This window comes from Parasteatoda tepidariorum, chromosome 3, assembly GCF_982258835.1.
Source record: "Parasteatoda tepidariorum strain Cologne lab strain chromosome 3, Ptep-v5.0, whole genome shotgun sequence".
Lineage (NCBI taxonomy): Eukaryota > Metazoa > Arthropoda > Arachnida > Araneae > Theridiidae > Parasteatoda > Parasteatoda tepidariorum.
Window position 1 is genome coordinate 112,848,786 of NC_141757.1, and position 72,089 is coordinate 112,920,874.

General features: G+C 28.4%; 1 long non-coding RNA gene across 1 annotated transcript; it reads left to right on the plus strand.

Annotated features, from left to right (window-relative positions):
- The first annotated feature begins 27,977 nt into the window (after window positions 1-27,977).
- Window positions 27,978-54,763, plus strand: LOC147814189 (uncharacterized). Its single transcript, XR_015432296.1, has 3 exons — window positions 27,978-28,061; window positions 43,124-43,261; window positions 54,662-54,763. It is a non-coding gene; the product is annotated as an uncharacterized LOC147814189 (long non-coding RNA).
- The last annotated feature ends 17,326 nt before the right edge of the window (window positions 54,764-72,089 follow it).

Genomic DNA, 72,089 nt, shown 5'->3' on the forward strand with positions numbered 1-72,089 from the left:
ACCTACGTAGAATTTCTCCTTTTGAGAAATTATAAATTGAATTTAATGCAGGGTGACTTCGCAAAAAAATTGCAGAAACTGTCAACTGTTAAAATATTAAATGAACAACATGATTATCACTGGGATAGATCAAAGAGTTTGTGTTGAGTTTAAGCGTAAGGGATATGGCAGCTGATAAACAAACAAGCAGTATTCATGTGGATGATATTAAAACTCCACATGTATACTCTTTGTAAGGATTATCTTTTTTACTAATGTTCTTCTGTTTCATAAAGGCAGATATATTTCAGAAAAAAAATTAATTTTATAATTATAAAAAAATTTTCAAAAGAATTATTTCTTAAAAAAAAAGCTATAAATATTATAAAGAATACATATGACCTTCTTCATGATCACTGAAAACATTTGAATTAATGCTTATGTTGACTTCCCACCTTTCGCAAAACACCAATGTGGGCTGAATTAATGTTCATAAATCTGCAAAAAAAAAAAGGTTGAATAGAAAAATAAGTATCGTAAGTAAAGTATTTCTGAGCATCTAAGTATTTTATTTATTTAGATTCAATAAAAAAATATTTATTAACATTTTAAATCCGATATTTTGTTTAATTTAAAATTTGTTTTCCTTAATCAAAAAATATTAAGAAAAAAATCTGTTTTTATTTTAAAAAAAATCATAATAAGAAATCAGCTTATTTCTAAATGATATAAAAAAATCCTGCTCTTGTTTGTATTTTGTTCAAAATTTCAAGATTCTTGGCAAATGAAAAGACTTAGCTTTTTGTTTTAAACTTTAATATTACTACTCCAATATAGGCTACTTTCTTTGCTTCTTTCCTTGTACACCCTACCATTTTAAAGAGAAACCTAGTTTCCATGACAACTGCTTGAGATGAAACGGAGTATAATTCCCTTTGAAAATTTTACTACAAGGGCATTTAAGAATGCATAAACAAAAATTCGTGTAATTATGTGACATTACAAACGAAAATGAACATATATAACATGCAAATAAAAACTGAAGCACAAATATTGATTAAAAGTTTTAATCCTAACAGAAAGTACTTACTATTTTATATATATTTTTTATTCAGTAGAATGCAATTAAACACGAACCTAGAAAATTTTCTTCAGCAGTAATTTTGGTGGACAGCTATGCTGCTTAAGATTTTACCGTTTATTTGTCACTGGTATTGCACTTTCTGAGCGCATAAAATGGATGTATCACCTTTAGTCACAGAAAAAGAGCTAATATGGATTTTTAAATATATAATTATTCATACTACGAATATAGTGTCCTAGAAGAAATTTGAAACTAACTCTCTCAGAACAGACAACAAAATTTTTAAAGATGATATAAAGGAAATGAACTGTAATCAATGCAAGTAAATAAGAAAAGTTTACTTACCTGCAAAATTAATAGACAAAGACAACTTGCATGAGATGATAGCAAGCTTCAACAACAAAATCGTCAATCAGTCAACTGTTGAGAAAGAGGTTATTGGTCACAGTTAAAGTTTGTGCCTCTCATAGTACGAAAGTTCAATCGATTGCGCCATGAACGTATTTCTCGATTGCATTTACCAATTCACAGTGCAACCTAAGTAAAACAATTTTTCATTTAACCACTTTATGGTGCAATTAGAAGCTTTGCACCAAGTATTGATTAAAAATTTACCGAATTTTTTTTCAGTGTACGGAGTGAAACTCACATTTAAATTACAAAAGGTTACAAAGTAAATAAATTATTGCCTTTGTCTTCCAGCGTGTCTCACTTGATTTTGTAATGCTGTACATGAAACTGTTCACCTACTCGAAGAAAATTGAGAAATTAATATTTCATAAATATAAAGATTGCATTTTAAAGTATAAGTTCATTATCAAATAAATATAATTTGCACAAGTCATTTAGATGGCGGATAGTGAACTGAAAGTGAAACTTAATGAAAATTATCACACAGCATTACAGTAATTATTATCATTACAGTGCTATCCAATGAAGGAAATTAATTAATATTAGATTGGAGGATTACTCGTAAAATATGTGTATTTTGTAACAAAATATGCCTCACTTGCCTGTCTAGAAGAAATTCTATTTTACTCTTCAAATCACCCCAATTTCTCTCAAAAAAGGAAAGTAGGTGGGTTCATTTATTACTCAGTTATCAGGTTTTTCAGGTATAACTTATAAAAACTCTGTAATGAGAACTATCTTGGATATTATTTCTCCTTTGTTTTTGTTATAATTACTGAACTATAATTATCCATGTTGAAGTCGTCTTTCGTTTTTTTCTTTTCCTCCTTTTTTCATTTTCTTTTTCTGCTTTTTCTCCCTTCAAATCACTTTTGTCTTTCTGCTTTGACAATCTATAAAAGTTCAGTAGTACCAAAAGATTGGAACTCTAAAGAGTTTTAGTATGCTTTCATTTTAAAAAGCATTTTAGCTTTAAGGAAAAAAATACTGAGGGCACTTAGAATTCCTAAAAAAAAGTTTTTCTTTTCTGTTTCATTGAAACAAACAAAAACGTTAGAAAGAGCCATTGAGCATAAAATACACAGAGGGATTGTTTATCTTATTAATATATTCAGTAGCAAAGAATATTTCATACATTTTGTCAAACTCATAGTTATACATAGGAAGAAAATAAAGACTGCGGTACAGGGGGTACCTCAATAATAATTTAAAGAACTGTTGACAACAAAAAAATTTTAACTTTTAATATTCTTTTTCAAAGACTAATTTAAAAAAAAAAAATAGGTGATTTAGGAAAACTGATGACAACACATTACGAATTTATTTAGATTCATAAGTTAATATAATTTTTTTTAAAAGTTAAATTTTCATAACTAGAAGTTGGAAACATATTTTTTCTTCAAAAAGCTATGTCCGTATTTCGCATGCGTTTCGCGCTGACTCCATTTCCTTAAATATGTTTTTCGAGCTTTGACCATTTCCTTAAACTCGCATTTTGAGCTACGTTCATTTTCCTAAAGATGAATTTCGATCTGCATCCTTTTTTTTTTTCCTAATCATTTTGACCGATATTCAGAATAAAAGCCTCACCGGCGATGTAGCAAACTTCAGTAACTCTTTTAATGAGCAGTTTTAGCAATTTTTGTTTTGTTTGCTTTTAATTTACAGTAATTTAAATGTTTGTAAATTTCTTAAAACACTTCTTAATGTTTCATGTGTAATGAGAAATTTGAAATTTGAGGTAAGAATTAAATCGCTGCTGAATTTATAAATTCACCATTCTTTGTTTGAATGATAAGAAATTGATAAGAAGAAGAAAACTTTGATGGATGTCAGCTTGTCAGCTTTTTTTTTCCTCGTTACGAAAAAAAAAATTATGTTTCAACAGTAAAATCCTTTGAAGTCTTCACCTCTTACTGAAACCACAATCTGAGAAAGCAGCAAATTTTACTTTTTAGCAACCATCAAACCTTTGCATAAACTCCTGATAAGAAAAAAAACAAAACAAAAAAAAACAGTTGAAAGTTTGAACAGACTACTAATTTATATTTTGAGTTGCTTCATTTTAAATTTATTGTGACAGAACATTTAGACTAATGTCTTCTTAATTTTTTTTTTAATTTAAAAAAAAAATCGTAAACTATTTTTTTCTCCTGGGTCTACCATTATTGGATTTTTGTTTGAATTTTTATAAAAAAAAAACATTTTTCCAAATTTTTCTCCATTTTTTTAAAACATATTCTTTAAGTATCTGACAAATTTGAGTTTGAAACACTATTTTCCTCCTATAATTATGTTTTTACAAAAAAATTATAGTGTGCTGTTAATATATATATAGTGTGTTGTGTGTTTTCCACCTCTGCATTCTACTAACATAACGAGTTCCATCCTTCAGAAGCCTTTACCACCTTCAATTTTAGGATGAATTTTCGATTTACGTCATCTTGATTTATTTATTTTGTACTTAACAAATTTTAGATGATATATTATTCGACAACACAATACCTTTCATAAAAGGAGGAAAATAAAAAGAAGTCGCATTATATGTAAGATTAAGAGAAGTAGCGCTCTATAACTTTTAGAAATGCCATGAATTTTTACTTAAAACTTCAAAGCAATAAAATTATGAATTCGTGGTTTCAAAAAAGTCATTTAAAACTGTACATTAGTCAGTTCTTAGATTTTTGATAATTTTATAGTAGTTTTAACTGTTGAACAACGATTTGATTGACGCTAAAAAACTAATTTAATGTTAATTGCTAAAAAATAAAGGTATTTATTAAAAATCTAAAAACGGACAACTGTATACATCATAAATACCTTTCAGAAACTGCTGATTATAGAATTTTTTTTGGCAAATGGAATTGTAATTTACAGGTTTGAAAGATACTGCGGAACAGAAAAATTTCATTCGTAAAAATAAATAAATCAGTTTATTTGTAAAATAAAATAAAAAGGAATAAAAGCAGATTCAGATTTTCCCCTCCCCATCTCCCCCCCCCCTTTGAAAATTAATTTCTGTTCTAAGAAGAGGGGTCTCGTTTGTGAGTCCTCCACTAGTTAGCCCACAAAGAGGATTAATTGATTTATCATTCATTTATTTTTGCTTTTTCTTTGCTCTTTTTATCTAATTAAGCTGTCACTTCCATTTACATACCATTCACACACCACTCTTAATTAGATTTTAAAGATAATATACTGACTTCATTTAGTGGATAATTGTTTTAATTGCGATTAGATCGTGCATTAGTTTTGAACAGGTTGTTAAGAAAGAAGTCTAGAAGAAAATTGGAACAGAATAGAAGAACAGATTGTCTAGAAAGATATTCTTAGTTCGAATGAAGTTTTTATTGATTTTGTTTTCTTAAAATAATAATAAAACAAATAACATAATTTTTTGTTTTTATTTATTTATTTGTTTTATACGATATCTGCAAGCTTTTTTATTAAGTAATATTCCTTTTTTCCTATAAGGCCGAACTAAACTGTCAAAAGTAGGGATATTTTTCCTGAAAAAACTATGCCAACACAATTTAGCAATCAGCATTTTTTTAATTTTTTGAAAGGTAACAAAAGTGGTGTAATTAAGCAGTATTCCAAAATAGTATAATATTTCTAGCCGTTTTTTGATTTAAATAAATTTCGTTTTTTTTTTTTTTTTTTTTTTTTTTTTTGCGTATTTAACGTTAAAATAGTGTTTTCATGTCATCAAAATCAGTTTCTATCAGTGTAAACAAAGACTAGAGTAAAAAGGTCAAAAAAGTAAGCTAAATAGGTAAGGTTTAGAGATAGGTAAGGTTTTTAGTACATTTCTAATTTTTATTTCAATTATATGCTGTATATTAACAACAGAAGATATATACAGCGACAAATGAAGCAGCATTGTTAATGAAGAATTCTTAAACGAAGCTGCTTAATTATAACAAAAAATTTAGCATCATTGGCGACAGTAATAATAAGGCATTTTTTTACTGTTTCCCATAATGGATAAACGTTTTTTCACCCTTAGCCTTGCTTTTTCCAAAATAGCTTATTTTTTTATTTCATTTAAACTTAATTTTTCGCAGTTCTCCTAAAAGAATTATTTTTGTCCATTAATTTTGTTTTCTTAAACATAGTATCTTTTTAATAAAATTATTACCTTACGACAAATTTAATCAAGCATGATAGGTGTCAATAATACAATGACGATATTTTGCGCTTATAAACAAATTAGGACCACTTTGTCATTAATTTTGCCTTTCAGTACATAACAATTTTTCATTCCAATTTCCGTTGATTTTAAATTATACTTCATTTTATAGTAGCATAATTTTTAAGAATTACTATGAAAGCAAAATCAACCCTTGACTTCCGATCACATTAGAAATGCTAATTTTGATGACGTAGTCCACCCTTTCTGCCACATTATTATTGATCATTGAATTTATATGACAAAGTGAATAAATAATTATTAAACATTTATGTATGCAGAATAAGCACATTTTTTGATCAAATAGAGCTATAAGCCAGAAAACTACGCTCTGATGTTATCTTTGAAATAAATGAAAGAAGAAGAATTTAAAACAACGGTTAACGCTTAACCAATATGAAAATTCCATTTTTTAAACAGTTCTTCCGAGGGAACTAATTAAAAACTTTCGACCAATTTTTGAAATGGGGGATAAAATTTCACTTAGCAGTTGCTGTCTAAATTTCAGAATGATCGATTAAATAGTTTCAGAGTTATAAGAATGCACACACATGCACATACTCTTCATTCTATTATTACAGAATATTTTAAGTTTTAATGTATAATATTATGAAGAGTTTTGAAGAATCTTCTTTATTTAAGGAATGGGGGCTAAAATTTCACCTTGTAGTCGCTGTCTAAATTTCCGAATGATAAATCAAATGGTTCTAGTGTTATAAGGAGCGCACACGCATGCACATACTTTTCATTCTATTATTACAGAATGTTTTAAGTTTTAACCTATAATATTATGAAGAATTTTGAAGAATCTGAATTATTGCCGAATTTAGTTCATTTTAACTTTTGTTTTAAAAGTCATCTTTAATATGACATTTATTTACCACAATGTGAAATTTTTATTTGTTTATTTTATTTTAAAATGTATATTTAAACTAATAAAAAATTTCTAAATTACGATCTATAAAACTATACATTTATAAAATATACGCTTACATAAATAAATTTTCTTAAAATTAAAAACAAAAATAATTTAGTTTAACAAACTGTTATTGTTAACGAGAAATATTCGTCACTTTTTTTTCATTCGAAGTTTAAAAATTAAGGAGATAATCTTTCCTTCTTACAAAGTATTTAAATTTTTTTTTACATGTTAGATAATTCATTTAGAATAGAAATAATTATTTATATTCACAACAAAAATTGATTATTATAAAAATATATTTTAAAGCTTCTAACCAAACAAGTTTAAATTTTTGAAAAAAAATAGAAATGGACTTTATTTTAATTTTTAATACTACTTACAAAATTGATAGTGAATATTTTCAAAAGTAAAAAAACAGTTTTTGATTTTCTTCTCTCTCTTATTTATATTTGTTAAAAATTAACATATAAATTCTATTTTTGGAAACCATTAGGGGTACCTCCTCCTTACTCCACTAATTATAGGGATAAAAAGGAATAAACACTGATAAATATTCTAATTACTAAATTACTAATCTAATATGTCGGTCGAAATAATATTTCCTTTTGCAAGGCTATCTCTTTTTATATCAAGTCTATATGTTTCCAAGAATATCTACAACCCAGCCTATAGAGCAGTGGCCGGTCTTCTCTCTTTAACTTTCTCTCTTGATATATTTTGTTTATTAAATAAAACATGTACACATTGCTTCGAATTTTTTATTCTTGTTTTTTGAATCTTAATTAGTTTCGTGTTTTAAAAATGTTAAATGCGAGATTCTTTTTCATATAAACAATATCAATCAAACTTTTTTTAACAGAGCCTTATAAGTTCGGTAATGTCGGCATTGAAATTCGGTCAGTTTTTCAAAAGTATTCCGATAAAGCGATTTTCTTTCTTTCGAATTCTTCCAGAATTCATTTTTTTTATTAATATTAACTAGTAATTGGGAAATCTTTGTGAAAACGTTTTAAAAAAATATTTGATTCTGAGTCAAATTAAGAGCATACATTCAGTGTATCATATGTAAATGTGTTTGAAAGTAAGAAAGCTTATCTGGAGTAAGCTTTGATCACATGCTTTGGACAGGAGGCTGAGGATGATCCTTTTGGCATGTATGAAATTGAGTGTGTAATTAGAGACTTAAAAAGTGGCAAGGCTCCAGGACCAGATGGAATCCCGGGAGAGGTCATCAGAGACCTATTTTACACAAATAAGATCTGGTTCACTAGTATCATGAATAAATGTCTCTCTTTGGGTCACTTCCCAAAATGCTGGAAAATTGCCAGGGTTGCCCTAATTGGTAAACCAAACAAAGATCTTGTCAATCCAGATTCCTACAGGCCCATTTCCCTACTGCCAGTCTGGGGAAAAATTCTAGATAAACTTTTATGCAAAAGACTCACATATTACTTGGAAAGTAAAAATAGCTTGAATGATAATCAATATGGCTTCAGATCTGGTAGGGGGACGGATGACGCATTGAAGGCTGTAGTGGATTTTATTGGTGAGGCTAAACAATCTAGCAAACATACAATTGGAGTGGCCCTAGACATCAAGGGTGCTTTTAACAACGCGAGATGGGCTATACTCAGGGAGAGACTTAACAGCCTGGATCTTCCAATCAACATACTCAAGATTCTTTTCAGTTTTTTAAACGACAGAAGTGTTTTATATGAAAACAGTGCTGGTCACATTTTAACTCGAAGAGCTTTTAACGTTGGTGTTCCTCAGGGTTCTTCCCTCGGGCCCATTTTATGGCTGATCCTTATTGATCAAGTTTTTAATATCTTTAACGAGGAATATTTTAGCCGTTTTAATAATTTTAATTCTACTGATTTTAAATTTATCATTTTTGCTGATGACATGTTTTTACTTTTGAGGCGTACCATCTTGTATCACTTTGACTCTCTGGCTACACAAATTCTCGGCACGATCTTGACCTGGGCTGAAACCCAGCATCTCAACTTTAGCAAGGAAAAAACCAAACTAATCACTTTTCCGAAATCTAACAAAAGAATTGCTAGACTTCCTTGTGTCAAGATGGATCTTCCGGATAACGCTAATATAAAGAATGTGAAAACACTAAAGTATCTAGGTGTTATCTTGGATCCACAACTCGCCTGGATTCCCCATCTTGACGAAGTTAAGGATCGTGTACAAATGTTCAATCACAAATTAAAGAGGATTGCTAGAGTCACCTGGGGTCTCAACCATCATGTTCTAAAAAAGATCTACCTCCAGGCAACCGAGAGAATCATCATCTATGCGGCCTGTGTCTGGTTTAGAAACACAGTCAAAATAAGAGAAAAACTAAAATCAATTCAAAGAATTCCGCTTATTACCATTACCAAATCTTATAGGACTGTCAGTACTGATGCACTCCAGATACTGGCCGGGGTAAAACCAATCTACTATAAAATAATTGACGAGATTTACATTAAAAGAAATATCTGGAAATGGAGGATAGAAGACATCAATTGGCTTGAAAATCATATGTACTTTCCTGATCACCTCTTACTGCCTCCCAAACTGGTTCATCCCTCAAACTCTCTCGCGTTGCCCTGGGGGAAATTTCTTCCAACTAACCATGGCATTGAAATCTTCACAGACGGGTCGAGAATTCAAACTGAGAACAATGGTAGACTTATAAATAAATCTGCATATGGTGTTGTAATGAAGATAAATGGCAAAACCATCAGTACCATCTCGGCGCGTTTAAATAACAACTGCAGTATTTATCTGGCTGAGCTCCTTGCGATACAGACAGCGCTCCAATGGCTTAAAAACCAGGGTTCTCCAATGGCAAGCATTTACACAGATTCCCTTTCTTCACTTATGAGCCTGGAGGACCCACGTAAACACCTCAAACTTATAGAAGACACCAAAGCCATGTGGAGTAGCAACTATAATATAAATTGGATTAAAGCACACTCAGGCATTGAAGGGAATGAAGAGGCCGACTGGGTTGCTAAGGAAGCTACTAAGCTTGGCCAGATTGATTTTGAGATCCCGGGTGAAAAATGCGAAATTAAATCTTACATTAAGAACATTACTTTTAACCGCTGGAGAAATGACTGGAGGTCTAGTGACAAGGGAAGACAAACCTATAAATTTTTTAAAGACCCAAGCATAAAGCGCCTGCAGGCCAATTTTTATTTAAACCAGCTCCTTACTGGCCACGGAGTGTTCGGGACCTATCAACAAAAATATTTCAAAAAATCAGCTTCATGCATTTACTGTGGAGTGAGACAGGACATTGATCATCTACTTAAGCACTGTCCAAGATTCCGGGCACTTCGTGGACCCACATGAATAATTGCGAAGAGGAACACCAATTCTTCGCTATATTGACCTGCAGGAAAATTGTGACTCAAATTATTAAACAAACCCTCGAGGACATTCTAGCCCCAGATCAACTGGCCCCAGTCATGAACCAACAATAGAGCATGTCATCGTTAATTTTTACTAATCAACTTTTAGCCTTACATTTTGAATTTTTATCTACTTTTGATTTTAGACTTCATAGACTTCTAGTCAGACTTTTACTTTTAGACATTTACTATTTGGACTTTTAGCTTTCATTGATTTTAGTTTTGAGATTTTTTATCTCTTGTTTCCTTATTATTATAATCATTTAATTCTCGACATTTACACCGGCGCTATTGGGTTTCATTGCCTTTAACACATGTTTTTAATTGTCAAACTATATTGTTAATCCACTTTTAACTGATCACCACCACTGTCATTTGGCGAAATTTTACTGTAACTTTAGTTTTTAGAGAAATTTTATTGTAATAATTTTACTTTTATCTCCGTATACCCCCCTGGGGTGGGTCGGAGTTCAACCTTACTTATCTGGAGTAAGTAGATCATGACACGCTAAAGGCTGTGCACTCTTTTCTTTAATACATCTAGTAGTGCATTTTCATCCATCTGAAAACAATTAAATGTAAGTGGAAAAATTATATCTAACGAAATCTGCGTAAAATTTTTCACTATTGCCTTGTGTCATAGTTGAAAGAGAAGAATTTCTTCTATAGGCTGAGAATTGAATCAATTAAGATGCCTTGTTTGGTGAAATAAATGTTAAGGAAGTTAAACCTCAATGTACAACAATATCAAAATACACATGCCAAATACACTGTTAGAAATTTCTCGGAAAAGATGGTTAAATAACAATTTATTTCATTGTTATTTCACCATATTCAAACAAAACAGTCAAATCACCATAAATAATATGGTAATCAAACTGTTAACTGTGAAAAAAATCGTTAATTGACTGTTTCACATAATATGGTCAAACAACCAGAATTTTATCGTACCAACTAAGCCAACCTACACTGTTAGAAATTTCTGAGAAAAATAGTTATAGAAAAATAGTTTCCAAAACAGTAGAATAAACGTAATAAATATGGCATTCAAACAGTTAACATTGAGAAAAACCGTCGATTGATCAGTTTAACCAAATACGTTAAAACAACAGTAAATTTATTCGCGCCATCTAGGTCTTTCGCCATAAAGACGCGTTAGAAGCTCAAAGCTCATGCGATAATGGAAATATAAATATTATTCCATATTGCGTGAGTTTGATGGGATGCATGGGATCTCCATCACCATCGAGCAAGACTAATAAGATACAAAAAGTAAGTATTTCATCATCAATTATTTCTTGTTATTATATATTGTATTTAAGTTTGAATCCCTCGTAAAAATGTAATTTTGAGTACATGCGTTCTTATGCAGAGTCAAGTGATAAGTAATTTTTTTCAGAAGAAAAACGATAGTTACTTTTTGTATTCAGCAATTTATTTGTTTTGATCGTTATATTATTACTAAAAAACTTAAAATGTAAATCGCTAATGCTGTAATATTTTCATAATGTGCTTAATTTAACGCCATTGCACTTCAATATTCTACTAGCAACGAACTTTGATTTTCGAATGAAAACACAATTCTTAATTAAATATATTATTACTATTAAAGTTTATTCATTGCATAAGAAATATTATTCGTGAAAGTCTAATACAGTGTTTCCCAACCTTTTTTGTACCATGCCCCACCTAAGCCTTTCTAAAATTCTTATGCCCCCCCCCCTATGTAACATATACATAATTTTAATATAAGAAAATCGAATTGTTCATTTAAGAAACTTAGGCAATTGTTAGCGAAACAAAATAAGTAAATGTTCAGAACATATAATGAAAAATTCAAATTCGAAATAATTTTAATAAAGATTTTTCTATAATAATTTAATATTTTAATTTAGTGAGATTCTTGCCCTTGATGCTTGCTGCACATAGATTTTATCTTAGGTTCCAATTTGGTTAGCTTCAGTCTCAAGTCTCCCCATTGTGTTATATCCAGACGATTTCTTTTTTTTACCAATGAAATCATTTACAGCACTAAATCCACATTCAGCTAAATATGAAGATGGAATCTGTAACAATAGTTTTCTTGCACATTTGATTGAATTTAGGTATTTGTTTTTTGTTTCTTCACGAAGCCATGACATCACTCATTTCATATTAAATAAAGTTTTAACTGACTAATCATTTTCCATTTCTGCAAGTTCTTGATATATCAGACAAATCCACTAACATGGACTGCAACATCCATGTTGGAAAATAAATTTGTTTTAAATCAGAATATCTTTCTCTTATATCAGCCGATAGAATTTTCAGATGATAGACAATAACAAGTAATGCGGTATCATTTACTTCGCATTTTTGGAGCCAATGAAACTGTTCAAAGTTTTTGTTGTTAATATATTTCTGACATAACTCAATAAGGATAATGAAGCCAAATATCTTCGTTTTTGCATCAACAAGAGTTTTATTGGTTCCTTGAAGTTTCTTATTTAATATATTCGGTTTTTCAAAGATATTGGCTAAATAACTCACAAATGCTTTACCATCGACTATAAACAGATACTTCATTTCAGGTTTGTCGCCTTAAAAATCCTTAAGTCACATAATATTTATTGACTGCAATTATTTAAGAATTTATTATTGTATTTTTGTAGTATATTTGTAAGTCGTATTTTTTTTCTGATTCTTATTTTGTTATCCTAAATTTGGTAGTTTGAAATTCAATTGGCACATTGGTAATAGCGGCAGCACAGATCCTTGTATGGACTTATTCCCTAAATTATTTTAAGAAGTCTTTTTTACCTCAATATATATAATTAACATTTGACCTTATGATAAATTAAAAGTTTTGATTAGTTCTGTTCTATACTAAATCTTAAAATGAACTTGATGACATTCTGGTTACTTTTGATAGTATGAACCAACAGAAAAACTCATTGCTTTAATAAATTTATCGAGAAAAAAAACTGACTGGTAATAATTAATATTAAATGTTTATCTGATTGAAACAGCAAAAGAGGTTAATGCTACCTTGGTTGATAGTTTGCGAATTAACCGAAAAATAAAGTTCAGAATATTATAAAGTCTTCTTAATGATTCCAATTTATTAAAATAGTAGTAAAAGGCATATTTTTTATGAAAAAAGTGACAGTGTGACAACTAGCTAGCGAATTGCCATTTGTTATGTTTAGTGCCTTAAAGTAGGTGGTAACTGTTAATTTTGCACAATACTGTACAATATTGACAAAATTATACTGGAAATTGTAAAAGTGTTCTCTTCTAAACAAAATAATAATTAAAAATAGTAGGTTTTGAATTTAAAAATAGTTTTTTCTTTCTTTTATGTTGAAATGGCTTTTCTTGCACTTTAGTGGAGCAAATTATACTTCAGTTATATTTTATTTTATATCCGTTGTTCAACAGCCAACCCAATTTTTGGGTTTATGACAACAAATGTTCAACTCCGTAGCCTTGTAATTTTGAACCAATCCAGAAGACAAGAAAACTCCTGGATCAGTAGGGGAGAGTGGGGTCAATTGTAACATTTTTTACTTAACTATTTTTAACTAACAAAAATTCCAATATATTATTAGTATTAATTGAAAGACGAGTAAAGTAGACTATCCTCTACTAGAAAAAAAAATATTTACCTTATTTTAAATGTTATTATTTCAGTTATTAACAATTTTTGACAGTCGTGCACTTGTTACAATTGTCCCCACTTACGGGGTCAATTGTAACAGTTCATAAATTCAACTAAAACGTAGTTAATTATGCATATTATCGTAGTTGTGATATATTTTTTTATTGATCAAAATAGTAGTGATATTTTAGGAATAAAAATAATAATGAGCAGAGACCTAAAGGGTTAAACTTTTAACTTTAAGGGGTTAAAAATTTTAATTTATGCTGTGAAAGGTGACAAATAAAATAATGCACGTGTAACATAATATATATGATATAGGAAACTATTGGTGGTTCTTAAAGAGTTAAGTAATCGTTTGTAAACATAAGATTATTTATTTTCAGCTGTTACAATCGTCCCTTTACTTATTGTTACAATTGTCCCCAAGACGCCATTTCAGCTTCATTTGTTAAAAACAATGCTAGTTAATTAGCAAAAGTAATCTTTTTTTTATTGAAATGTTAATTAAAGTGTCCACTTACATATTCGGTTACTAATTTTTATTTGTTTAAACAAAATTACTTTGTTACAATATAATATTCTGATACCAAAAAAAGTACTTGCGTGGCGTGAAAATATCTTTTGTGATGTAACTCTTTCAAAAGTACAAAAAAATGGTTGCCATCAGGGGTGTACATGTAGATTTATTAAATACACCTTGTGCGCCACCTAGGAACCAAATCTAGAACCCGACACTCGAAATATTTGCTCTGTTACAATCGTACCCTGTTACAATTGACCCCACTCTCCCCTACTCCCAGAAGTATTGATTTGTTACAAAATCATGAGGGACTCTCTCCTCGGTGTTATTCTCTCTCTTCCGCATTTTTTTCCCTTTCTTTTTTTAAGGCAATAAATATATTAACTTCTTATTCCCTTATAAGAAGGGGGTGTTAAAATTGCTAAAACTATATTTAGTACGCGAGTTCAAGCTCGATTTAAACACTTCTTTGCATGCAAGCTATATTATCAAACACTATATTTTTTCGCCCTATCTTTCTCCTTTTTTACTTCGTCTACTTTAAAATGATGAACTTATGACAAAGCATGAAGGGTAGTACAATAGGACAGAGAAGATGAAGGGTAGTACAATAATATGTAAATATTTTTTTTTTTTCATGAAAAAAGTGAAAGGAATTCTTAACTTTCAGTCAAAGGAAGCATACAGTTGTCGATTAAGGACTCTAAGACTAATTACATTGCTATTATTTTTATTAGGAAACTATCTAATGGATGTTTGGCTTAAGCAAAATATTTTATGAAAGTGATTTAATAATGAGAGTTTAGTAATAAAGTTCTAGGGGTCATTAAATTTATGTATTTTATACATTTAATGAAAGATTCAGAATATGTTTTTTTGAAATAGTGAATTGCTCACTATAGAGTAACTGCGGCCTATATTTACATAAAAATGAGCCAATTTTTTTTCCCTCCCTTTTTCCCGACTACTGTATTTACTGCATTAATAACAATCGTCTTTTGGGGGACATGTAATCAAGTAGTTTACTTCGAGAACCCAGGCACCTCTTTACTCCATTGGCTCCCTAACTTTCGGCCACCTCCTTAGCTTCCGCTGCTATCGGAGGCGGCTTCCTTTTTCGATCGTGACCTTCAAGGTTACGAATCGACTCTCTCAATATCTCTACATGAAGGCGTGTCCTTTATTTCCCTCGTAGTTATTTGTTGTAGTAATTCAATCAATGTTCTATGTGAACAGTGATTTGTCATTGCGTTTAATTTCGTCCACTCGCATAGAAATAGATGTCTCTCTGCCATTGCCTATTATTTTGTTGCTTAAAAGATTTATTTATTTGAATTTTTGAAGGAAATAAATGAATATTTTTGAATGATAATATTCTGCAGGAAAGGAAAAAAAATCTGTTGCAGTTAATTTGGCGAATTTCTTTTTTTTTATTGTTTTGAATTTTCCTTTGACATTAAAATTACCATTAAGACTAGTATGTGATATTTTGAAATTAATGTGCTAAATGTTTTGAAAGAAAAATATTATTTAAACAATCCAAGAAAAGTTTAGAATTGTTAAAATGTCTTGTTACTTTAAAAATTATGCTAAATTCGTATACTGATGTTTATTTTGAATATTTACTTTTTAAAAAAATTCTTAAAAGTCTGGGATTATGTTCTATTTATATTTAATTAACTAAATGTTTTAGCGTTTGCAATTTGGTAAAGCTCAATTAATTAAATTTTAGTATGAATATTTTTCTTTGTTTAAAACTATAAAATGATGTTATTCGAACTATTTAAAAAGTTGCGACGAGGGTGCAATGCATGCAGTTAGACTATTTTTAGGTATTAGCTAATATTTAATTTCATTTTTGTCAACTTAAAATTCTAGAGGACAACTAAGCTCTATTTCTTTTCTTTTTGTCAAATGAAAAAAATGTTGGTTATTCTTATACAGAATATAATGTACAACTCCTAAATCATTTTGATTTAAAAATAATAATACACTATGTTGTATTTTAACGTCAGAGATTTTAAAATTTCTAATTATGAAGTTCCATTTTTTTCCTCTTGTAGAAATGAAAAGATTCTGGTTATATCGTCAAACAGAATGCAATAGGGAATTCCTAAATTCTTTTTATTTATAAACAACGTACATTAATATATACAACTTAATAACAAATATTCTAAAGCCGATATGGCTTATGTGATAAGTGATTCCAATTCTTATTGATCAGACTTGGGTTCAAATTCCAGTTTGCCCTGACAGCAGTTCCGACATACATTACGTCCATCAGTAGAGGGATCATGTGTGAGAATAATCTTGCCCCTCGAGCTAACCATTGAGTATTTTCATGTTGTTGATTTTTTTTACAAATGTAAAGCTAATGTGAACTTGTTTCAATTCTGATGTCCTCCATGAAAGTGAATTTGTCATAAATCTTCACCAATCAGTTCCCTTGTACTCTAAGTTCAGTTCAAAATAGCAAAACTATGGGTTTTAGTACTAAAATAAAGTAAAACCAGTACTAAAATAAAGTAAATATCTTAAGTCTTGCAATACATTAATCTTATTCAATTATTTCATTATTATTTATTTACTTATTTTTGGGGAAATATAAATTCTATTTATTTATTTAGCAAGAATTTTGTATAAAATGAAAAAAAAAAAAAAAAAAAAAAAGCATGTTCTCATTTAATTATTTAGAATTAACTTATTTTTGTTCTGTCAATGTAAGGCTTATTCCCCTTCCATTTCTTTTTCATTAGTAGATTGACGATTAATACGGATTCAATTTCATATGTTCTAAAATTTAAAAAAAAGCATTAAAAATTTTTCAATTAAAATAAAAAATAAGGATTATATTTTTTTCTTTTAAACTTTTGCAACTTATATCAAAACTAGCTTAGTATAATTTTAATACACTTTCCATTAGTGCAAATATTTATTCTTTATACCAAAATTTCCTTTCACATTTTTGCAAATTAAAGTTTAGTAAAATCTTGATATATCGAGATACATATTGTGAGATGCCCGATATTACGATACCTTCAAAACAATAATATTTAAGATAGAAAAATTATTGGTTCGTAACGAGTTAAAAAATATTAGCTTTCTGCAAGGGCGGCAAAAATTCGCTTGAGGAAAATATATTTTTCTAATATTAAAATTAGCGAAAGAGGGCAAAATGGAAGTCTTTTTATTTATTTATATCTGTTATAATATTGGAAGCGAACATCATTTCACCTTACTTTCCTCTTCCAATTATAATCCTTAGAGTGCATGTTTTTGTTTAATTTTTTTAACACACAAAAATTAAATATATAAAAATTCTGCCTATTTTCACACTAAATATTGATGAATTTATTTCTTTTTAAAAAGTTAATTTAGGTTAAAACATTTTCTATGTTAGTAAATTAATCTTCTCGTATTATGTTTCAACTTTAGAATCACCTAATGTTTAAAACCGAATGAAAAAAAAGTTAGCATATTTAGTTGAAATATTTATTAAAAGAAAAAAAGAAATAGCAGAAAAAAATAATAAATGAATTTGTGTAAAATGATATTGTTATTTATTTGGCAAAGACACTTAAACCTTTTTTTACGTTGAACATGTTATCAAGCACCAGAAGAGGTAAATAAAAGTAAAAAAAAAACGGTACCATAATCACATTTTAAGTGTTCCACAGCAGATAAAAATCCCCAATTTCCTCCTTAACACACTCTTTTAATTCATGTATTTCCCCTTTTTCAAAAGGAAATATTTTTTTCTAAGCTTTTGATGACCACATCTGTTCGAACTTTTTTTTTCCATTTTGACAGTTTGAGTGAAAAAAGTTTCGGGCGTGATATATTTCATTGAAAAAATTTTCCAGTCTCAAGTGTCGGGGAGTCAGTTTATCCCCCCCTCTTTGGTTAATTCCTGCTGGAAAGAGCACATTTAAGATGGTTGAATATGTTGCAAAGTTACCATGGCTGTGGAAAAATATAAAATTTTATTCATTTCTTTGAAATGAGATTAAGGAAATGGTATTAGGGATTAGGGAGGTGAAGGAGCGAAAATGAAATGTCGAAAAGGGAATAAATAATGATATTAATGGTCTTGATAATGACGATAACATCTCTCAAAACTTAAGAGAGGTAAAGGCGTATAGAGACATAAGAGCGTATTAAAACATAAAAGTGTATGGCAAATTTTTACACAGCCCTTTGGAAGTTTATTATACAACTATACATTTTGTAATTTATACATAGACAATAATAAACGCTGGTCATTGACTTATTCACAATGATTGTGCAACAAGAATAATTATAATAAGAGAAATTAAAATGAGAAATTAAGTTATTAAATATATGAGAAGAGGCAATTATTATGGCGGGAAGCAAAAAACTCTTACCAAACAATAAACGGATAATTTAAATTTTTTAATTATCCCATTTTTGATTAGATATGGAAAATTAAAATTATTTGGGCAAAACTGTAGTACAATCTCTCTAGAATAAAAAATCGTAACTCTGTTTTGTGTGTTCAATTTAACCTTACATTTTATGCAAAAATTATAAGATAAAAAATAGAAATAGATAAAAAAAAAATATATATGAAAATAAGAAGACAAAATTTATAAGACTTAGGAACTTGAAACTACAAAGATGTGTGGGAAAATGTGCAAGGAGTTCGATAGCTAGTTTGAGAAATATTAGCTGTAAAACCAGTTGAAAAAAGAAAAAAATAATACAAGCAGCTTTACAGGCAGCAGTTATGAAACTACAGAGTTGAAATTTGGAATGCAATGGCCTTATTTGCTTAGGAACTTTGCTTAAGGAATAACATTTTTCGAAATTCCAATTTATTCGAAAATTATAGTAATTTTGAAAGCTTATTTCGTGAATTTTTTTAATATTTTTAAGCTTGAGTTACATTTTGTTTTGCAGCCCGAATTCAATAAGATTTAGGAACTTGAAATTTCTAAGGTAAGATGAAAAAAAAAACTTAATATAGAGTAATAAGAACAGTTTCCTATTTGAATTGTTATATGCTTTGTCAACAAATGAAATTACTCATCTTTTATTTCTTCTTGTTGAATCATACATTCTCTGTTCTTTAGATAAAATTTTTTCATCAAGTTCAGGTGATTACATTTTAAATTAAAGTAATCTTTACGATTAATATGTTAATAAAATGACTGTATATTTTGAAAGCAAAGTATTCGATCTTTTGTAGAAAATATCGGTGTTTAAGGAATAAATACAATAAGGAATGAGAAGCCATTACAAGGACTGGTGACTGGCTGCGTAATTTATAAATATGAAATAAATAATATATTAGTTAATAAATAATAAATTAAGCAATTTCTTATGGGATTTCTGACTGTAAAACCAGTTTTATTTCGGGTTTTCTTAGAATTTGCTGAATTTTACATGACTAACTAATATAAAAATTAAATGTTAACGTACGTTATGTAAAACTGTACATTTTTGGAGGAAGCTTAAGATTGCTAGGTTGTCAGGTTTATTTTTTATCGACAAACAGATTGCCACATAAAAATTTTAAATTTTGAACACTTTGAACATTTTATTGAACATTTATTTACAATTTCGAACATTTTATTGCAAATTTCAACTGGAAACTGTTTCAAGTTTTAGCTTATTATATAAATATAACTCATTCAACTAATTAATAATTGCACGATGATTAAGTTACTAACACTTTCAATATGTTTGTCATAAAAGTTACGCAATAGTGTCATGACATAGAATTACTTTTATATCAGAAAAGTAGTCCAATTTTAGTTTGAAGCCTTTAATTTAGAATAATAGCAGCAATAAACTCATAATAATAGTGGGAAAGAACATTAAGAGAGGATGATAAATAACTCTTACAAGTATATAACATTAAAAAAAATTAATATATAAATAATTTATGGATTGAATTATTTTTTAAATTACTTTACCCTCAAAACATCCTACTTCAAACTTTTTTTGTTCATTATGAGGAAAAAATAAGTGATTTTCAGCTTATAAATTTAACTGTGCAACTCAGAAAGCAATTTCTTATAGCAAAAAAAAAAAAAAAAAAAAAAAAAAAAAAAAAAAAAAACCGTTTCTATTTTTGTGATAATACATCATTTTTTAGGAAGCCCTTTTTTTTGTTATTAATTTTGCAATGCAGACCCTATTCTCCCATTTCCAATACAGTGTTTCATTTTGATATTTGGTGTGTATATTAAGCAAAGTTTTTATACTACAGCAAATAACCACCTAGCGAAGATTTATGTACATTATTTCCAATATTTTTGAAAATGACACAATATAATATCTATTTAAATTCTAATATAGCTATAGTTAAACGTTAGTTAGGGGAGAACCTTTTTTCCCTTTCAAGTCGTTTTTCTGGAGAAAAGCGCCTCTGCCCACAAGGACACATCATTAATTTTATTTTGGGACAAATTCGCTTTGGAGAAAGGAAATAGATAATTGCATACATTCAGAATTTCGAAATAAATAAATAAAAGTAAATAAAAATAAAAACTCCGTTAAATATATAATGGCGGTTCCAGTCAGGGCTAAATAGAATAGAAGGGCTAGTTCACTCCGCTTTTAGAACTAAAGCTACGATTTCTCTCCTCATGACGTCACTGTGTCCACAGATCTCGGAGATCGCAAGCAAAGATATTATGATAACTTTGCATCTTTCTCTTTGTAAAAATAAGTTAGACATTTTCTGGTTATTAGCTTTCAAACTACGTAATTAACACATTACGTAATTAACACATTACACATTTACGTAATTAACACATTATTTCCATTCATAAACATAGTTTAAAAAAACTTTCTTGGCCAGTATATTAAAAAAATACCATTTCAAACTTATAAAAATATTTTAATAGTCATTATAGAAAGTCATTATAGAAAATAACAAATGTCTTAGAATATGTCGCAAAAAGAAATGCTCCAATATTAGTTAGAGCTAGTAAGGCCGAAAGCTCCGTTCTTCAAGTAAAAGTGCGAGCTTTGCGCCAAAGTGACGTCACTAGAGTAAATCGGAGGATTGGCGCGGTGAGAGCTACTTCAAAGGAGTGAACCAGCCCTTCTATTCTCTTTAGCCCTGGGTTCCAGCATGCCAAATTTTACTCTGTGCTTAAAATGTACGCCTAATGATGAGCTTACAATGTCTTTCTGTAGTAACTTCCTTTTCCTCCTCTAAAAATACGAGCAATAAAAGAAAGATACTACATTATAATCTCATCACTATCAATATATTTAACAATTAAGTAATATTATCATATGTTTTAATAATTTAATGTTAATACTAAACAATAAAAAAAAATTACGACAGTTTACTTAATGTGTATAGAAAGAGAATTGAACCTATAAGGCCCACATCATTTTTTGTAGCTTTAAATCCGCTCCTGTTATACCTTATTGTCCTCAATACAATCATCTAGGAGGGTTTAAAAAGTGCGTATGGTTCTGCAATATATTTAATAATAATAAGTCAATAAACATGCAATTTTTTACAGTTTAATCGTAATTTTATGCATCTTCCATTATAAAATGCTTTTTTTTAAACATTTAAATTAATTAAAATATAATGCTTCAGTTATAGTTACAATAACCTCCCAACTTAAAAACACTTACTGGCTTACATTCTAGAGATGTCCAATATTTTCTGGAACAGGTATTTGGAACCTGTTATTTAATTATACCTGTTATAAAAATAACAGGTTACTTCCAAAGGCCTGTTCCAAAATACTAGGCAAAAATTTTAATTCAATTATCTTGGCAAAAATTTATTTTTCTACTTTTTTTAAAAAATGCTAAACTGTTTTTTGGCAATCTTTGCACAGTTTACAATGAGAAAAAAAAATCACGTTTTATTTATTATTTCAGGGCCGTAGCCAGACATTGCGAGAGTCTATACAAGTTTTGTATTTCTAGTATTATAATTTTTTTAGAGCTGTTTTAAATTTAATAATTTAACGAGTATAGATCGCCATATCTCAAGAAATTTTAAAGCTAGTTGGAAATATTGATCACACAATTAAAAAATATATTTATCCAAAGAAAATTGAATGTAAAAATTAATTTTAAATAATTATCTATTATTGTTTGTTATTTAAAATTAGAAGAAAACTAAAATTTAAGCTATGTAAATTTTACATCATTTTTGTGCAATTTTAAAATGCAAAATTTGAACATTATTGATCAAGTCGTTTCTAAGTTAAAAAATTTCAAAAAGACATGACTTCATTCGAATTTTGCATTGTGTCATTTAAAATTACGTAGTTTAAAATGATACATGAGTTAATGTGCCTTGGTATTCAAAATTGTGTCAACCATTATTAAACAAATTAGTATAAATTAAGTAATAATTTCAAAAATACATTGTATTTCTCTTAGTTAAGCAAATCTTATAACAATGAATAAAAATTTTTAATTCGTTTAAATTTTTTTATTTTATTTTTTTATTTATTATTATCATTATTATTATTATTATTATTTTTTTTTTTGCATGGAATATGTAAAAAGTAAAATTAACAAGCCTAAATAGAATTAAAAGGAAAAACAAATAACCCAAATTCAACGAACAAAAGATCGGTTTAGTCAAAGAATTTGACTTATTATAGATAGCATTTAAAACGTGAAAATCCGATCAATAGAACAAAATGTTTTCAACAGTCTTTTTTTTCCCCTCCCTGTAAGTGTAAGCATGATATTTCTAAACTTAAAAGCAATTTATAGACTTTAAAAACTGTTTACTTGCAGCAGCAAGAATTAAAAACTTCTCGAGTGAATAGCATACGTTGTAGTTCACTTATGTCGCACAAGAGCTGCACAATGGGCTATTGGCGACGGTTTGTGAAGCATCCCTGAGGATGATCCGAAGACATGCCATCACAATTTTGATCCTTTGTAGAGGGGATGGCATCCCCGCTTCGGTAGCCCGACGACCTGCACGCGAATTGGAGCACTTTACCGTAAAACAGTTTAACGAGGACCCGTACCGCACACCCTCGGTCCCTACGCAGACTGATCCAAGTGGTCACCCACCCGCACTCTGACGGCAGCCAGTGATGCTTGACTTCGGAGATCTGATGGGAACCGTGTAGCAGAATTTAACGATCAGTCCACTGCGGGACGTGAGTAGCATACGATAAGTTTTGTTACGTATATGTGAAATTATGGTGAATCTCAATATCTGTGTTTTCATAGTCTAAAAAATATAAGAGCTGTAATAGAAGTCATAAATTTTAGTTCCAATAAACTTAAATTTCGTTTCGCTAAAATTATTTTGCGCCCGAAGTAAATCATTAAATGCCTTTTTTTTTTAATTTCACTCCTAAGGAAATGATTATTCTGCAATTATATTGTTAAAATACGTTTAGGGTGTCTTAAATTTCTTAGTAAAAAAATAGAGTTTCTATGGTTTAAATTTAAAAAAAATTTAAATTATTGCTAGTCCACTGCTCGCCCCCCCCCGCTTGTGGTTCTACTTCTGTGTCTTAACAACCTATTATTAATAAAACTACCACCTAATATTTTAAATATGCTATATCGGAACAGCCTGTTATTTTTATCACAGGCTAGTATTTTGGAACAGGGAATATTTTGGAACAGCTAGTATCTGGAACAGGGGCAAATATTGGAACAGGCGCAAATATTGGAACAGGCGCTAGTATTGGAACTGGGAATATTTTGAAACAGGCAATATTTTTTCACAGCTAGTATTGGAACAGGGAATATTTTGGAACAGCTAGTATCTGGAACAGGCGCAAATATTGGAACAGGCGCAAATATTGGAACAGGCGCTAGTATTGGAACTGGGAATATTTTGTCACAGGCTAGTATTGGAACAGGGAATATTTTGGAACAGCTAGTATTTTGTCACAGCCTTTCCTAGTATTTTGCAGTTTAAGCTAATTTGCAGCAATGCTGGGCACGGTGACCTGTCTTCCATGCTCTTTGGATTTTCGGGCATATGATAAGCAATAAATATTTTTACTTTTTATTTCAATATAAAAAGGGGTTGTTGAAATTATTAAAACTATATTTAATATGTTCTAGACATCTTAGTATGTTTAGTATGTTCTATTCAAGCCATATTTAAACACTATATTTTCTTTATATGCATGCAAGCTATATTAACAAAGGAAGCCTACAGTTAGCGATTAAGGACTCAAAAACTAATTACATAGCTATTATTTTTTTAGGAACCTATTTAGGAAGTTTAGTAATGAAGTTTTAGGTAATTAAATTTATAAATTTTATACATTTAATAAAAAATTCAGAATATTTTGTTTGAAATAGTGAATTGTTTTCAATAGAGTAACTGTGCCTGCATTTACTTGAAAGTGCTCCACATTTTTTTTAATGGCTATTTCTGCTGCCTACTGTGTTTACTGTATTAATTACAATCGTCTTTTGGGGGAAGGAGTTTTACCTGGAGAATCCAGACACCTCTTTACGCCGTTGGCCCCCCACCTCCCTAGCTTTCGCTGCGGGTTTCTTTTTCGGCTTTCGTTTTGGAGGTCGAGATCGACCGTGACCTTCGATTACTTCCGTCGTAGTTATTTGTTGTGGTAATTCAATCAATGTTCTACGTGAAGAGTGATTTGTTATTTCGCTGAATTTCGTCCACTCGCATACAAATAGATGTCTCTCTGGCATTGCCTATTATTTTGTTGCTTAAGAGATTTATTTATTTTGAATTTTTGAAGAAAGTAAATAATATATTTTTAAATGATAATATTCTGCAGGAAAGGAAAAAAATCTGTTACAGTTAATTTGGCGAATTTTTGTCCCTTAATGGTTTGAATTTTACTTGATATAAAAATTATCATTAACGGCTACATAGTATGTGATATTTTTAAATTAATGTGCTAATTGTTTTAAAATGAAAATATTATTTATATAATCCAAGAAAAGTTTAGAATTGTTATAAAAAGGCTTGTTTCTTTAAAAATTATGCTAAATTCGTATATTGGTGTTTATTTTGAATATTTAATTTTGTTTTAGAAATGTTTAAAAAAATATCGGATTATGCTCTTGCTGTATTTAATTTGTTAAATGTTTTAGCTCGTGCAAATTGGTAAAGCTGAATCAATTAAATTTTAGTAAACATATATTTTTCTTAGTTTAAAACTATAAATTGATGTTATTCGAATTATATTTAAAAAGTTGCATTGAACTGGGTTGCAATGTATGCAGTTAGACTACTTTTAGGTATTTAAGTAAATGAAATTATAAATCACTATCAGTAAATTTCACTAAATTTATTATGTCAGAAAATATAAATAATTTTACGAAAGTGGCGTTAGAATGAAGTGATTAGGAAACAAAGGGATCGTAATAGTAATCACAAAACAAATCTTTGAGGAATAGTAGTTAGAGGGTTAAACGAAGGCGAGAATATATTTACATTAAGCGAGTACCTTCAGATCTGGGAAAACGATCTGTTTCGCAAAAAGAAACGACGATGGTTGCGAAGTAAACATGGGGGCTGGTGAGCGGCAGCAAATAGGGGCTCCTGCCAAAATTGCAGGAGTTGAAAAAAAGAGTAATTTAAACACAACTTTGTTTACTAGATATTCGATTTAACAAATGATTTAAAATTAATCAACTTTATTTATATATTTGAACTTACAAATTTTGTTACGCAACTGGAACCTCTATATAAGCACTAACTTCCCTGCTTTCTACAAAACGTAATTTGTATCAAATAAACATCTTGTTTAAAGCAAGTTTTTGTATAATCTATTTCGTAAAAAAGTTTACACAGTAAAAGAATTTAAGCTTATATTTAATTGAATTTTTGTCAACTTTAAATTCTAGAGGACGAATATTACGAAAAAATATAGTTGTAAATGTTTAGGTTCTCCTGGATCTTTTAAAGCATTTGTGATAAATCATACACAGTGTGTCACGGATCGATTTATAATTTTTTTATTAGAATTCTTTGAGAACAAGAAACAGAGCATTTGGCTACATAATGTATAAATGGTATAGAATTTATATTTTGTAGATTAGACTTATAAAGCAAATATGTTTTATATTTCTTTTGTCGCGTTTGAGCATTAAAAAGAAAATGTGTACTTTTTTGTGAGTAAATTTTTTGTGAGTCAAATGATGTTTTCTGAAAATTTGATGAAATAAATATAACGAAAACTCAAAACTAATACTTTGAATGATAAAAAAAGCCCCAGTAAACCTCAGTTTAATTCATAAAAGTAAATATTTTACTGAAGAAAAAAACGATACTGAATTGAAGAAGTACAACACACTTTTGAAATATGCTATAACACTTGTCTTTAAGAAATACAGATGTTATTTATGAATTCACAGAAAAATGTCTCAACATTATTTTTTCAAAATCTGTAGCAGATAAAAATAAAGGACTTCATAATCTTCTCTAAAATTGACTGAAGTTTTAAACATTATCAGGCAAATGACGTGTTAAAAGCTTGATTAATTGCTTTTTTTATTATTGAAAAACACTTAACAATAGAGAATAAAAGAGAAATTAATATATAATTGCTTTCATATAGTTTAAAAATTAATTAGAAAAAACCTTACCCATAGAAACAAAAAATACTTTTCCTAATAATATTGTGAAATTAATAGAAAAATATGTATCTGTTACAAAAATACTTGCCATTTTAAACTATTTTTCAAGTATAAAAAAGTTGAAGATTTTTTTCTAAGACCTGTTATTTTGGAACAGGTATTTGGAACAGGTATTATTTTGCATCGTAACAGCTGGAACCTGTTATTTGAAAATACCTGTTATTGCCCATCACTATTACATTCTAATTATATTACCAAATTATATTTTCATGAAATCGAATCATATAAAATCTCATCATATTTTCGTGATAATTACTTTTATATCATCGTGAAAAGTAAGTAAATTTTCATTTCTTAAAGTTCCTTTTTTTAAATTTGATAGTAATAAACATTTAATTTTAATGCCGATAAATTCAAAAATCATTTTTAATTTTAGAATAAGAAATTGAAATTCACTTTGTAAACATAAAACTCTTGAATTATTTGAGAACTTTTATAAATATTTTTATATGAGATATAGTAAAATTTACAATTACTTAGAAAAAATAACACTCCGTTCACTACTTTTAAATTTTCTTTAATTTTTTATTCAAATTATTTTTATCACTAAAGTTCTTAGCAAGTTCTATTAATTTTGTCTTAATGTAAGCTTTAAATAGAATAATTTGTTACGAAATCAATCTAAGTTTAAAATAAAAGATTTTCAAAATCTGTTATGACTCTTAAAAAAAATATTTTAATTCGAGTTTTTTCCTTCCTTTTATCATCATTTTTATATTACTATGATGATTATTTCATTTTTTCATGACATAGAAGAATTTCATTTTTAAAATTTAACCTTAATTTCTGATTCGAATGATTTCTAATAGAGGGGTAAAGATTTCTCACTTTTCCCGACCAACCGGAGGAAGGATATTTGCTTATTCATAGTTTGAAGAGTCTGATTCTATTATAATTTAAGAATAAAGGCTTATTTCATAATTTTTTTTAAATATTAAAATAAACGATGAATTTGACATTTACAGAATGAATTCAAAACTAAAAACGTTTTAATTAATTAGTTTACCGTTATAATGATTCCAGCTAAATGTTCATTATCGCAATAAAAATTGTGCTTAGAGGAGATAGAGGAGAGTACTAAATTACTCCTCTAAGCGTGTGCGATGCCATGGGAAACAGGATGCACCTTCACTGCAAATTTTCAAGCATGTGCAGTTTACAATTAATAAATGAATAGCGCCCTCTTCCTAGTCCACGTGGCAGACGATTACACAACTTAAAATTTCACTCTCATTTCAAAGATGCGACAAATTAACTCAAGTAATTATAAAGGATTCCTAAAAGGGTATGTAATTGCATTTCAGTCAAAATATTGATCATCTGCCTTTTCTTTAGAAATTCGTTTTTCCATTATAGTTGAAAGATATAAAGAATAAAAAGTTTCGCAAGAATCCATGCTTAATTTCTTACGCGTAATCTATATTTGATGTTAAAATTTGTAATAACTGGTGATTAAGACGTTAAATTGGAACAATTGCGAGTAGAAATCTAAAGAGTATAGTTTTTGAAACCAAATATATTTGTACAATACTTAGTATTAAATGATTATTCAATAAAATATGGAGAAGTAGTTAATATATGAAATAAAATGTGTTTACTTCTCAAAATATTAAGATCACTTTTCCCTTTTGTTCACCGATTTTTCATTGACTTAATAAAGTATTTACAGGTTACTCAATAAAAAATATATAAGAAATATTTCATAAAAATAAAATATGACTTAAGAATACATGTGACGCAATTAGTGTGGCCAATATAAAGCATGTGATCCAATTAGTTTAAGCAATAATGTTTAGATTTGAGGAATTATTCTTAGTGTGTAGGTAATTTTTCCGTCACTTTGAGGAAGGTGTGAGCTTATAACAAAGTGGTGAATACAAAAGCTTTAAAAAAATTGTAAGTCTATACACTAAACTTTAATGTGAAATAGGCTTGATTAAAATCATCAACAAAAAGAGGATTTTTTGCATGACATTTATTAATATAATTGAAATTATTTTTAATGCATCCTTTCGCATTCTTTTCTCTAATTCAATGGATTTTGTTAGAAATTTACAGGAAACAAGTTCATAACGTCTTAAAAATTGTTACATTTCTATAACACTTCTGTAGATGGCACCACCACAATATCTCTAAACTTTTTTTAACCGAAGCTTTTTTTTCCCAACCTTTGAGAAGGGATATGATATACGAATGAACAGTACCGTCTTTACGCATGGGCACACATGGGCTGTGCCATAACCACCTATCCGTGCAGGTGTTGGCATGGTCGGTCGATTTCTGGTTAATGGCTGGTCGATGTAAATTCTACGAATAGCTTGCACCTTTCATATTGCTGACCATAATTACGGTCAGCGTTAGACATAGTCATGGGTTAGAATTTTCTTGCTGTTGCGCTAATCATGTAACCTCCATGTAACTCAAATGATGGTAAGATCAATCAAGGAGTCCTCTACGAAGGATAGTTAGTCTCAATGTTTGATCCAGGAGTTTCCTTGTCTTCTGGGTTGGATTCAAAATTACATGGCAATGGAATTGAACAATAAATGTCCTAAATTCAGTATCAAATTCACTCCTCAACTTCGCTTATAACAAAAAAATAAAATATATCGATAAGTTCTTTTTTTCTTCACCAAAATATTATTTGGAAACTTGTTCGTTTTATTTCGCTTTATAAATTACTTTTTGACAATTATTATCAAATGTTTAATGAGGGTCATAAATACAATACAGGAAATGTGCACATAGAAGACGTGAGAGTTATAAAAAAATAACAAGGATATTTCTTGTTTAAATTATTTTTATTATTTATATTGCAACTAATTACAACAGTCAAAAGTCACAAAAAATATGTACTTCAAAAATAGCAAGAAAAACAGTTAGTCTCATCCTAGTATTCAAAGAAGTTTAGTAATCAGTATTAATTTGTAACAGTCCTCATAGCAGTAATAATTTTTGCTTACTAAAATGTCCCATGTATATTTTAAAAAGACCGTTCTTCCGTTTTTGCAACAATTAGTACAAATTAAGTCACAGAAATAATGTTAATGTATTTTATCTTTATGGAATTAAATTTTTTTAGGAAATGAAAATATTTATTTGTGACAGATAAATTAGCAGATTTATTTCATACTTTACAATCTCTCAAGAAGAATTGTAAACATTTGTATAAATGGCCATACTCAAAATCAAAATCAATATCTTTTTTTCTATTTTTTTTCCTTTCATTATTTTAGACTTTAGCACAAATTGGGATGCATCTATGCTGTAGATTCATCATAGTAAATGTCCTTTTGGGGTATTTAGTACAAAGTGCGTAGTCTAAGACAAATATGAATACAGATGTGAATCACAGTATACACTACTCGCTATTAAAATCGCTACACCAGGAAGGAATGCGAATAACAGATTCGTTATTTGGTTGTTCGTTATTTGACGCATGACTTTATGCTCAAAATGACTATGATATGATTTTGGTGAAAGACATATATAGAATATCAAGACCATAATTTAACACTGCTTATTAAATTGAGGCAAGATATTAAAATAAGTTTCACGTAAAAGTTCGCTTTCGGGAATATTTCAATAGATTCTATTTTTAAACCCTTCATTATTATTTTTTTTTGCATAAAATTATTCAAGTTATATAACTTAATGCCTTCTCAATAGTATAGCAGCAAACTGGGCATTTCCCCATACCTTCTTAACAAAATATATGTGTAAGTTAAATATCTAATAGTTACATTGTGTTCCGCTTTTGCTTCAAGCAAAAAAATTTTTGTCCTCACATATTTCAATTTTGTATCGATGAAATTATTGACACGATATAATGCAGCAATTAAAATTCTTTTATCCTTCTTGTAAAAACAAAACAGAATAGATTCCTACATCATTAAAAAAAATAATCTACGAGGTAGCATAAAGAATGCGAGTTAGAAAATAATAATTAAATATAATAGATTGGATGAATTGTTCTGCGCAATAGGCGTAGCCCCAGCTAATTGGAAATTTTAAATTAATTAAGTTAATTAAAATGATATAAAAACTACTGGAAAATATTTTTTGACGCTTGAAAATTATTCCTACGCATTCGGCAGCTCTATTATCTTTTTAAGTATATAAAATATAAAAGACAATTTCACTTAATCACCGTTTATGTTACAAGAGTTTGATACAAGAAAACATTTAAAGATATATTTTAAAAAACTCATTTCTTCATTAAAAATAGATTGAATATTGAAATATATATTGAATAAATCGCTAAATATTTTATAACAAATCTATGAATGCTTTTGTATTGCATGGAAATTTATCCAAATATGGTATGAATCAACTAAGAAATAAAATTTATAAAAAACAGATGTACATTCTACCAGCTTTTATAAAACTTGACATTCATTGTACATTTTATTCCAAACTCTTTACTAAATTAAGAATAAATTGAATAAATTAGCAATAAATGAAATTAAATCTTAAAAAAATTTATAAATATTAAATAGAAACATCGTATTTCATAATTTTAAAAGAAAATTAGCAATCGAGAAATAAATTTACGCTATACTTCGTTAGTCGAGCTCATTATAGGTGTTAACTGCCTCTTTTTAACATCTAATTATTTTTTATAAAATAATTATTTTTTAATTTTTTCAATTTCTACTAAATCAAGACAATTGAAACTAAAGTCTTCTCATTAGTAAAATACGCAGATTAGTACAATATAAAGAATTTATTCTTCATACTTCAGAGTTGTTTTATCCACTATCAAATTAAAAAGCAAAAATTAATAAATTGAAATTAATAAAATTAACATTAATAACACATTCATATTCGTTCTCCTTACTGAACTATTTTGATCCAAAATTTCAAGAATTCGGTAACCCCTTATATCAATAGTCAAAAATAGAAATACACTAAAAATGGGTGTTTATTCGGATATACTTTTTTTTGTGTCTAATTTCGGTACTTAATTAATAATTAGCACTTCTTAATAATCATATTTTACATGACCTGATGGAAACACTATGATTGACATTTAGTACGTAAGAGAAAGTTTGATCATTAGAGCAAAAGAATTAAGAGCGATATTTTTATTTGCTCCTAACTGTAAATCACACTGATCTTTTTTTTCTTCAAAAAAATTATGTCTCTTTCTTTAGTAAAAATATCAGACATAAGATACAAAAATACGTGTCTAAATTCTGTCTGTAACTTTTAATTTTAAATCTTAGCAGTAAAAATTTCCAGAAATCAAATGTTTCTAATCCAGTAATAACCAGCGCCGACCAGGATTATTTTATTATCTATCATATTAAATTATTCTTATTTAAAATCATTGTAATAATATTATTGTAGGTATTTTTATTCGTATTTGGCTATATATCTTTTATAAAAATATGAAACTGCATCATTCAATTAAGCTAAATGTAGCTCCCAAGCTGGCTCCATAAACCATATAAAATAACGTGATTTTAGTTTGTAATTAAGAGAACATTAGTTACAGATCCACCAGAAGAAATCAATGGAGTATGTAATTAGAAACTGTACAATTTTTTTTAAAAAAAAGATAAAACATTTCTGCCATTATTCTAATGTTTTTTTTTATTTATTGATAAGGGTGCGGATAATTGAAACGTTTCTGTTATCTCTCCCTCCAAATTTCTCGGAGTGGTTAATGTGGACATGTAAATGCTGCCTTGGTTCCCACAAGTTTTATACTACCATGCAATTAAAAAAGCAGCGTAAGTGCTTTGCGATTGATTCCGAGAAAAGTGATTTTGCAACTATTTTTCATCTGTTACTAATACTATGAAAGCTAAAATAGAATGTCAAAAAATGATAAAACAAAATTTATTTTTGAAGAAAAATTTGTTACCAAATTTGTCATTGTTAGAATTAGCAGAGGTGATCAATCTCTTACCAAATTGAGTAACAACTGGTCAATAAACAAACTGCAAGTCTGCAACCCTAATAAAGCATATGGTAAATCAGTATCAATTATAAAAAACTTAGCTGAGTTAACAATTTCGCCTATCTTAAGGGGAAACTCACAAATTTTGTTAAGTGTTAATTGTCCTTTCGTTTGAGTAACATTAAATTTTTCACATTTTTTAATAGGAATATTTAATTTTAACACCAAATCTTTTGGTATTCTAGTCAATGTTGACCCGGTATCAACATTCAATAATATCTCTTTGTTTACATTTTTATTTTGTTTTGGACGTCCCTTTAGGTATTTATTTTCCACTTTATATCCATTTAGATATTTATTTTCCACTTGATATCCATTTAGATATTTATTTTCCACTTGATATCCATTTTCAACTTTATATCCGGATATTATTAATTGCTATTGATTATTTGTCATATTTTGAACGTTCATTTCAACAACATTGTTAGGGTCGTTTACACACGAGGAGCCCATGTGAAATTGATTCAATAGTCCTTTCTTCGAACAATATTTACACTGATTTATTGGGATCTTCTGTGTTGTATGATGTATTTTGGGTTTTGTCACATTCGGGGTTACACTTTTATTTTTAGGACAGGCCGGGGCTTTATGTCCTGGTGCATTACATTTAAAGCACTTTATGTCATATTTTGGGTTTTCCATTTTTTTCATAAATGGTCCCTTATTATTTTGAAATTTATTTTTGTCTAAGTCACTTTTAATTTTTTCATAAATTTTAAGTTTTTGTTTAAATTGAAAAAGATTATTGGCTCCATAAAGAATTGATTTATTATTTGTTTTTCTGGTATTCCCTGAATTATGTAAGTGATTAGAGCTAAGTCATCAATATCACTTTGAGTTGCAATTTCTTTCATTTTTAGGAAATATTCTTGAAGTGTTTCATTATACCTTTGCTTTCTTTTTTGCAACATTGCATGTACTTCTGCACTATTACAACTAAGTCCAAATTCTTCAAGCAAAAGATTTTTTAATTTTTCAAAAGAATTTAAATGAGTTTCACTTCTAATTAAAGTTAATGCATTTCCCTTCAAACATCTTATAGCAAATAAAAATTTTTGCATATCAGACAATTTAAATAAGGAAGCATGAGTTTCAAAATTTTCAAACCAAGAATTTATATTTTCGTGTTTTTCTCCTTTAAAAATAGGAGTAACTGCTTCAACATCAGCGAAATTAACTATTAATTTAGTTTCAGGTTCTCTATTATTTATATCATTACCAGAATTTTGACTATAGGATGCCATATCTTTATCAGTATAAACATGAGTTTGTATTTCTTTATCAACATATATTTTAGTATTAAAACTAGCTTGTGTAAATTGACTTACACAAGTTTTAATTGGTAAATGTGATTCAAAATCAGTTTGAGTTTGTTTACATTGAAACTGGATAGTTTAGTCCTCATCTTCAGAGGGATTTTCAATTACTAAAGAATTGTTTAAAAAATTGAAATCGCATAAACAAGTTAAGATGTGTTTGGCAATTTTATCTTTATTTCCCTCACTGGAAATATTTAAAATGTCTGAAATTTTGACTAAGTCCAAAAAATTGAAATTATTACAAATTTCTTGTAGTTTGTTTGAAAATTTTTCATCGTTTGGTTCAAAAGAAAATTCAGAAAAATTTAGAATTTTGTTACGGTTTAATCTAGAAAAATCATTTGGAAACAAAAGTTTAAATAATAACTTAATTTTGTTTGCCGTCACTAATTTAATTGACGTTTGAATCACATTTATTTCATTTAAAAACATTTTAGATGCACGATAAATAGAATACTATATCACAATTTTATATAAAATGTAATAAATAGGAATTTCTTGGAGTTTTTTTTTTTTGTATGAATACTTTTTAAAGAAGGGTTATTTTTCAATAGATGGCACCACTATGATAAAATTTAAATGCAATCAAAATTATGATATTTCATGAGAAATTTTTATTTATTCTTTTAAAATGGGATTTTTTGGGTAAATTGTGGATATAAATTGTATTAACATTTAAGGAGGTTTGGATTATCACTTTTATGGCGTATTAGTGGGGTTGTAGCTGGTGTTTCTTATGGATCTTTTTTTTGTTCTGACGTCCACTGGATGCGGGATGACTTTTGAGCGAGTAAACAGGTCAGTATGGATTATTCCGCCTTGCTGAGAAAAGTATAAGAGGCGTGAAAAGAGTGGCTGAAAAAGTAGTACGACGGGAGTGCGGATCGTGCCCGATGGAATGTTAAGTTGAAACATCACCGCTGACAGGATCTATCATGGCTGTTAGAAGTATGTTCTGAGCCGGTATCATCGAGAATGAGTTTAGATTTAGCTGGAGTCTCGGAGTGAGTTGATCTAGGCGGAAATGCTGAAAGGTTGATATTTGGAAAGAGTCCCTGGATACCACGACTAAGTACGCCACATTGATCGGATGAGCTGTTGCCTGGAAGAAAGTTGATCTGAAGCCTCAGAAAAGTTGACGGGAAATGATAGACGGAGTGTCGCTAAGTTCAAGACAGTTGGCAAAGATTGAGCATTCCTCGGCACTCGGCAGAAAATAGAGTGTTTCTAAAGAACTGAATGGTGGTCGGAAAGTCGAAGTTCTCCTAGTCCACAAGTCTAGCTGCAGACCAGGTGGGCGTTCCAGAAGGTGATCTGCAAGTTCCTTTGTATTTATAAAATCTAATTTCTTACCTTTTTAGTAACTTTTTAGAAGAGCATTTTATTCCGTATTTTAAATTATTTCTATCCGGTGTTAAGATACCTATTTTTAGATGAGCCTTGGATTTTTAATTTTAATTATCTGTTGTAGGAATATAATGACCTAAAATTTAAATGTTTTCGTAAATTTAGAATGAGCTAGGATTTTTATTTCGTAATTGTCTCTTTGAGTGTGAATTAATTGAATGTTATGCCTATGAAATTTAAAAGTGCTTTTTATCGAAAAGTTTTCTCTTGAGTATAACCATTTGAAAATTTAAAAGTGTATAAATTGAAATTTTTTAGTGCATATGAAGGCATCTGGAAATGATCGGGATTGTGTTTGTTGATAAGTTATAGTTATAATAAAATTTACTTTTTATTGTTAAAAGTTTCATGTACTTCATTGGTTATTTGTCTATTTTTGAACCTGGGTAACCGTTACCAAAATTCAATTAAAAGATCACCCACTGGCCAAAGTTTAAAGGGGTAACGGTACAAAAAAAAAATATCTAAACACAAGAAATACAATCTAATTCTTAATAATACTCTATTCCATTATTCAAAATAAAATATTTAGATTACTACTCATATCTAATATTACTAAAATATTTAATCATAACATTGAGAAAGAAAAAAAAATGAGAGAGAAAAAAATATCTATATCTACAGTCAATCCTTTCCATCTGTCACACTTTTCTTTTGACCTTTATCTATTTTTCGTTGAATCGCGCACAATCATCAGTTTTGTTTTTACAACTTGAGTAGTACGAATTGTAGGATCACTCGGTGTCGAATCACTACCATGGATGATGTTTCTTCCAACTCAGAGGCACTATGGAATTGTAGGGTCTTCGGATGGGATGCTTTCACTGGTTTCAGGGGACAATCTGCAGCCATCGTCCTTCCTTCCATCTACATCAGCACTTCAGGCGCGACGAGGTACAAGTAGTACGGGTGGGAAATCGCCCTTCCTTCTTTCAACGTTTTTTTCACTGCCGATTTTTTTTCTCCTCCGGGGGTGATGGAATTAGGAAAATTTCCACGAAGCAGTCAGCCTCCGTTACGCTTAGTTCCAGAGATAGAAAATCTTAAGTTTCCTCCAAAGGTTTCCTCAGCAGGCAACTATGCTGCCGACTTGTAATAACAGGGCTACAACCCTGTTATCAGTGTTGTATTTAGCCTAAAATAATTGCAGTCGTAAGCCATCATACGTTCTAAACAGGTTTATTTAAATGTAGGCTGGTATTGATAACCGTTCACAACCACACTCCGTACGGGAGGGGCATGGACAAGACTTCTGACAATTCCGGAACAGCTTATCAGGATCAAATCATGATGAAAGGACACTCAAAACTATGCGTTCTTACGTTTTATACCAACACAGATTCGAGGTAAAAAGGCACACTTCGTACATTCCTTGTAACCTTACGCATTAAGGAAAATCATTTCTGCTTCCTTATATGGAATTAAAAAAGGGAACGATTCTAAAAATAACTCTTCCTTTGAAATATAAATCTATTTATATTTCAATGGTATGTTTTCAGCCTTGAATTCCCAAAATAGAATCTCTCTAAGCTTATTCTTTAACAAAGACATTTTATGAAAACGAAAGAGTTTTAATTCTTTTATTAATACAAAAGTATTTAATTTTTGTATTACATATATATATATTACAAAAAGAAATTGCATGTTAATCAGATTTAAAATTTTCACTCATAAATAGCAATATAAATTTTGCAAAAAGATATCCAAGCAATGGATCAGCATACAGCCATAGTAGAATTTCAAATCAAGATTGCTATATTCAAAATCTTCAATTTTCAATGATTTATTTATAAGAGAAATTATGAACATTTTACTCAATTAATCAGCTTTCATGCTGCTACGTTAATACATGTGCATTGAAGCAAAATAAAAAATAAAAGCTATATTTGATCGAATAGATTATCGATTGTCAACACACACGCTATTTGTCGTCTCGCACGGAACTCTGGGAAGTGAGCTAGTTAATATGAAGTTTACTTTAAACAACCTTAAAATAAGCTTAGGTATGAATAAAATGACTTCATACACATCAATAAATACCTGACTCTCCTTAGTTGAAGTAAGGTATATTTTTTTTACCTCGTAAATATCTAAGTCTCGTTAGGTGAAAAGAGGTTAATTTTCTTATACCTCAAAATACCTCTTTCGTAACAAGTATCAGAAAAACAGCCTGGTATACCTTAGAAATTACCTCATCAGTAGACATGAAGTGATTTTAAAACAACCTCAAAATAAGCTTAGGTATAAATAAAATGACTTCATATACCTCAATAAATACCCCATTCTCTTTAGTTGAAAAAAGGTAAAATTTTTTATACCTCAAAAATACCTCTTTTGTTACAAGTGTCAGAAAATCAACCTGGTGTACCTTAAAAATCACTTTATCTGTCTGGTTGATTTGAAGTGAATTTAAAACAACCTCAAAATGAGTTCAGGTATAAAAAAATGAATTCATACACCTTAATAAATACCCCACTCTCTCTAGTTGAAATAAGAAAAAAAAATTTTATGTCTTATAATTACCTATTTTGTTATAAGTATCAAAAAAACAACTTGTATTCTTTGAAAATCACCTACCTCATCAGCCTGGTTGATTTGAAGTGAATTTTAAACAACCTCAAAATGAGCTGAAGTGTATATAAAACAGCCTCGTATACCTTAAATACAACCTTTACGAGATACAATTTTTAACTGTTTTCTCAGCAACTTTAAATATACCTCAAAACAACCTCGATATCTCAAAAATACCTCAAATATACTTTAAATATTCGTAATGGATTAGTTCGCGACGAACTATAGCATTTTATAACAGAAACCAGGAAATATTTACTTACACATATTTATTTAAAATTAATTAAATGAAAAGGCATAGTAAAATTAATTAACTGAAATTATACTTGTATAGTTTCGTAAAATTAAAGATATTTTAAATAATCTTGTGCATAAGTCAACGTTAAACTTCATTAACAAGTGTATTTTAAATGTCTTATGCCAACAGTCCCATGACCGTCCACGCCTTGTATTAATGAATTCTTTATTTCTTGTATTAACCTATACTGTATATTCTATGAATCATTATGAAAATCATAATATTAAATTTCAAAAAATTTGCATTTTCTCTCAAAATTACTTTTTGTGTGAATTTTAGAAAGCATGGAACTTTTGATTCAGTTGAATCTTTGATTCCTTTGTAAATATTTCATGAAGTTTTTCTTGGCTTTAAATATTTTAAATAGTTGTTTTTATTGCATATAAGCTTTTAATGAATCAAATTATTGGTCTTAACTACTTGTTTAAATTAATTTTCCATTCAACATCTTGTTAATCAACGACACTGAGACATATAGATATCGCTGCTCATTTTTAACATATTGGATGGCAGCACCACGTGAGAATTTTATAAAAGTCATATGAACTTATGTTATGAACCCCTTAGATTTTTTCCTATTTTTAATATAGGTTATTGAACTGTAATCTAGTAATAAAATACTAATAACGAAATACTATCCTTTTTTCATTTATTATTGACATTAATGGTAAAAAAATGTTGTGACATTGCCTGAAATTATAAATTAAAACGATACGGAGAAAAATATGAAGAAAAAAACAAACAAGCAATATCTTAAAACATTGGTCATTTTATAAACCCTGTTAGCTATTCTATTTTTTTTTTTAAATTTCGCGGTAAATGTTAAAACTACTTTGATTTGTGGCCCGTATTGTACTTTGATTCGCTTTTATAGATGGCAGCACCATTAGAGGAAGAAAAATTCATTTGAAAGTGAAGTTTACCCCAATGAAAAAGATTTTCATCATGTTGACTAATTTTTGAGAATTTTAAGCAGCCGAGCGTTTCTTATTGTGCAAGTTTATCCTAGAAGGTGTGTATATGTGTGCATGAAAGTACATACGTTCTTTAGTAATTGGTGGACATGCACCGATTTCGATCGTGTTTCTCTTGTGTTTGCAAATAATATCTCAAAATTGAAAATAAATAAATAAATAAAATATTTATTGAAATTTAAACCCATTGTTAGCCTTATTTTAATCCGCGGTGACAAAAAATTTTCTTCTTGATATATAAAGAAAATCTTGAAAAAGAGAATAATAAAAGATGATACTAATAAAAATAACTTTTTTCTGAGTTCAATTGTGCTCCACTTCTTAACTTCCAGTACAGTAATTTTTGAATTAATTCAGGGATTTCTTTTTTTTCCCTTCAGATTTTTCTGGATATAAAATTGGGCATAAAGTATACTAATTTCTATCATAGGAATCATTTATCATGTTTTAAATGATTTCACAACAGTGTCTAATTTTAAATGATTTTTTAAGATAAATGTCAGCACTAATTTACAACAAAATATCGGTAATAATAACATAAGAAAACTCGCAATTGTTTTGTGGTGAAAAATACGCAAGTTGTTACCTTATCTTCCAACTAGATTATTTTCCACATTGCATTTTAATGACGAGTAGCAGCGTAAAAGTCATTTCAGGGAGTAGATCTAAAAATATTGGTTAACATATGTAATATCATATATAATAACGTAAAATATGCAATAAAAGTTTTAAAAATCACAGGAGAATTTACCTCATACCTTGTCAGCGCGACATTAGGCTACATCGGACAAACAGAAGTCGCGTTGTAAAATTTAGACATATGGAACACGATACATATGTATGTTATCAAAAAAACAATAAATCATCAATTGCTGCTCATTGCTGAAGTCTTGGACATAAATTCAATTTCGACAATGCCAAAACTATTTCCTCCCCAGTCACTCCATTTGAAGTCCTAGAATTTTGTTTTATTCACATGAATATTGATTTACGTCTTAAAAACATTAGTTCCTCTCCACCTCTTGATAGACTTGACATTGGGGGGGGGGGGGGGTTCAAGCCTTGAGGGTTGAAGCCCGTTTTTGAGAGCTTGAAATATGTCAACTTTTATTTCCTTCTACGTATTTTTGAAGTAAATATATATATATATTTTTAAATCAAGAAATAATTTTTTTCTTTCCTTACATAATATTATTTTCTCGCAATTAATGAAAAAAATTGGAGATTAAGGATAAATCGGAAGTCGTCGTGGAGAAATCTTCAGAGGAAGGCATTGGCTCACATTGGGCTGTCTGACCAACTATGATGATGATGATGACATGATATTTATTGACGGAAATTAGGAAAATATTCACAATATCTGAAAAGTTGCATCATATGTAAGGGTTTCTATTGTTTGCGCGTGCAGAAGGATACAAGTATCATTAGCAGCTACGTATTGTGTTTTTTTTTTTTTCGTCTTATACTATACATGATAATGACTTTTGTTTTGCAGAATCAGGTTCCTTTCAACAATAATCAAGGTCAGTAATAATAGTAGGAAAATTATGATATAAGCTCAGTTGCCTACGTTTAAGACATCCGACTGCTTCTGAAAACAAATTTTCAAAATAATTATGGAAGGTTTTGATTTTATTATAAGCACTTATTGTGTACTAAAATATGATATGAAAATATTAAAACTAAGGGAGGGAGGGTGAAAAGTTGTCAACAGGGGTTAGTTTTGAAAATTACTATTTGTTATACTTTATATTTATCTGTAAATTTTAAAAATACTGAAATCATGGAATTGAATTTCGTAAAGAATTTGCAGCTTGTATCGTAACAATTATGGCGAAAATAGTCATAAATACACTCATTAATATTTTTATTTTAAAATAATTGTGCACCGAGAAAGCATTTTTATCAGCTAGTGTATAGTCCATTCCTTTAATATTTATATACAAAACATTTATTCAAAATTTTTGAAGAAGGTGAGACACACATATTTTAAAATATTAGCTTCAAAAATAGGGGAAATAACGAGAAAATGTGTTTACCGTAAAACAGATAGGACATGTCCACCAAACGATAAATGTTTTCGTTCTTTTCAATTTAGCTTAAATTATGTTCAAACGGAATTGATCAAACAGAGTTTATATGTAGGTTTCAGAAATGATCAAAATAAATCTTTATTTTTTTCAATCTCAAACTTGATGATTTAATCATAATTGACTTAAAAAAGAATTTGCTTGAATCTTCTTGAATAATTGTTCAGAGAAGGATATGATACAAATAATAACAAAACGGTTTTGTCAGAGAAGAAAAATAAAAAATAAAAACGAAGTAGATAGAGAATTAAAGAGAAATATTTTTACCTTTTAGTATTATTTTTTCATTTACGAGTATTTGTTAATTTTGGTCACAAATATAGTACACGAAGCATATCATTGCCTCACACTAAACTCATAGACACGAACTTAGCAATATTCCGAGTACAAATTTACTTCGAGAATAATAACAAATCATTTATACATGCTATTTCTTAAAAGTTATTTATTTTGTTATAAAAATATACCTCCCAACAACTCTCGATTTATTAGGAGATTCAATTTTCATTACAGATTGAGAATGGTAGAATATATATATATATATATATATATATATATATATATATATATATATATATATATATATATATATATATATATATATATATATTTGGGGTTAATCGAATGGGCCAATGGGGTTAATCGAATGAACTGGCCTGCCCAGAGACCAGACCTGAACCCTATCGAAAACCTCTGGGACGAATTGGATTGCTGATTTAAGGGATGTACTACTCGTCCAAAATCAGCGAAGGAAGTTACATGTCTTCTCCAAGCCGAGTGGAATAAAATACCACCAGCCGTCACACAAGGATTTGTGGAAAATATACCCCGGAGGGTTCACGCTGTAACTGCCTCTCATGGAGGTTCTACCAACAATTGATTATGAATAAAGTTTGTTTTTCTTCTCAATCACCCGTGACCAAATACTTAATGGTAGATCCAAAAAAAAAAAAAACTGGTATACCTGCCTAATATCGTGTAGGGTCCCCGCGAGCAGGCACAGGTGCCGCAACACGACGTGGCATGAATTCGATCAATGTGTGAAGTAGTGCTGGAGACAATTGACACCATGAATCCTACAGGGCTGTCCATAAACCAGTGGGAGTAAGAGGGGGTGAGGATATCTTCTGAACATCACGTTGCAAGGCATCCCAAATATGTTCAATAATGTTCATGTCTGGGGATTTTGGTGGATTTCCGATACTCACGGTATACTCGTGAAATGGTGAAAATCCATCGTACGTGAAAATCCAAATTTCATTGCTATCTCGGAGAGGCTATGTCCCATCTCCCGTGCGCCGACTATAACACCACGTTCAAACTCACTTAAATCTGTATAACCTGGCATTGTAGCAGCAGTAACCGATCTAAGAACTATGCTGGACACTCGTTGTCTAATATACGCGTTGCCGATAGCAGCGCTGTACTTTGATTGGCTCCATACCCCTTTATTTGCATACTCATGCCTGTACCAGTTTATTTGGCTCTTCAGTGTATATATATATATATATATATATATATATATATATATATATTATTATTATTATTATTATTATTATTATTTTTATTATTTTATTATTATTATAGAGCAAATTAAGAAAAAAGGATGACAAAATAAACTTACTACTTTATTTTCTTCCAAATACTTGCTAAATAAGAACGGAATCCTTTAACGTTAAACGTAAATCTTTTACTAATTTCTTTTCTTTAATGAATGCAGAGAAAGCGTGGACTATTTTCGTGAATCTTCATATCCCTCAGTAATGTTGAATAACTTTCCATATGGACACAAGCAAGAGATAGGAGCCAGCGAATTTTCTGAGAATAAGATGTCTCTACAAGAAGTTGGTGGTAAAGTGTGAGTAAAAAGAACAAATTTTCGTCCTTATGTTTTTAACTTATACTCAACTAAATTTTTTTAAGAATATAATTATATTTCTTAGCTATCTAGTAGCTTTTTATTTAAGCTAATTTTTTAAGTTTATCTGTGGAAGGCAAGCAATCCCTGAGAGGGGTGCAATTGAACCCCTGGACCCCTTCTGCCACCACTCCAGCTTTTCGGTGTTTGATAGAGTCAGAAACATGGTTTGTTTTACTATATTCTGGTAGTTATGATCATATTATTCTTCTGACTATACGTTTTCTGTTCAAACCTCACTGAAATATAATTGTTTCTTTTTTTGCCCACTTGAAAAATGAAGTTCTTAAAAATTGTGACTGTTTTTAAAATGTATACGAAATTTTATAACCCGGCTATTACTTCAAGCGCGCGTTTCTGATTAGTTAAAAGTCGGAATAATCAGATTCTAAATTGCATATCAAATGTTTGTAATCACTGTAAATTTAAAGAACAAACTTATTGCGGCTGAAAAAAAATGTATTTATCTTACTTAATCCACTTCTTAATTCACATTTTTGACTGTGTTAAAATGGAAAATTTGAAAAAAAAAAAAACTCTTAAATATCTAACACTGCCGACAAGCAGGAAATTTTTTTCACACCTTTGTCACTGTGATAGAAGAATCTGATTAAAAGCTTTACTTCAATCTACTTTTAATTGTCCAAATAAAGAGAAGTAGCAAGGAGTTGAAGACAGGTAATTTAAATGAGAAAACTTGATAGTTATTATTCATTACCCACATTAGGAAAGTTTGTAAGGTTATTATGCATCAAGAAATAAGTTTGGTTATGATATTTTAATGAAACTAATAACAGTTAATGAAATTAATTTTAAGAAAACTAATAATAGCCTCATCCAAAAGCTCCGAAGTTTCAAAATTTCAGAATTATTAGATTTTAATTCATTTTAACAATTATTAAATTAAATATTTAAAGATAGGCTTAAAAATTTCAATACAATCGAAATTAAGTTAAAATATGGCATGAAGTTAAAGGAAATTTTAAGATTATCAAATTATCAATTTAACCTAATATATAATTTAAGCAAATCAAATTTTTAAACTGCTCCAAGGGTACATTTTAATAAAACAAATGAACAACTCGATCTAACTAAATAAAACTCGATTGTATATTGAAAAAAAAATTAACTTGTGGATGATAGAGTTGGGCAAAACGAACCATCAAAAGGATTCAAAATACTAATCGAATTAATTGATTCAGATCACTAATTTAAATCAAAAGTATTTGGATTGCTGTTTCACATTAAGTGATTCAGATCACTAATTCAAATCATGTGATTGTTATCAGTGATTTGTCAGAATTGTGATCGGAATTAATTGATTAAGTGATCAGTGAAGTAGTCAGTGATGCGAATCTAGTGATACAAATCACTGATTCGTATTAAATGATTTAAATCTTGTGATTCATTTCACTTGTTGGGGAGTAGTTATCGACAATGTTAACCGTCATTTATGAAAAGGTACCCCAACATAGATTCGAGTTAACATGTCTTGTATACTAGAGAATTGAAATTGCAGTTGTGGACGCACTACAGAACTCCCCCACCAGAATTATAGCTGTGATAGAATTCGATGAACGGATACCATTAGCTTATTCATTGGTTTATTCATTGCTGTTTTGTGAGAAGCCGGGAGAGCTATATGAAGATCACTGTACTTTTTGCTGATAGTGAGAGTTGTATTAAGTTCACGGTCATGGTTGATCCAGTGTTGACATTATCAGTCGAGTGTATGTAGGCCGACGTTGAGTTTGATCGAGACTGAGTAGCAACAGCGCGAGGAGGTGGATAATGTCGCAGTCACAAGTAGCATGTCAACTGTTCAATGTGGATCATTAATCGGGAGTAGGAGCGTTAAAGTTATAAAGTAGGAGTGGGCGTTACTGTCAAGATAGGCGTGTTCATATCGAAGTGGGAGTTTCTGCCAAGGCAGGCTTGCTCACATCACGCTCGGGTCACCACTTATCTTTGGCGAGAAATCGGTTGCGTGTATTATATTCTGTATTTTTAAATTCAATCGCCAAAGATAAACAAGAGGAGAAATGCAAAATTCAAACATAACTTTAATAAAATTAAAAAAGTAAATTAAAAATATTCATGATTAATCGAACACGTAAAAACTGAAGAAAAGACTTAAAGCAAATCCCAAAAAGAGAAAAAAACAGAGTTTTACAATGATTCAGTTAATTAGGGCCATTACAAAAATACTTTGAGCGTATTTTGAAGTTTTCAGGTTCGCCAGAGCATGAATTTCGTTACTCGAACCAAGTACGCTGATTACACAAGTTTTTAATTTACTTGTTAAAATTTTATTAAAATTATGTTTAAATTTTGCATTTCTCCTTTTATTTATCTTTGGCGACTGACTTAATTAAAAATTTAGAATATAATACACGCAACCAATTTCTCGCCAGAAACTTGATTCAAATGGTTTCGTATCAAGTGATTCGGAACATTGATTCGAATAAAATAATTCAGATCAGTGATTCAAATCAAGTGACTTGGATCAGCATTTCGAATGAAGTGATTAAAATCAATTTTATAATTAAGTAATTCATATCAGTTATTCGAATCAAGCCATTCAGATCAGTGATTCACATCAAGTCATTCGGATCCATAATTCAAATTGAGCAATTTGGATCAGTGATTCGAAGGAAGTGATTCTAATCAAGTGATCTCAATTAAAGAATCAATTGTTAAAAAAAAAGAAATTAAAGAATTAAAAAATCCATTACTTTATAGAAAATCAAATGATTCAAAAACACTCTTCAGCTTAGATTCTAATTACATTTCGCTTACCTAGTAAGCTTTTTCCCAATTCATTAATACGATAGAATTCTTTCAAGCAAACAATCATACAAATTATATTCTTCGTAAAATTTTAATATAGGTGTAGCTAAATGCTATACATACTTTTAACTGAGGTAATTTTGAAGAAATAATGAAAGAAATGCATTACTTATATTGATTTATTTTTTATTAGTGATTTCCTCTAATGGAAAATCTAAGTTTCTTAATAAAGAATGTATAATCATTGAGGACTCATAATAAATTTTTAACTATATATGACATAGCATCACTTTGGAACAAAAGTAACTGAAATTTAACAAACATTCATTCATTATAATATAAATCTATTTCGATGAAATCAACTGATTCAAATTAACAGTTCATTAGAAAATTTAAATCATGCAATACATAATATTTTAATCCTTTTTATTTAAATGAAAAAAGCGTTTAAAAAATGAAGAAGTGCACATGAGAATAATTGTTATAAAGAAGTAGTTATAAACTGATAAGGAACAGACTAGTTAAACTTTCTTTTAATATAAAACTTTAAAATTGTTAAACCAAGACAATTTTAGTTTTTAAACAAGACTGATTCAAAAAATAAATATTACCTCACATTTTATAAGTTATTGGGAGTACAGAATTCAGTAACTGAATTCGAGTCACCAATACATGTCACTTTTGGTGAGAAAGCGTATGTTGTTTCAAATTAGGGTTCAAAAGGATGTTTGTTTTAGAAATGCACTTCCTGATTTATCTCAAACATTATTTATTAAAAATAAAAATTACTAAAAATTACTGATTAAATTTCGTTAAAAAATTAATTACGCATGACTTTTGCTTTTGATAGCATATAAGAAATAACACAAACAATTTCAATTATTCCTAAGAATAGCATGACAAAAGGAAGGATGAAATAAAAACACTGACTTTTCCCCCCTTTTATAAGTTGATCACCTTTCTAAGTTGACAACTAAAGCAATGCCCCATAATTCGCAAACTTACGCACTTTGCACCTAAAATCTAGGATGAATATCTTCTTAATCTGAAAAGATTTTATAACTCATAATTTACTCTTCAATTTCAAGTATATAACAAACGCATCTTTAAGAGTGATTAAACTTAACTGCTTTTTCTGACAATTTATAAGTTTGAACAAAACTATTGTTTGAATTTTTGAAAGGAGCGTTTAATGTTGCTGTAAATCAGATTAGAAGCCCCCTAAACTTAGATGGCGCTAGTTTGGAAACCAAATTGAAATATATGTAAGATGGAAGAAATTTTCATTCGTCATTCACTAATATAAGGCATATGTTAGTATAACATAATTATGTAAATAGTCATGTTAATATTATGTATATATCTTATCTTAATCTTATCTTATTTTAATAATGCACCTTCAAATTAAGTTATCATATCCAATTTATTGTTCTTTACTTGTTTTTTAATTCTGTATTTGTATTTAACGATGGGGAAATTCCCCCTGTACCCTATTATAACATAAGTTTTAACATTCCTAAGACCTGAGAGCTTAAGGCAAACTAGTATAGATGAATCGGTTAGTGGCGCTTCGCGCTAAAAACACCGAGATTCCCCATATATATGAAGCAATCAAGCATCATTCGTCATTCAACAGAGATCAATCAGATGAAGTCCGCCCAGTGTGCCGTCTGAACAGCGGAGACCGTGAGTACTCTTTTCCGCGATTCAAAAAATTTAATTCCGTGCTCACTTAAATTCTTTAAATTTTTATTTTAGTTATTTATTTCAAATTTAAAAATGGCATTCAACAGCTTCATTTCATTTGATACTTTATCCGAAAGCCTTTTATGAAATAAGATAAATTAAAAATATAAATCAATGACAATAGATAAATTTTGTTAGGAAATAAAATAAAGAAAAATATAAATAAATGAAAATATAAATAAATGAAAATATAAATAAATGAAAATATAAATAAATGAAAATATAAATAAATGAAAATATAAATAAATGAAAATATAAATAAAATAAAATGATAAGATCGGATTGTTTTTGGATTTAAAAATTTTTTTAAAAAAAACACTAACGCCCGGGATTTTTCTTTCGTTTCGTTTGATAATTTTTTTTTAATTAAGTTATAATTTATGTATTATTTTTTATGACATAAGATAAATAAAAAGTATAAGAATATTTTTGACAAGTTGAAAGAATAATTATAAATAATAATTAATAGAAACACTCGATGTCCATGATTTTTCTTTCGTTTACTTTTAAACTTTTTATACATTAGATTATACTTTAACTAACATACTTTTTTATACATTAAATTATAATTTAAATTATCAATAACTCACTCTAAAATATTAAATAAATTTATCGAAATAAAATGGATATATCGTAATATTAAATAAATATTGTAACTATTAGCCGATTATGAGCACGTGAATTAATAAAAAATTGACAAATTTATTATTTCTTTGCGCACAATGAAGGAAAACAAACAAATTTCATAAAAAGGGAGAAAAAAAAAGAAATATTACAACACATACTGAATGTGTTGAGTTTAAAATAATATATGAATAAAGAATGAGTTAAGCCAATTTTATGTCAAATTAATGATTTTTTTAGTTTATGATATACTTCTCAAATTTTCTTTTGAATGTGAGTATAAACAAAAATTGACTGAAACAATTATAAACCATTTAATGAAATTTATGTGCATTTGTTCTCAAATCATCATTATATTTCTCTTGTAAGAAAAAAAAACGTGTAATTAAAACAATAATATAAACTCCTGAAATATATTTATTGCATTTTAATTTATTAGGTAAGCAATTAAAGTAATTTTATAAGTAATTAAACGTTTCTAATAAATTATTTTATGTATGAAAAAAAAACTTTTTCGAACAATAATAATAATAAATTATTTTTTTATCAATTAAATGTATATTCCAGATGAATTCAGTAAAAAAAAACAATGAACTTACGTATGCACTATGTAATAGCAATGTATGTACGTTATTTAGCTCATACAATGTACCACCAGATATATGTAAAAACGTACTTAAAAAACTTCGGCGCCTACCACTGTAATAGATTGCAGGCAATTTCAGCTATGTAATCTATTGCTTGTAATCGCGATTACTATTTTCAATGTATTCACGTATGCACAATATGTGTACAATTATACATACACTGGTTATACATATATTGTACATATGTACATTTATACATTCGACATACATTTAAATGACTAAATCAAACGATATTTAAAATCAATTTCCAGTTTTAATTATTCTATATGATTTTAAAAATACTTGATTGGAAAATACTTTTCAAGTATTTTTAGTAAATTTTTGAGACTTAAGATTTTTCATTATATATCATTATGCATAGTTTAGAGAAATGTTTACATGACAATTTTTTTTAAACCTTTTTTAGTTGAAATTATATTTAGGAATTTAAAATAAGAATATTGTTTGCTTTCAAGAACAATAAGAATTTAAATTTATAGATATTAGAACAAATTTTAAAATTAACTTAAATAACTTAACTGTTATAAACTTATTTTTAATCCAACTAAATATAACTTATATAACAATAATATTACACTGGAGTAAGTTAAAATAACATAAACATATTACAAAAACGAATATTCATACTTAATTTTATTGTTAAATGCCGAATGGAAAACGTTAAAGAGCAAATGATGTTTTGCTTTTTTACATTTTTTGCTTTTTAAGACATAACCTTGATGGTAAGCGAGTTTGACTTATATATACATTATTAAAGTTTTAATTGCATAAGAATGTGTACAGGGAGCTATATAAGCAAAGGTTAAATTTGTCATGGTTCAGATAAATTGAATAATTAATCCTCAATAATATGGTGAGACAATTGAACTTATTAAACATGTAAAATTTGAAGAAAATAACAAAAGTCAGATTGAGTATGTTGCAAGATAAACCCACAAGAATGTATGAGGGATGGAAAACAAATCAACCCATGCAGCATGATAGGGCAAATAAAAGCTAAAAATTCGTTGGTTCGCTATAAGGTTTTGGACTTAGAGTAAAAATTGCGTCAATTTCAAGTGATGATTTTCACCATTTCTTCATTCGATAAAACGTTTCCGTTAAAATGACGGTATTTTAACCTTATCAATTTTCCCTTTAAATATTTTGTTAAAAATACGTGCTAAAGATACGTTATTTCAACGTGCACTTTTTACCCATTTTTCCGCTATTTCTTAAAGAATTAGAAGAACTAATTAACGGAAAAGTGACTTTTTCTTGGATAGTTATATTTACGCCAATTTTTTGGATTATAAACGTAAATTTAATGGTAAAAATGTTTTAATCAAAAAAAAACTGATCCTGTGTGAGTCCAAGAGAGTTTCTTTTACGTCTCTAATAAATTCGAATTAATTGAACATTGTGGATTATTATTTAAATTTATATTTTGTTTTTAAAAAGTTACAAATATTTTCTAGTATTTAAACTGGTTACAGATATGTGTTTGTTGAGAATATAGTATATGCTCGGGCTCATTGCCAGTAACTGACAAATGAACTATGAATCTATAAATTCTTATGAAACTGAACTAGGATAAAATTAAAGAACTTCCAAAACACTGTATGAAGTAAAAATTTGTAAAAACTTGACATTGCAACGAACATAATAACGTAAAAAGGCATTTTAAAAATTAAATTATCTTTCTAGCAAGAGAGTTGTGGTCGAGTTATCTGCCTCAATTAATATATATAAGCAAACAGTGGCTGCAGAAACATTTGTTTTAGAAGTTCCGAGAAAATTATTTATTGAGGTTTTGAAAGTAATTCAAATGCTGTCTAAATTTATGAATTTAACTGAAATTACACCTAATGGTATCATGTGTAAAATGCATTTAAAGGGCAAATACACTGTTGAATTAATAGGAATAATAGGTAGATTATACGCTATAATGAGTGGAAGTCTACCATTTCTTAGTAAAGATGGCAATAAAGATGGGACAAGTTAATGGAAGTAAGACTCGTTAAATTGCCCCCAGATACATTAAATTGCCTCAATGTTATATAAATAGTATACATTGAAAAAGAGCTTTTTTTGCAAATTCTAATATTTTTCAAGCGTTCTATATTTGTTATCATCACTGTAATAGTTGTCATTGAAAATAATGTATGCCAATAAAAAATAATGCATTTGAATACAAAAAGGAATTAAAAGCGTTAGTTTTTCGATAATCATGTTACCGTGATAATAATTGTCTAAATAAATTCCAAAAATAAAATTGCTGTCCTTTCAATTAGAGACGGATTAAAAACTTTTGTGAGACATAGGGTAATTCATTCTGGTGACTTAATAACATGCGTCAAACGCTTTAGCCTAAATCGATAGACTTATGTAATTTATACTTTTTAAAATGGTTGCTATTAGTTTAGTTGTGCTTTAAATGAGATAAAAAGTTAACATTGATTTAAAATTATTTTATTATTAACATCTATTTACCGCTGGAATAATAGTTGATACTATATATATATTTGAAAGTTTATTTTCAACTTTGACAAATATTAGAATAAATGAGGTATAGTGATTTATGAAATTGTAGCCTCAGTCAATTTTTTTTTAAAATAAATAAAAATTTTCCCTTATAACTTTAAATTATACTTGTTTGCACTATATCTCAACATATTTTTTTTCTCAATCTATAATATTTTACATCAAAAAATAAAAGCAAATAAAAGCGGAAAAAACAGAAATTTATACCAGAAAATTGCAGACTCACTCGTAGTTTTTTTTTCTCTTAACAATGCATTTGTTTAAACCGCGATATCTAGAAGAAGTAACGAATAAATGAATATTTGTACTACTAAACGATTATGACCCAAGCTAAGAAATAAATGAAAACGAAACTGACCTCTTCGTCCAAAATAAATATTTTATAATTAAATTTATAAGATAATAATCCTCTAATAATTTAAGAACCATAAGACATAAATATGAATCCTGAATGCATACAAAAGCTTTTCAATGTCTGTCAATGTTCAGTTTTTCTAAAAGCATTGAAATTCTTGTTATTTTGTGACAAATGTATCATAACTCACACCACAAAATTAGGACTGCAAGCTTTAAATTAACTTTGACTTTTAAATAAAAATATATTGAGAAATAAACTGAAACTACTAAAATTATATTTCACAGGATCTTTACTGCATCCTAAGCGTCAAAAACTAGAATATGCTTCTGATAAGTAAGCCACTTGAATTTAATACAAGGAAAAATAAATAAAAAAATTAAAAATTTTACTTTATTTTGTTGCTTTTTTAATCAGAAGTTATTAATAATAGTATTTAGAAAGAGAAAAAGAAGTACAACGTTAATGATTCCGCTAATTATGATCTTAAATTGCTTAACTTTTACAAGAAGCTTCTACGCATTTCAAATGAAAATTTCACGTTATATAATGTTTTGGGGAAATTTCACGAAATTATAATGTTTTGGGGTGCTTTTAAAAAGAAAAGAATCATTTGTGATAGAATTTCTCAACCATAAACCCTGCCGTATCTCTTCTAACTGTATTTTTATTTTTTCTCACCATAAAATTGTTTTAAGTTTATATAATATTCATTTGTCCCTTCTTTAATAATTGCTCCTTTTTAGTGATGGAAATATTAATCAAAACCATATTTTTTTGGTTAAAAATATTTAAACTGAATTTTGAGGTTAAGTAAATATAAAATTCGAAACTAAGTTTTTGACCCACCCGATCAAGCAAATAAATACCTTTTTATCTGAAAATATTTCCAATCAGCACTTATTGAAATAAAAGATGTCGAATAAAAATGAATTTTCATAATAAAAAGTTGCTTTAATATTTGTGTTTTTCTTTAAAAAAATGAAGAACAATTGAATTTTATTTGAGTCAATGATGAAACTTTACAACAAAAGTATGAGTCGTGCATTTGTTACCACGTAATTTGTACCACCAATGCCGATTTTATTATTATTATTTCAATGGACATTTAAAATATATTAAAAAGTATTTGTATTAAAATGTATTAAAATTAGTCTTTGTATTAAAATTTCTAGTAGAAAGACAGAATAAAAGAAAGAATAAAAATTTAAAAAATGTGTACTATCATTTGCGTTTCATGTAGAAGAAATCACGAATGTATAACGAAGTTTATATATATAAACAAAAAAGAAAAATAAAATAAAATAACACTGGAAAATTTTTAATGGGAAAACGTAAATGTATTCATCAGGACGCATCCTTTGCAAGGAACGCGGTATTTATGAGTAAAGAATTATTATCCTCAGATAAAAATTACTCTTTTCATCATCTCATCATAGTTCGTCTATATCACTAAAAAATGCAATTGAAAATGAATATGAAATAAAAGAAAGCAGAAAAAAAAATTACCGGCATGTAGCAAAAGTAAAAAATGTTTTAAAAATATATGTACTAATTTATCAGTTAACCAAATTTCACGAAGAATAAAAGAATAAAAAACAGTGCTTATAGTTTAAATTGTACAAAATATTTTTAAAAATATGTATGGTAGAAAAAAATGAAGCATCCATTTATGAGAAAAATTTTGATTTAAAAATTATAAGAAAAAATTTATTACTTATCAAAAGTCTTAATAGGAAGAAATTTCAATTAATAATAATAATAATAATAATAATAATAATATATATATATATATATATATATATAATCATTTAATTTGTATCAAATCTTTCATAAGGCATCTGTTTATAAATCGACTTTATCCTTCATTCATATACATCCTTTCATAATTTTTAAGTCTACACGTATTACCAGCATTCATCGGGAGTGGCTGTTCATAAACCAGAGCCCCTTGCATTCTTGCAAAAAAAAATAGTAGCAGAAAACAAAAATAAACTGGTTATTATACAGGACAATAAAAATTAAATTATCAAAGATATTTTAAAAAGGGTGCAATTTATTTAGAAGTTTACTTAAACAACTTAACTAATCCAGTATAAAATGTCATACATCCAAACTATTGCGTCCACGTGCTCTAGGAACATCTTATCATAGTTAGTTCCTACCTTAAAAATAAACCAGAATTAATTATTAAAACAGAAAAATTAAATAAGAAAAATAAATGTTCTAAGTGGTTTAAATTATTTTTAAACTTCAATTAAAGAAATGCACTAGTAAAATGTTCATTAATTGCATATGTTTTATATTTATTAGTTATTTTTAAAACTCCTAATTGTTTGCATTCTGTAAAACCTATAAATCTGATTGGCAATAATATTGGAAAAAACCTTTTCCACAACGAAAGCAATAATAATGTTTTAGTTATGTTAGAAAATGTGATCATAAATTTTTGTAATTTGAGAAATTTTAAGTCCTAAACTATTAAGAGCAATTAATAATTAAATATATTTTTTAGAAAATTATAAAACCCTCTGCGCGATCAAATCCGTTTTCTTTTCAAGCCATCATGTTGAGTGTCGCAAGCTTGGCCTGCCCCCCCCCCCATTTGCATGACATGAAATAATAACTATATCTCACTGTTTCTGTGCTTTTTAGGTATCACTACTTCGGATTTTGAATTAAAAGCCAAGGTTGTTTAGGAGAAAAAGCATTTACCTCACAATTGAGCAGATCCAGGTTCCCAGTGGTTGCTGTTAGGTGAGAATTCTGATATTTGATTTCACTGACCAAAAGGTTGATGTAAAATATACTGAATCGTGGTAGATGGATCATGGTTTAAGATCATCTTGTCGTCGTGATAACCGTCAAAAATTTCCCCGAATTTTGTAGTGTGTGAGTGTAGTGATACTCATGTGATGTGTTCGGGGTCAAACACTGAGAGTCGTAATTTCAAAATCGGATTGGCAATTCCATACCGATTGTAAAATAAATTGTTAATGCCTTGAAAAATTGCTACAGAAAATAGGCGTATAATAGAAAATATAAATATAAAATCAAATAATATAAAAAAGGGCAAATGTTTCAATATATATATATATATATATATATATATATATATATATATATATATATATATATATATATATATATATATATATATATATATATATATATATATATATATATATATATATATATATATATATATATATATATATATATACATATATATATATATATATATATATATATATATATATATATATACAGAAAAAACACGAAGAAAATTAAGAAAAACAATAAGTTTCATTTATTGCGCATAAGAAGCAAGCAAATAGAACTCATAAAATAAGTTCAAAATGAAAATAAAACAAAGGAAAATCACAGACATATGAAAAAAGGGAGAAAAGGAAAAATAATAAAGATAATAAAAAAATAAATAAAAAAATAACAAAAACAAAAAGAAACAGGAAAAAAATAATAATAATATAAATTCGAAAAAAAGGATAACATTTTTTTAAAAATCCGGAAAATAAAAGATATAATCTTTTCATCAGCCCACACGATTATATCCTCAAAAAAGAGTGCTTTCTAATATTTTATCAATATAGTCAAAGCAAAATATATCAATACAATAGTGTGAGGAGCACTGAAAAAATTTTTACAAAAATTAAAACAAATAAATAAAATAGAACACAATAAGTAAAAGTAGCTCGTAAAAACAGAAAATAAAATATAACGAAAAAACAGAATAGAACACAAAACATAATCTATAAAGCGAGCAGCGAATTCAAATGAACTTACATGAACGGGAAATTCAAGAATGATTAAAATATTTTGTAACAAGATTATTGCCAGATTGCAAATTATGAAAACAAAAGCGCAAATTAAACGTAACTAGAGGAGTTATGTTTTAAAGTGCGTTCTTACTGCGTTACCGAAGTTCGTTTGATTTGTTAGTTACTAAGGATGGCCCGGAAATGGATGTGCGCAAGGTAATATTGTACTGGATAATTTGAAAAAGTTGACTATAAATAATTTTAGAAATAAAATATTTATTTAAGAAAAAAAAAGAAAGTAGAAAATAGAAAGAAGCATGAATTGCTTGTTTTGCACATAATTTCAGCCTCGGATTTGCCCGAAATGGATTTGCACATGGAAAAATTACATAAATTAACAAATAAATCTTTTTAGTAAATAATTTTAGCCACGGATTTGTGCATCGAAAAATTATATAAATTAACAAATGAATTTTTTTAGTAATGGAATTTTTTAGTAAATAATATTTACCACGGATTTGCCCATGAAAAAATTATACAAATTAGCGAGGAAATTTTTTTAGTAAATAAATTTAGCTACGGATTTACCCGAAATGGATTTGCACATGGGAAAATTATATAAATAAGCAAAGAAAATTTTTGGTAATTATATCTACAATAATATACGATTAACTCAACGATTTTACATGGAATTTTATTACTTTAGTTGGGTATCCATTGTTTTTCATCAAATTTTGAAAGAGTTTATCGATTTGTTTTTTGGATAAATAAATATTACTACATATTCTTTTAATTCTATTAATTTCATTAAAAGTAGTATTTAAATAGATGCTCCTAGAAAAATTAGAAATCCAAGTAATTAGTTTATTTATATTGAAATTAAAATCATTTCCTTTATCGTATAAATCAACAAAGCAGATATTTTTTTCTTTTATAATACCCAAATCCAAAAAATTGAAATTGATATTATCATCATGATTACAAAGCAAGATTAATTCCTCGGGGTTAATATCATTTAATAAAATAGTATAATCTTGAAAATTAAAGATAATTAAGTCATCAATATATCTAAAAACAAATTTAATGCTAAGAGTATAATTTTTTTCACAATAATGCAGAAATAGGTTAGCTGAGAGAGATGAATAATTAGATCCTTGTGGCATTCCATCAATTTGAAGAAATACATCCCTTCCATTTTAAAGATGATTATTAAAAAGACAAAAATTAATCAGAATTTCCCAATAATCAAAATCGCTACAAAGGATATTTTTAAAATCATAGTAATAATTCAAAAGGACATCTTTTAGTTTAGAAAGGGGAATGCTGTTGAAAAGATCTTGGAAATCAAAAGTCGCAAGAGAATTAATTTTATTATGTTTAATGAAATATAAAATCAGTTGATTATTAGTAATAATCCAAGAGAAATCTTCTTTAGAAATATTGTTAATAATTTTATATAAGTAGTTAAAGAAAATGGTGCCAGGTTTAGTTAGATAAGTATTAGATCCACATGTGATAGTTCTAAATTTTACAGGAATTTTATGAAATTTAGGACAGATAATTAAGTAAGGAAATTGTATATTGCCAATTTTAATTTCTAATCTCATACATAAGGCTAAAACTTTTTTAATGACAATAATATTATTAAAGTAACTAAGTTCAAAATTTTTACTATTTTTTAATTCCGTATTTAAAAGTTCAACATAGAATTTTTTGCAGAAGTTTGCACAATTATTGTTAGCTTTGTCTGTGGGAGAAATTATAAATTTTTTTGAAGTTGCTTAAATGATTGAACAATAATAGAAAAATTTGTTGGATTGTTACTGTTATTTAAATTAGCCTTATTATTGAAAACGAAGTTTTTAAAGTAATAATAAACATGCCATTTCCATTCTGTTAGCATACCTAAAGGTAAAGAGAATCTATTTGATATCTTTAAACAAAAACGATTAAAATCATTAAGAAAGTACTTTAGAATTTTATTGATTGATATATGGTAAAAGGATCTAAATTTTGTGCCTTTTATCATTATATTCCTAAGTTCTAAGTTTTCTATAACATTTAAATTACCAGAAATAATATGTTTTTGATGTTTATCAGCAAAATCAAAATATTTCTCTTCCTCACATTGACATTCATAATCCGATATATTAATATTCCCTAAATTTTTGCTTACATCATTATAATTAAATATAGTTCTACCAAGAGATTTATTATATTTGAAGCTTTTAATTACGTTAAAATCTTTTAATGGAAATAAAGTTTTAAAATTTTCTGAAATGTTATGAAATTTGATCATATCGAAAATAGGATTTTGAAAGTAAATAACGAAATATAAATTATCTAAATTTTTCTTTTTATTTGGCAAAATTTTACTCATTTTGGCTTTAATAAGTTCGAAACAAAGAATTTTGAAATGTAAATTAATAAAAGAAAAGTTAATAATAAGATCGTAGAGCTTATATATGTTACCGGCAAAGTATGAAATGCCTTCACTGTATGGAATGACTAGGCATTGTATAGAATGCCTGACGTTTTTAGGCAAAGTATGAAATGTGAGAAGTATTACATTCTTTGCATAGGCATTGTATATAATGCCTAGGTATTCTATACAATGCCGGATTCTATTTAGGCAAAGTATGAAATAAACGTCCTGATGAGGTTATTATGTAAATGATGTGCATGTTACTGTGAATGAGCGAAATCGGTGATTGTTGACTTTCACCGGTGAAAGTTGACAATCACGTAGTCGCTTTGGTGAATGTCCGAAATATTTATTACATCCAATTTGATATTAATTTATTCGTGGATATAATTACATTTATTCGATATTTTAATACTTACTAACGATAGATTAGAAGAAACATCAGTGTTTGCAGTATCGGGCAAATATATGCCGGGCAGTGACCCTTGATCTTAAAAAAACATCAGTGTAGGGTAAACCGAGCAAATGTATACTGGGCAATGGCACTTAACAAGACCTAGTATATATTTCGGACATTTACCAAAGTTCCAATCATACTAGTTCTAGTTAAGTGCCACTGCCTGGTATACATTTGTCCGGTATACACTACACTGATGTTTCTTCTAATCTATCGTCAGTAAGTATCAAAATATCGAATAAATGTAAAACTACCGATTTCGGTCATTTACAGTAACATGCATTTCTCAAAAATAAAAATGTTATTCTGAAAAAATACTGAGAGTGCCATTGAAAAACATTTATTCAAAATGTGGAAAGAAAATTAAAAAGTTACGCAAAGCAAAGTTTAAGTCTTTTTTATTAAGGGAAACAAAATTTTCATATAAAAAAAATGAAATTAACCTACTTGTTGCAACATGGCAGGCTTGAATGACATTTTGAATTACATTTCATTAAATTTTTCCATTTAAATTTCATTACATTTCTCTATTTCCGTGTAGCACAGTAAAAAAATAATTTTTGTTATTAGTCAAAAGTCACGAGCCATGCGTTGAAAGTCACGAGCCTTGCCAAGTGATATTTGAAACGAATCGGAGATGTATTTTATACTTTGCCGGTTTCTCATTTGGCAATCTATAGAATGCCTAGGAAATGTGTGAAATATAAATCATTTCATACTTTGCTGGCTAATCTTAGGCATTCCATGCAATGTTTAGTCATTCTATACAATGCCGGATTTCATACTTTACCGGTAACATATACATCATAATTCTTAAGAGAGAAAACAAAATCTTTAATTGGTTTAATATTATAATGTTTATTAAAATCTTTTTCCATATTAGAAAGAAAATTTATATTTAATTTGTTACTATTAAGAGTTTCTATTACTTCTTGAACCCCGTTAACCTCGATTTGTAGGCATATCTTTAATATGAAAAAGCGAATAAGTTGAGGAGTTATTAAAGATAATCTGTGTATGTTGGAAGGCATCGTTTATCCCAGAGTTTCTCAACCTTTCAGTATTTGCGGCCCAGTTTTCAATCACAATTTTCATCGCACCCACCGCGCTTACAATATGTACAACAATAATGTACATATATTCAGTTATTTTGGATTCTGTTTTTAAATGATTTTTAACTAACTGCCAAAACAAAAGCAAAAGAGAGCCAACGTTGTTAAGAAATCTCATCTTGTATTTTGCCAAGGGGACGGTGAACAGATGAAGTCAATGAAAGCGAGGTAAATTTAAATATCATATTTGAAATGAAAGCCAAACAGGGAGGTAACGTTAAAATAATATGAAAGTTGAAAACTCCGTTAATTAAAGTTAACCAAGTGAGCTAAATTTAGAAACAGACAATACATTTTTTTGAATAATAAAAGAAGTGAAACAGAAACATGACTGAACAATTAAAAAAAGTAATGTTTGTGGAAGGAAATGCACACCTCCGATGCCGTCTCGAACATACGCAGAGCAAATGTTTTCTCATAGGAAGAAGGAAAATGTTCAATAGCGCAAGTTCAAATTCCAGTCAGTCTCATTCGAGTTGATCCTTCTATCGAATCTGTCATGAATGTGTATGTTAGGGTAAACTAACCACTGAAGGAACACTTAAGCTTCGCTTGCCTTTGAAAAAATCATATTAATTTCAAAATTTGTAATTTTAGTTAAATGACAGTGTCAACATATTTGTTACTAATTGCAAATTATGTAAAAAAATCGTAGAGAACTTACCTAATATTGTTTTATAGTTTTGGAGGTTTAAATGACAAGTGGTAAGAAGACCATGTGAAGTAACAGCTCCTACCAGTGAATGAACACCCAGTAAAGGAACACTTAATTTTGGTTATTTTTTAACGCTCTTTATGAATTTATAAGCCGTACAAATATCTAAAAACAAGCCTATTCTTGAAATTATAACATATAAATACTTGGAAAATGGTAACTTTTTTTTGTAATCATGAATTGAAGATTAAAGTGTCAACATATTAACACATACTGTTCATTCACTGGGAAATCTATGCCCAGTAAAGGAATATGCCTGTTCACTGGTTAGAAGCTTCCTTCGCATTTTTAGCATACTTTTGATGCGGAACATCACTAAAGATACAAGAAAATTAAAGTTTATCTTCTATTTTCATTAACTTAGAAGAAAAAAACAGTAAAGGAACACTTGTTCCTTCACTGGTTTTTCATCGTTTCGTGATCCAGTGAATAAACACCTCCTTATCTCAGTACTTTATTATGCTATGATGCTTAAAAAAATAAAACGTAACTTCAATAATTATATTTTGAATTCTCTTTCTCACAGTGAGAAAAATAAAACTATTACATGCAATTAGTTCCACTTCAAACATATAAATACAAACACTCACCTTATAATTTTTTCAACGAAACAAGCTGTTGCATAGATAATAACAAATTCAAAAAATTTTCCAGAGAAGTCTATTTGACCAGATAATCCAAAACATTGCTAGATGACTTCCTATTGTTTAGCAGTAAGCTATTGTTACCAATCAATAAAAAGAAAAACTTTCAAATTCTTATTTTTAATCAATATCTATGAAATGTTCCTTCACTGGGTAGTGTTCCTTCACTGGTTAGTTTACCCTATATATATTTTCTAGTTAATTACAATTCAGTGTATTAAATATTCATGGCAGCAGGATTTATGCGGACTCATGGATAAATTTTTAAGCTGAAGTAATCAACCATTAGACGATAGTCTAGCATTAACAAGTACACAGATGAGCGGGGTTCCAAATATAAAATCGAGAAATTATTCTCAAGAATACTTAAATTTTGGGTTTACCAGTACTGGAATAAATGAAGAAAATAAGCCCCTGTGTATCATTTGCTCAAAAATGTTGGCCTCGGACAGCATGAAACCTATAAAACTTAGACGACATTTGGAAAAGCTCCATAGTGAGTGCGTCAACAAACCGAGAGAATTCTTCAAATTACTAAAATCATAAAATAAGCAAAAATAATTTTTTGCAGAACTTTACTGCATCTAACTTTAATTGAAAAAAAACTTTAATTGCATCTTACGAAGTTTCATATAAAATAGCCAGATGTAAAAAACTTCACACTATCGGTAAAGAACTTATTTTGCCAGCAGCAATTGAGATAATCGAAACTATGTTAGACCATAATTTTTCAAATTAATTTCAGTCCATACCTCTTTCAAGCAGTTCGTCGAATTGGAGATAAAACTGAAATTGTACAGTGTCAGCTTTTCTCTAAGTTGCGTGATAAATTATTTTCAATACAGCTCGATGAAACAACCGATAGTAATGAAGATGCTCATTTAATTTCCTATGTTCGATTTCGTGATAATATGTCAGCAGTAGAATAACTACTTTTCTGCAAACCAATAGAACTCAAAACAACAGCACTCGCATTATTTGCTATTTTAAATAATTTTATATGCGGGACAAACATAGAATGGAAAAATTGCGTTGGAATATGCACCGATGGTGTTCGTTCAATGATTCCAAAGTATATAAGCACTTGTAAAATAAAAATCGCCTCAGTGAGTCTGGACGCTTTGCATGAGCCACAGAGAAGCTTTGGCTTCGAAGGAAATGATACCTGGTCTGAATATTGTGTTAACTACGGTTGTAACCGTAGTAAATTATATAAAAATGAGACCCCTGAGATCGAGAATCTTTTCCGCACTTTGTAAAGACATGGGTGCAGTACATTCAGCGTTACTTTTTTATTACGAGTCAAGATGGTTATCACGTGGAAAATTTTTGCAGCATGTTTATGAATTAGAGAAAGAAATCGCCATTTTCCTAGAAGAAGAAACAGATCGGAAGTCGAGAATTTTTGCAATGATTTATTTGTAATGAAATTGAGCTACTTGGCAGTAGGACTGGGCGATATTAGAAATTATATATCGTGATGCATCGTCAGTTTTGCATCGCGATATAGCGATGTATCGCGATATAGTATTTTTGAATTTCATTTACTTGTAAGGCACAGAAAGTCAGATTTCCATCAAAACTTCATACTCAGATTGATTTAAATCAATTTGTAACTTTGAAGATATATATGTTTTGCTTAAGAAAAATATTAAATAAATTGACTACAATGTTCAAATCTTACTTAAAATATTTATTGAAATGTTTGTTTAGAAATTCATAATACGCGTAAAACAAAGTGTTAAAAACTTTTTTTAAAGCGTTTTTTACAAATTAATATTTTCTTGTACTATTATGCATAAATAATTACATAATTATTAAGTTCGATCGTAATGTTCAATTTCTAAATGAAACGTTAAAAATTATTTGTATGTTTAAAACAAAGTGGTAAATAAATTTTTTGAAAAAAAAGAACGCTTTTAAAACACTATTTTTTATTATTATCATTTCAGCTATTATAGTTCAATTATAGTTCCTTTAAGTCACACTAGAGCTGCACAATGGTCTATTGGCGACGGTCTGGGAAACATCCCTGAGGATGATCCGAAGACATGCCATCACAATTTTGATCCTCTGCAGATAGGATGGCACCCCCGCTTCGGTAGCTCGATGACCTGCACTCGAAGTCGAGCACTTTACGGTAGAACAGTTTAACGAGGACCAATACCGCACGCCCTCGGTCCCTACGCAGACTGATCCAAGTGGTCACTCACCCGCACACTAACCGCAGCCAGTGATGCTTGACTTCGGTGATCTCTAGGGAACCGTGTCTTAACGATCAGTCCACAGCGGGACCTTATCGTTTCAGATAAATAATTAAATTAAATTAAATAATGACCGAATTATGAACGAAAAAAAAAATTAGATTTACTTTCTTAAAAATAAAAAATTTTTGATATTCGATAATATATTTAACTAATTAACAAATAATATGAAAAGAATATTTTAAAAAAAAAATTATTATACTCTCTAATAAAACGAAGTGCTAAATGATTTAAAAAAATGAATAAAATACGCAAACCTTTAAAAATTTTTTTTAAACGAAGTCGATTGACTTATGTCCAAATCCAAATGACAAAAATAAATTTTGTTTTAACTTTATTTCTAAAAATAAAAACAACAAGATTTATAAATTTAAAATCAGCAATAAAAACTCATTAAATTATTAGAAGTTTCATCCAAAAAGTTTTTAATAAATTAAAAGAAAGTAAAAAAATAACCTAACAAATTCAATTCTTTATGGGCGCCTAAATTAGATTGCCGATAATTTTCACATTTAAAAATAAAAAGAAGTTTTTTTAAAAAAAACTTATCTAATTAATGAAGAAACTCTTCTTTATATATTCTTTTCAATAATAGATTGCCTTCAGAACAAGGTAACATCGGCGATCACGAAGTTAGTCCCACTGAAAATAATCTACAAGAAAAGTCGCGACAAAGAAAAAAAAGCTAAGAGGTGCGAAAAGGAACATGCGATACAACGATATGTGTTCTCAAAACTCTGATTCTGATTCTACGGCTCACCAATCAGGGCCATTTCAACATAACGAAACGAACATCATCTTCCACAGCGCGAGTCGACATCGGAACGTAAGAGAAGAATCTTATATCGCTATATCGTTATCTTATGTCCTTGCGTGCCTTATATCGCTATATCGTCTTTACTCGATGGCTTAAATCAGATTTCTGATGCATCGCCTTGAATGAAAGTCGCTATATCGTCTTGCCGATATATTCGTTAAATCGATATGTCTCGATACATCGATTTATGGCCCAGTCCTACTTGGCAGACACATTCAAGAAATTAAATAACTTGGATCTTCTACTCCAAGGAGTAAATATACACAAAGGTTGGATACGAGTGATAAAGTTAATGCTTTTTGTTGAAAATTGGAATTTGAAGCAGAAATTTATAGTAAAAAAGCCAAACAATGTTTGCAAATGTGGATGATTATTCTAAAACTTACAAGGCTAAAGAAGAACATCAAAAATTTGTTTTTGTAACCTTTGAAATTCATTTAGCCATGCTGGCAAATAATTAAAAAAAGTATTTTCTTGCTGACGACAAACTGATAGCAAATTACGAGTGGGTTAGGGATCTATTTCATAAGACTCCCGATGGACTCTCAATTGATGAAGAAATATTCATATACTTCACGACAAGTAGCGAAACCAAAAGACAATTTGTTTTTGTGATAGATTCTGGTATTTTTTAAATTGGTTATTTTTATACTAGATATGGGTTAGGTTAGCTAACTCCAATATGGTTAGTGTTAACTCTTACTTACTAGTTATGGTTAGTGAACTCTTTTGAAAGAATTAACTCAGTAATTCCTGATTTATTTTAATGAGTTAACTCAAAAGAATCGCCAGTGACGTCACACGAGAACTATCAATATAAATGATATATATAAAAAAAATTTGCCAGTCCAAGTGCCCTTTTTAAAGATGATTTGAGTAAATGAAAAAGTGATTTCAATATATGGGCCCCCTTATGGGCAAAAGCTGCAATTGTGAGGTTGTACTATAGAATAAATGAAATTTTATTTTACAATCAAAAGTGTATGTGATATGTATTCGAGATAGGTGTAAGATTTTGCAAAGAAAAAGAAAAAAAAACTTCAGCCACTCAGACTATTGGAAAATTAGTTATCAGAAAATTAGGTAAAATTCTCAAAGCTTAGCTATGGCCACCTTTGGCTCACTCACTCTAAGTTTTGATTTCATAAGTTTTCTTACTTTAATAAGTTATTAAATATGTTGAAATGTATTTTGTTTTCTATGCGTATGCGTGCTTTACTTCAGTTAGTTAATCAATTTTTTTAAATAGTATTTTCTCTTGGTTATTTTCGCGCCACCCCTCCAGTGTGCTCGCGCCCCCCTAGGGGGCGCGCCCCACAGATTGAGAATCGCTGGTTTAGCCCATACGGAAAAATTTTATTGTATAAAAGCATATAGTAATTTTCTTTTCGTAGTCATAAATCTAAATCTTCTACAATATCTAAAATATTAATTTTGACACTGTTAAATTTATGTACTCTTAAAATGATTCAATTCCAGGTTTTTGTTAGTTTTATTACTGTTTATATCAGAACGGTGTTGATTAATTCGAATGTTAAGAAAGTTACTGGTTTGTACAACATATTTCATATTACAGAAACCACAGGTTAACATATAAATAAAATGTTTAATTTTACAAAAAGATTTGGAACTATCGTTATAAAGAAATGCATGTTTTTTGTCAATATTAGGGCAAGTTTTGCATCTTTTATCACCACACGCTTTATAAGACGGTTAAGTATCGTGAATAGAATGCAATTCAAAAAATCTTTTGCTTTCGCTTTTGCTTTCAGAGTAGCAGGATGTCGATTCGATGGTCCCCTCTGATTTAGGCTCTCCGTACCGGGTACAACATGAAGAATCATTTAAATATTGAACACATTTTTGACCAGGCGCTAAATTGTTATAATTGTTTAAATCCATAAAAATAGGCTCATAGAGCAAAGTCCTAAACACACGTAACGTCCTAAAGACAAGAAATTAGAAAAAGGAAATCAAAAGGAAAACAGAAGAAAAATGAAAGAAAGCTAATAGTAGATAATAGTAAGCGCTAAAGCTGCATTAAATATGATCACTAATATAAAGCAAAGTAAATAAATACAAAAAAACACGAGTAAAATTATGAAAAACAATAAGTGTTTCATTTATTGCGCATAAGCTGCAATATGTCTCTAATTTTCCTTTGTTTTATCTTCATTTTGAAAATTCATTTTGATTCATTATATATATATATATATATATATATATATATATATATATATATATATATATATATATAGCACAATACAAAATAGAGAGAGATTAAAGTGGATCAAAGTATATATAACTCATAAATATATTAAAAATATAGAGAAAAGGTGGAAGAAAAAAGATAGGAATAAATTATCTCGTCATCAGCTCACACAATTATGTCTGAAAAAGAAGTAATTTTTTATATTGTATTAATATAGCCAAAGCAAAATATATCGATACAAGTGTGACGAGCACCAAAAAATCCTGGTTCCAATTTCTATAACAACGTAATTAAAATAATCAACAATATTATTTAAGAAGGTTTTACTTGGTTTATCATTAATAATCAGCATCTTTTAGAATTTCTAAAGCAAAATAAAATTAATTCGATTTGCAGCTTTAAATTTTCAGATCAATGGCATTCCTCTTTCTGAATTAAAAGTTCATTGAGTAATTAATATGATTGTAAAATATCTTTAATTGCGAGTTTGGTTAGTAACGGATTCTAATGAATGCTTGTCTTTTTAATAATTATCTTTACAAGGGGATACATATTTTTAGTCGAATTGATGGAATACCGTAAGGATTTAATTTTTCTTCTCTTAAAGCTTATTTTTACCCTATTATGGAAAAAAATATACTCTAAATATGAATATAGTTTTTATATTTATTGATGATTTATTAATCCTCATTCATCAAAAATATATAATTTTGTTAAATAATATTTACCCACTAAAACTAATCTTGATTCTTAAACATGACGATAAAATAATTGTAATTTTTTAATTTAAATATTTTTAAAAAAATGTCTGCACTGTGTTATTTCATACTAAAGAAATTTTTTTTAAACTTAGTCTAAATTAACTAATTACATGGAATTCTAAAGCTTCCAAAAACATTTATTTAAATATTATTTTTAATCATATGAATATTTATTTACCGAAAAAAAAACAAATATGCAAACTATTCTGAAATTTGCGTAAAAACAATGAATATTTAAGTAAATTATAATTATCAATAAATGTGTTAAAAATATATTTGCAATTAAATTTATATTTTCATTATGTGAAAACCCAATTTGGGACAAATTCGTGATTGGAACTTTTCTAATATTTAGTAAAGGTCTTATTAAAATCAAGTTTTTTTATTACCTTAATGTTAATAATGTCTCTGAAATCATCAATATTAAAACTTCTTAAAATAAATTTTTTTAGATTAAATTTTAATCATATCTTCAAAAATATCAATGTTAATATTTTCTAATTAAAATTCAAACTTTTTAATTATAAACTTATCCTATATAATATTATCCAAAATAGTATTATTATTTTGTGCACATCTAGAATCATGACAAGGTAACTAAAATAAGAAATCAAAAACGCTTCTATAATTCAGTAAGAAAGTTTATTTTGTAACTTTAGAGTAAATTATTTTATAAATTTTTTCATACTTAGGAGAAATGTTTAAGACTTTAAGAGGTTTCAGGGACAGCCAATAAATGACGAAAAAATAAGTATTTTTGAGCAACCAATCAAGAAAATCAACCAATAAATTTGTAACTTTTACCGAATACTTTGGTAGTTCTTTGCAATAGCTGCATAAAATTTCATAAACCTATCTTAAATATGTATGAGAATATTGCCAGTTTTTAAAAAAACAATTTTTCTTACTATCTTTTTTCCTATAACAGTTAAGCGAAATGTTTAAGCTTGTAAAAAAAATGCCAGCAAAATTAGTATTTTATAATTCTGAAACAGTCTTTGAGAATTCTTCAAGATATTACTATTTAAAGTAATTCTTTTATATTGCGCATTCATGGAAAGAATTTAAACAACATCTTTTATTTTTTTGTAGTGAATCTTATTTGGCAACTAATGAAAAATGTCTGATTTGAATATCCTAAAAGTGTTGAAAGCAATTTTCTAAGCAGCTTTTGCTCTTTTTTTTAAAAAAAAACTAATAATAATGAGATATTTTCACAAATTTCATTCTGTATAATTAAACAATATTTATGGAAAAAAGAGAAAAAAAACACTAGTATTGTGGGGGAATAACACCCATTAAAAACGCTTTCTTTCGTATGTTTTCCTTCCTTATACCATAACAGTCTAGTGTCCGAACAATTATTGTAAAGGATTATCGCTTATTACTAAATTTTGTCGTAAAGTACAAAATGATATTTGTGGAAAATCCTTTATCATTCTGAGTTTTATTTCAAAAAGTAAAAAATCTATTTCGAAATTCTTAATATTATTTAACTTTTTAAGGTAGTCAAATGAGACTTTAATTAGTTGCCAAACATGATTTCCTACAAAATTAGGAAAAAAAACTTAAATTTCTCCGTGCAAATGCTGTATAAAAGAACAGCTTTAAAGAGTCATATCGTGTAAAACTTTTGACGAATTTTTTCTTTAGATTCGTAAAAAAATTATTTTGTGGTTATTCTTAATAGCACCAGAAATTCTGTTTAATTAAAAAAAATATATTCAAGTTGTAGCTGAAAAATATATGACGAAAAAAATTTTTTATATAAAAATATCCATTAATGTTATAAAAATATCAATTATTCCATAAATGAAGCCATTTATGTTAAAACACACACACACACACACACACACACACACACACACACACACATATATATATATATATATATATATATATATATATATATATATATATATATATATATATATATATATATATATATAATATATATATATATATATATAATATATATATATATATATATATATTTTATATATATATATATAAAATGTTTTTGAATTAATTTTTTTTTCATTTCTAGAAAGAAAAAATGGAGAAAATTAATACTTCATTAGTTAATTTTACTGTTAATGAGGTAAGTTTATTTTATTAATTGTTTATAATGATTTATTTTGGAATAACTTATATTATAATAGTTTATTCTATAATAATTTATTTTATAAATTTTTTTTATAATATATTTTTATAATACTTATGAAATAATATAAGTTTGATAATAGTTTTTTATGATAATTTTTAATATAATAGCTTCTTTTACAATAATTTGTTTGGAAAATTACAGTTACTCTTTTTAAAATATTTTCGCTTCAAAACACTCTGATTACTAAGTTGATGCGAAGAATAATATTGAACTTTCTTTGAAAATATTTTAATTTATAAAAATTTATTAGAAAGTCATTTAATCCTCTTGTACCATTTCTAGCAGGATAATGGTATAGAAAAATCATATGACATCATTATTAATGAACTAAAATGACCTGAATATCTTTGACTGTCAGTCTGCATAAAATCAGTAAAAGCTGTAAAGCTATCGATCCTTAATTCTTTATTTACCCTTGTGTAACAATATTTATCAGTAATGCTAATTTATCACCCATTTTTATGACTATTCTGTTATTATTATGTATTTCATTTTGGCTACTTTACAAAGTTAAAAATTTAAAATTGAAATGTTGCTCCTTTATTGTATAATAAATTAAAATTAACTTTTCATATAAAACTGTTTCTTAGAGTATTTTGCGACTATTTTACAATTATTAACTGAAGAATGGATCATATTTACATTTAAAAATTAAATTGTATTTACTTATACAACAAATTTGAAGGAAATGTCGTTTAAATATGCAATAAAAGTAAATAATTAAAATTCTAAAGTAATTTAAAGAAACATAAAACTTTGTTTTTAAAAAGTTGTTTTCAATGCGAAAAATATTTAGTAAGTTTTGATCTCAACAAAAGTTCAAGTAAGAATTTGAAAAACACGATTTTGGATGAAGATGAAACAATGAAATTTACCGGTTTGAAATTCTCTTCCAATGGAATTGAAAATTAAGTTTGTGGAACTAAGTCTGTGCGAATATCGGAAGAAAAAAACTTCGAGTCTTTAGCAGCTATTGTGTCATGGTAAAAACTGTCTGTTACTGATAACTAATTTCATGGTGATAACTGTCTGTTTATCACCATGAAACAAAAACTATTGCAATCCAATCGGGGTCAATGATGATAGATGCAAGCAATGATCTAAGATTTTTTGTCCTTATTTTAAAAACGACATTTTCAAATAATTTTATTTAAAGTTGTACATAGTATTCCTGAATAACCGTTTTTTGCATTTTTAGAACTTTCCAAAAGCAATTTACAATAAGTTTACGAATTAAGGGCAGAACTGTAAAGTCAGTAATTGTGATCCGAAGTCAGCTTCGATTTCCGATTCTTTGGGGTGCTTAAATCTTACTCTTGGTAAAATTACCATACTCTTTGGTAATGGCATTCCAAATAAAAAGAACAACGTTCTAGTTATTAAAACCAAGATATGTAGGTGATAAAACCAAAATATGTAGAATTTTATCCAATCATTTTGCAATTTTTTCGTTATGACTGTAAGTGTTGCCGGAAGTTCTGATTTTCAAAATTATAGTTATTGCCTTACATTTAATTAAAATCATAAAACTGAAAAGTAAATTTAACCGAATAAAGGGTTTTCTTAACATGCTCTAAGGTAAAGGCGAGCAACGTGCGGCCCATGGCCGCAATCTGAACAAAATGAAAAAAAAGCAATTTTTTAAAAAAAAAAAAAAAAGAATCGAAAATTTTAAATTGACGTATACGTATTTAAGTTTTTGACGTGCCCAATTTCAATCAATGTAGTTTTTCGATCGCTTTTCTTCAATGGTTAACACTATGTATTTAAGGATAGTGTTGAAAATCCAGATAGTTTTAATACATCAATATTACGATATACGAATTTCGAATTTTAGTAATCATTTTTGAAGCTCTTCGTGTGTGCCGATTTCATCGTAAATCCAAAGACTTTTCAGTAGTAATTGCTACCCAGTTTCACGTAGTTTCTGAAATCACGAATTTTGAAAGTTATGAAACGCTTTATTTGTGCAAACTTCATGGAAAATCCAAATGATTTATGATCTTTTTTTTCGGCAGTTATTGCTACACATTTTCACGTGGTTTTTAAAATTTATATTTCAGCACAATATTATTGCGATTCGCGAGTAAGGAATAGCTCATTTAGATAACTATTTTTAACGTGATTTATCTGTACCTATTTCATCGCAAATCAAATATTTTTTAATCGTTATTTTGTCAATTATTGCTACACATTTCTGCAAGGTTTCGAAAGTCCCAATATTTTTTAAACGCTATCGGGATAGTTTAATTTCAAATCCCAGATTTAAATACATAAAATTTTGAGGCGCTTTTTCGCCAATTTCATCGTAAAATGCATTTTGATAGTTTTTTTGGCAATTACTACTACGCTTTCCACGGTATTCCTATTCACGCGATTTAGAAGCTATGTATCGCTATTCATATTTACGCATTTTGAAAATCATGTGTTGTGAGTAGTCTTTTTTCAATTTAAGAACCACACACCATATTCACGCTATTTGAAAATAACGTTTTCTACGTTTTTTATTTGACCAATGTAAAAACCGCATATAACAATTCATATTCAAGCAATTAAAAAATAACACATCGCTATTCGTATTCAATCAATTTAAAAACCAGGAAAGAAAGAACACCGTCTGGGACAATTCCCAAAACTGATTAAGTTATTTACTCTTAAGTTTAATACTACCCGCAACAACAGCTTCGGTCGAAAGACTCTTTTCCAGAATGAATTTGACCTGTTCAAAAT